This window comes from Ursus maritimus, unplaced genomic scaffold (genome assembly GCF_017311325.1).
Source record: "Ursus maritimus isolate PB19 unplaced genomic scaffold, ASM1731132v1 scaffold_15, whole genome shotgun sequence".
Lineage (NCBI taxonomy): Eukaryota > Metazoa > Chordata > Mammalia > Carnivora > Ursidae > Ursus > Ursus maritimus.
In genome coordinates, this window is record NW_024423897.1 from 40,329,334 (window position 1) to 40,401,422 (window position 72,089).

The following is a 72,089-nucleotide window of genomic DNA, read 5'->3' on the forward strand; positions in this document are numbered from 1 at the left end:
GAGGCAACAAATTGTTAGGCCCAAGGAAAAATGGATATTGAAAGTAAATTCGATGAATTCGCTCAGAGATTTAAATTAGGGTGCCACATCTACAAGGTAAAGAATTGGCAGTTAAGAGAAGAATTTATTGGAGATCTTGGAAATGAAAAATATAATTACTGAATTTTAAAAAAATCAATAGGTGGGTTAAGTAGTAGAATGCATATAGCTGAACAAAAATTAATGATGTAGAAAATTAGAGGGAGGAATTCACTCAGCACACAGCACACTGGGATAAAATGAAAAGTAAGTAGGAGAAGAAAAGAGGTTAGAATACATACAGAGGTTCTAACCTCCCTCTGGCAGAATTTTAGAGTACTGAATAAAGGTAAAGATAGCAATGCAGTTATGGAAGATGTTGAAAGCTGGGAATTTCTTACAATGAAAGAAAGAGAGGATCCTCAGATTACAACACCTTATGAAGCACCAATCAGGTTAAAACAAAACAAAACAAAACAAAACCCTGGGGCAGGTGGGTGGCTCAGTACTTTAAGTGCCTTCAGCTCAGGTCATGATCCCACATCCTCCCAGAGTTCCACATCGGGCTCCCTGCTCAGCGGGGAGCCAGCTTCTCCCTCTCCCACTTCCCCCGCTTGCGTTCCCTCTCTCTCTCTCTCTGTGTCAAATAAAGAAAATCTTAAAAAAAAAAAAAAACAACCCTGCCCATTTTAAAAGATGATCATTTTTTCTCAAGACAGAAAATCCTAAAAGTTAGAAGACTGAAGATATAAATTACCTACACAGCAATAAGTATCAAATTGACTTCACAATTCATTTCATTGGTATTTTATTAAGAAAACAATGAGTACATTCTAAAAAATATTAAAGGAAAAAAATGATTTTGAAAATTCCATCTCCAAACTGTTTTGTACCCCAAGGTTGAATGATGAATAAAACACTCAGTAAAATATTTAGTAAATTTTAACTCCACCAGACTCTCCCTGAAAGTATTCCCCTGAAGATGAATAGATGAATCCAGAAAGAAGAAAATAGACTAAACACACACACTGTCTCTCTCTCACACACACACGCACGATATTAATCAAATAAATTCATTTTTGTACAAATAAACATTTAAAAGAATACATGTTTTTATACTGATCTAGAAGGAAAATGTAGAGAGTACAAAGTGGGGTGGTAGAAGGAAGTAAAATCATGATGAAGTGCTTGCCTTGAGAGGATAGTGTTCATATATTCTTAAAAATGTGTTACCATGATTATTTTTGGCTTAGAGTAAACGAAACTCAAAATAGCAATGGTTTAAGCAAGGATGATATTTCTTTTTCTCACATGAAAATCTACAGTTAGACAATTCAGGGCTGTTTGATGGATCTGCTCTACTACTTCCTGGGGGAGCTTATTTCCTTCTCTGTTGTCCTCACTCCATATCCAGCATTCTCAATTCACCCCATGGCTTAAGGTGTTGTCCAGTTTCAAATATCCATCATAGTCCATCCCTCAAGAATTAGGGGAGGAAAAATAAAGAGGTGGGGCATAGGGCGCTCTTGAGTTGCTTTTCAGTGAAGTCTACACAAGATGCTTCAGCTTCAGGTTCCTTGGCAAGACTTTAGTCCAATGGCTCAACAACATAGACTTGTACTGTGGTCTTTGAGTGGCTGTTTACCCACCTAAAAATCAGAGGGTATATTACGACGGAAGAGAAAAATAGTTATCATAGAACCAACAGCTCTCTTTGCCACAATGCCAGACAAGGTAAGGGGAAAAAACATAGAACAATGAAAGCTTGATTAATCCAATGGAAGACTGAAACAAATGGACAGGAAGCAAAGAGAAAGCATGATATATGAAAAACACAGACAGACTATGGAAATTATCCTCACGGGTATGTCTAAGTTTTTAATACCATTTGTTTTCCCTGTAGCATTTAGCATTGCTATTTTTCCATATTTATTTCCTCCCATGAATCTTGGGACTCTATTTCAGTTCTCCTCCCCAAACTGTGAGCAACGTGAGACAAGTAATAATATTTTACTATTCCTGCCACCATTTCTTTAACTTAGTAGGCACTCAATAAATTTAATTTAATGATTATTAGAACAGGTAAGTATCTGAGAGATTGGGCTTAAGAAGGACAGCTCTCACATATCACTTAGAAATCCACAGAGAAGGGGCCATGCCTTTTAAGCCTCTTTAGCATCAATAGTGCCTATTTCTCAAAGGACAAATTAAAAAGATTTTGTAGTCCAGTGGGTAAACAAGTTCTCTGACCTAGATTATAAAGTAGATGCTGATAGGGAAAAAGGCTGGTGCCTCTTCGTCTTCAGCAATATAGAGAAATCATTGATTTTTTCCAATATACCCAAACTCTGGGAGCTTATGACTTCTCTTATTAGTGCTGATATGATTTAATCTTTCCTGGAGGGGAAGTTTTAATTTTAGAGGGAAAATGACGAATAGATTTTTAAATAAATATAATTTCTAATGAATGAAATGAAAATAATAAAATGAATTTGCTCCATACATTTTTACTGTGAATGTGTATATTGTGTGTGTGTGTGTGTGTGTGTGTGTGTGTGTGTGTGTGGTTTGTATTTTCCCATGCATGTATAATCTCTGCTCTGGTGAAAAACTATACCTCAAACTTTTGTAAAGAAATAAAGGCTTACCAATTTTTATTTCTGGCAGGGTAGTAATAAGATATTTCTAATAAACAGGGGCGCCTGGGTGGCACAGCGGTTAAGCGTCTGCCTTTGGCTCAGGGCATGATCCCGGCGTTATGGGATCAAGCCCCACATCAGGCTCCTCCGCTAGGAGCCTGCTTCTTCCTCTCCCACTCCCCCTGCTTGTGTTCCCTCTCTCGCTGGCTGTCTCTATCTCTGTCGAATAAATAAATAAAATCTTTAAAAAAAAAGATATTTCTAATAAACAGAGGGTGTGCTCTTCAGCTACACTGTTGAAGGTACTGCAGATCCTGGTTCCAGTTAAGAAAGGTCCTGAGGAAGGGCCTCAAGGAAGCCTTATTCTATCCAGGATGGGTAGAAACTCTGAAAGTACAAACGACAGGGCGGCCTAGGTGTAATTGTATTAATAGAAAGTTCAGAGAGTTAGCACACAGGAAATAGAAAGGAAAGGCAAGGCAGTTTACAGTGGGGTTTCTGAGTTTGTCATAATTGTGGCAGTGATTTTAAGAGTGACTATATACATCAAACTCAATAAATTGTACAATTTAAATGGGTGCTGCTCATTGTTATTTAATTACCTGTCAGTAAGTTTTAAAAAGCAAAATAAATATCTTACTATCCCATCACAAAGCTTTCCTTGGACTACCTAATACCGTCATAGAAACACTAGACCTCTCACTAATGGTGGTAATAAGTAAGGTGTTAATAACGGGCTAGGGACAGGGGACAGCTGCAGGAGGGAGCCAGAACTGCGCTTTATGGCCATAGAGGGATTTAAACCTACCATTATCCAGTCCAATTTTTTTCTATTTTGTATGATAAGAATAGAAAATACTTAAGCATGTACTTGTCACCTCAATGAGGCTTATTTCTCTTAAAAAAAATAAAAAAGGTGAGCAGTTGTTCTAGGTCTATTTTTCTCTCTCCCCTCCTCTTCCTTTCCAGCCGTCCCTTCCTGTACTTGTTACTATTCACTTCCATTTTATACAAATCTACTTTTTAACATACATACACAAATGGATTTAGAAACAATAATGGTTGTAATTATGATTATGATGTGTGTGTAATATACTTGTATTTCCTGGTTGTGCCAGCTGAGAAGACTTAGAACAAATGACTATATTGAACATCCAGACCTGAATTTCTGCTTACCATTCTCCACTGAAATGAACCATTACTTCTTGCAGAAATGTCCAGTTCCAGGACTGGTGTACAAATGAATCTGGAACATCTTATTGTGCCAGAAAGTAAGGAAGTGTTTAAAGAACAGTGGAGACATGTCAAAGTTCATTTGAAAGGGAACAGCCTTGGCTACATCTGGTATAATTTAAGCGTCAAAATAAATAATGATAGCGATGGATTTAATTCCATTGGGTAAAATAGGATACTGAAATAAATAAATGTTAATTGGCTAGGACTGCCATAACAAGGTATTACAGATGGTAGTTTAAATAACAGAAATTTATTTTCTCATGATTCTAGAAGTTAGAAGTTCAAGATAAGGTATTAGAAGGGTTGGTTTCTTTTGAGGCCTCTGTCTTTGATTTGTAGATGGCAGTCTTCTCCCTGGTTCTTCATATGGTCTTTCAGGTGTGCAGTGTCTGTAGACCAATGTACACTGGTAACATTGGATTAGGACCCACCTATATGAACTCATTTTAACTTAATTACCTCTTTAAATATCCTATCCACAAATAAAGTCACCTTCTGAGATGTTGAAGCTTAAGATCTCAACATAAAATTTTAGGATAGCATAATTCAGCCCATAACAGATTTAAAGGAAGGTTCTTTAGCAAAATATTAATTAAAAGAATATATATAAACAATGATTAAAATAGAAAATCTATGCTTGGCAATTATCAGAATGATTATTGATTTAGATGGTAGTTGTTAATAGAAGTCAAGGTTGGTGGGTGGTTTAATGAGGAACTGAAGAACAGGATATTGGCTTAATATTAGAATATTCCCCACAATAACAATATTCAATTTCAAAAGGAGAAATGGTGACATTTTAGTGAAAAGACTTGAAAAACACCAATATGTCCAGGTGCTTAAAGTTAACACCACTTCCGATGAGACAGGTCAGAGGCACCCACAGATGTGATGCATCAAGAAGAACAGCATAATTTTGGTGATATTCTTGCAAAAGAAACATGGCTGTATTAGAACTCTTGCCTTGTGGAAACATTGGATGGACCCAGGTTGAAAGCATTGATATAGAATACAGGCCTGTATTCTTTAAAATAATGGGAGACATGAAAATGGAAGAAAACTAAACAGCAGTTCTATTTTGAGGAAAATGAGAGACGATAATAACTGTAACCTGTGCTTTTGGATGGAATACTGAACCATAAAGTAAAAATATCTTTTTGGGACCAGTGGAAAAATATAAATGGAGTCTGTGGATTGGGTGGTAGTGTGTTTCAACACCAATTTCCCCACTTGGAAGGTTATATGGGGATGAGTAAGAGAGTGTCTTTGCTTTGGGGGAAAACACTAAAGTATTAACAGCTTGCTCTCAAATGATTCAGAAAAAGATCAACTGATGATATTGTATGTGTGTGTATTTGTTTGTATATGAAAGAAATGTTATTAAATGCTAAAAACTGGGAACTATCAGTGAAAAAAGATATGAGAAAATCTTTGTATTATATTTACAAATGTTTGTATATATACTTTAAAAGCTTTAAAATAAAACTTCTGTCACTGTATCTTTCTTACTGATATTTGCCACAAATTCATCAATTAATCAAAGGGAATTTTGTTTTAATATATTTTTCTTAGCTTACTTAGAGGAATTCAGTAACTTCAAGATTCTGTCCAACTTCTGCTTAATTAGACTAATTGGACAAAGTTAAACGCATTTCATACATTATTCATTGAAATTTAGTATTAATTCTATAATCATCCAAGCCAATGCATTGTTGTCAGTAGATCTTGCTTTGGAACTGAAATAAAAAAAAAAATCATAGTTTTAAATAGATAAAACAAATTCATTGGAAAAAGTACCAGAATTCCTGATTGTTGTTTTTAGTGGGATCCTGTCTGCTCTTGGAAATGGTTACGAGTCTTTTAGTTCCAGCTTCTAAACTAATAATGCTGTATGCAGCTCATTAATCCATATCTACCAAGCTTTCACTCTGACAAATTGAGACATATTTTGGCCACCTTGATTATGAAACATTTTTTAAAGTATATCAAATTACGGTTCTTGTTCCTTGGAAGAAATTCCTTAGTATTATCATCATACTGGCCAGCACTACAAAACCCCAATGTTTTATCTTCCTCTTTCTGTGCATCTAGAAGGATGCCTTTAACAGACATTAAAATAAGAAAATGCAGATCTACCCAATATTCAAATCAAGGTTTTAAGCTAGTCTCATATTCTAAAGAATTGGGTTAATACCTATTTATGAAAGTAAAGTGATGATTATTCAATTTGTACTTTCAGTATTTGTTAATGGTGCCATGGTATTAATAGAATAGAAAGACTTTCAGAAATCAAAAAGACTGTTAGAGTCTATAAAAATGAGACCAAAAATCAGTGATAACTATTTCTTTTATTTCCTCTGCATCAAGATTGTCTTTATCCTCTCATATTCTCTAAGATGAGGGCAATCAAACTACTGACTGAGAGAAATTTTTGAGATACCTGTTTATCAATGGTTCCTTATAAAATTATCATTGTTATATTCATAGTATCACAATCTGGATTGAGAATATACAACCAAAAATAAATATTCCATTTATTTCTTATCCATTATTTATTAATGGATTATTAATTAATATTAATCATGTCCTAAAAATCAGTTAAATACTATTAGGCCATTTATGTCTTGGAAATGAATATGCAATTTTTACATATGCAAAGTATCCTAAAACATTAACACCTATGTATTTTCTGTGAGAATTTATTGACTCTTCCCCAAACCATAATTGTTTAATCCGTATTTACTTAGGCATTAATTATTTTAATTTTTTGAAGTGTAACATCCATATAGGAAGGAACACAAATCATGAGTGAGAACTAGAAGCGTCTCCAGCATTCTCTGAATCACTGTCTCCTTGTCTCCAGAGGTAGTCTCACATTTGGACTTGTAATAGCTTACATTAGTTCTGCCTGTTTGGGGAATATATGTAAATGCAGTGATACATTGTCTATTCTACTGAGTCTGGCTTATTTTAGAATAATGTTTATGAGATTTATCAATTTTAAAGGTCAATCAATGCAATTCACGACCTTAACAATATAAAGGGGCAATAAACAAATGGTGATAAGATAATAGATTCAAACAGTTCATGATAAACATTTAACAAACTGGGAATAGAAGGAAGGAATTCTTAGTTAAAATGCACACAGATGTCACAATTTTGCAATGAATCTTCATTTTAAAAACCAATATTACATGGTGTTGTTAAATATAGGTGGCTAAGTTTAATATCATTATTGTTATGTTATATTGCTATATTTTAGGTGGTGAAGTTGATATATTTTATTACCATTTTAATACAATTTATTTAAGAGATAATTCATAGTTTCTTCATATTATTTGCAGACTGTATTAGTTTCCTAGGGTTATCATAGCAAATTACCACAAATTGATTAGTTTTATAATGGAAAATTATTATCTTAGAGTTCTGGAGGCTAGGAGCATAAAATCAAGGTGTTGGCAGAATCATGCTCATTCCTTAGGCTCTGGGAAAGAATCCTTTCTTGTTTCTTTCCAGCTTTTGGTGGTTTCTGGCAATTGCTGGCATCCCTTGGCTTGTAAGCAGAACATTCCAATTTCTGGCTTTGCTGTCCACATAGCCTTCTACCTTTGGACCTTTCTGTGTCTTCACATGGTCTTCTTATAAGGAGACTAGTCATATCATCCTAATCTGATATAAACTCATATTAACTAATTATATCTGCAAATATTTTATTTCCAAATAAGGTCACACTTTAGGTTCCAGGTGAATATGAGTTTTTGGAGGACACTGTTCAACTCAGCGCAAAGACTTTCCAATGAAATTCAGAACTATAATTTTTCCATTGGCTTTAAATATCTTCAAAAATATAGACAGTATTTTTTAAATTAAATTAAGGCAATAGTGAATGATTTTATAAAAGGAGATCCAACATTAATGTCATGTTACACTCTCAAATACTCAGTTTTAAATATTAATAATTATCAAAAGTTTATGATATGCCAATAATTTATGAAGAAATAACTATTTCTATAATTGTACAATGATGATTTCTTTGTTTTATTATATATTAGTGAAATGTTTTTAAATACTAATGTATTCCTATGGTATGGAGAGGAGTAGAATTTGCCACCTCAAAATATGCCTCTCTGGCATAAAGATTATTTTAGGCTGATTATTTTTAAGGAACAGCAGACACAAGTAGACACAGAAAAAGCTCTGAAAATTAAGAAGTTACCCTTTTGTAAAAGACATTTACATTTATAAGGGAAATCCTCATTTATAAGGGTGTCTCCCTCTCTGTGCCAAGAAGAGAAAGATCCCTGGAGAAGACAATGACCTAAATCTGCATAAAAATCTTGTTTACTGTGCTTTTCCTGGTAGCTGCAATAACTGTCCCTCACAAATCTTTCCTTGTTAGCTGAAGCTGGTATTTGGAGATGATGGTGTGAATGACTTTGGAGGGTTACTTGGTTTTTCTGTGTATCTGCGATGTATACGGGAGTACACAGGTTATTCAATTTCTGTTTGCTTTTCTTCTGCTACTCTGTCTTTCATTAAGGGGAGTCTCAGCCAAGAACATTGAAGGTTAAAGGGAAGATTAGTTTTCCTCTCCTACAGGTTCTTGATCCTAATGTCCTCCATACAATGATGGATTAATATTAGTAGATGCTTAAATTCTGCAATTACTCTTGATCTGATTGTCTTGGGCCAAGGTGGTAATAACACACTGTCATATATAATGGTAATATTTATATACACACATAGACACATATGTTATTTTTCATCAAGCTTTTGCAAGCTTCTTTGGATATAAAGGTATGCGATATCTGAATCTAAAATTGTCATTAATCTTTAAATAATAAGGTTAATTCTCATACTGTGATTCATTATTTTAACAACTCATTCCTTTTTCCCAATTCTCAGACATGCTTATTTTGAAATAAATCTTATGTATAATTTTGGTTTTTAAAAATAATTGTGTACTCTATATTATATATAGAAAATATTGTGTTATAACATTTGTTATTAAATTGTTTATCAAAGCAGGATACATTTAGGAAACAAGAGAAAATAAAAATGTACCCTTTCAAACAAAATGACATCTTTAGGTAATCTACAGTGGAATTAATTATGTAATTCATGGCTCATGTTCTACCAAATAGATGCCATCAAAGTTACGGCTAATCATGGGAAAGACAAAAAAAGCAATTTAGATGTTTGTTTTCCTTTTTTAATTGATATTTAAAAAAATATATAGTGTATAGGAAACAGCAGGATTATTTTTCATTAAATATCAAATGAGTGAGGATTATTTACACAAATTGGTGAATAAAGAAAGAAAAAAAGCTGATTACTGAATACTTTATTTTGCCAGAAACTGTTTCAACATAATGGAGACACAGTCATTTACACCACACTAATTATAAAAATTTTGACAATTAACATAACACATAACAGTAATTGGAAACATTTTGCAATTCATTATTGAAAGACGCAAATTTGATTTATCAATATATCATTGAATTATGCATGTATTCACACCCTTCTCTCATCGAAAATTATTTTTCTAATTTTATTTTCTTGTTTATTAAATTGCTTTACAGGGAATATTTAGTAACTCCGAATGACACACTATATATTTTATTCCTATGATGAACAACTTTGTCAAACATGTAAATAGTTGGAAATATTAGTTGGAAAGATATTCTAAAGAATATTTTTATGATGGTCATTTAATTATTATTCCTAAGACCCTACTGTCTTAGCACAACTTGCTCTTAAATTTTCTTACTTCCTTAAAACTAAGAAGATATTGGTTAGATGCATGACATGAAGGTGCTCTTTGATATAGCTTCTATGCTTCAGAAACTATTCTGCTATATACCTCTGCTAAATAAGTCATCCAGAAAGCTTCAGAAATATACAATAAGCCCAGAGTCTACAAAATCGTAAGGTTAGGAGAAAGGTTTCTATTGTTTTTAAGCTGAAGAGTTGTCAATGAAACTAAACATCTGGAAAGAAGGTATTCATATTTCAAATAGGTATTTCTTTTAAAATTGTAACTACAGACTCTAGTTTCACTTGTCCAATGGAGTAATACATAGATGAAGTTTCTAGATATATTTTAATCTGATGCCAAATTAAGTAGGAAACTAATTATAATATTCACTTAAATTGTTGTTTCAGAAGACACCCTTTCATATAGAAAGAAAACTATTCCATGCACAGCATAAGACTTAATATGTGAGAGCTTCCATTCTGGGATGGGGGAATAGACATACTTTTTACTGCCTTCCTACAAGTAAGAACCCTGCACATTATGTATAAATTAAACATAAGATTTTGGAAAGTATTCTTTGGAAAAATATTCTCTTAAATGTTTGCTTCACAAAGTAGTGATTTTTTTAAAACATTTGTACAGTTTATTAATTGATGCTTTTGAAAGAATTAAGGCTTTCTAAATCTTAAGATTATTTATGAAGTGATTAGGAAACTGTTGGCAATCTTAAAATTAAATAATATTCAAAATATCCCCCACACTCTAGTTTTTAAATAAATTTTAGTTGTAGGTGAAATGGCGCTCTGAAATCATGCACTGAACAATTTTCTCATCACTGATGTGTTGACAGTAGTAAATTCAGGTGAAGGGTCAGCTGTACATTTATTTCTCAGATATTTATAGTGCACCATGTGCTTTTAATATGCCAGTTGCTATGCTGAGTTCTGGCACAGTGGTGAAGATGCTGATTTCTAGCACAGCAGTGAAGTAAGATCAAATGCAAAGACGAGAACCCAAGTGCATTGGGGCAATGAGCAATGGAGTCTGAGTGCAGTTGGGTATAGAGTGGCAGATCTGAGTGAATCCTTGGGAGAGGTAAGACCCGGTCTAGATTCCCACAGCTCATGTTGCAAGGCTTATAGGTCACTTCTTCCTAAGAGACCAGTTCTCCTAAAGGGAAATGGAGTAGCTGCCCTGTAGGATGAGTTAGGGGTAGAAGATTAGGTACCCCATTGGAAAACAGCAAAAAGAAAGCCTCTTATTACACATGAGCTTTAAAATCATATATACAGTCTATAAGATAGAAGTATAATGGTTGGTATAAAATGCAGTGAAACTGGTCCTGTATAAGAAATGTCTGCTTTTACACCTCCACTCCCCATCACACTAGCATACTGCTTTCAGGATACCTTAGGAAACTGAGATTTAATGTTTTGAAGTAGAGAGTGCCACAGACTGCCATTTCCAGACTTAATCACAAAGGGAATAATTTCCTTCCAAGATCTTAAAAACATATTTATTCTTGCTCCTAGGATAATCAGTTTTCTCAAGGAACTTTGAAGAATATATTGCTTTGAAAGATGATTATAGAATATACTACATATTTTAAATATTAAGGTGATGGTATAGCTAATAATAGCCTTGAAGCTTTTATCATGAATTTTAAATTGTGTATTAGAAAAGAAATGCACACTCAGCATTGGTAGGACATCCCAACTTTGTTGACACATATTTCAAGGTAACATGGAAGAGTCCACTCACGCTCTCTTTGTGGCCAGTTAAGAGAAATGGCATAGTGGATAGGATGATATGGAAAGAATACAAATGAGAATTCATGAAATCCTCTATGCTAATCACAAACAATAACTCCTATTAAATTGTTTTTTCTATATCTAATTCTTAGAAATTGTAAACCAGTCTTGGATGCAATGGTGACAAAGCTATCAGAGACCCTTCTATTCAGAAAACTTAGTCAAGGTAATTTAGTTCTAGTACATTTTTAGTTCACCTACACAGCATTTAGTAAGTCTTCATTACGGAGTGATGTAAATTATTCCTTTTTTGACATAATACAAATGATCAGTTTTTTTTAATTTGTGGAAAAATATAGACATAAACTCAGTAAATATAGCAGTTAGTTTAATAGGAGACCATGTAGAACTAAAGAAAACATGGATTAATTGTTCTATTCCCATAGTAACATTTTCTCACTCTACTATATTATTTATTAATATTAAAAATAGAAAAGATATAACAAATGCCTCTGAACTCTTGCCACAAACAATAAAAGTTAATGTATCAGATAATTATTTTTTAAGGTTATTTATTTATTTTTTAAAGTAATCTCTGCACCCAACATGGGACTCAAACTCACAACCCTGAGATCAAGACTCCTGTGCTTTTCTGACTGAGCTAGTCAGGCGCCCCTGTATTAGATGATTATTAACACTGTGTGTACTCTATTGCTCTTCCCAAGGGCATTTCCTTACTTCCCAACCCCAAAACTGAGGTTGATCATATTTTATGATAGTTAATATTTTTATATTGTTTACTAAATACATGTATAACTAAGATATGATCTATCTGGTTTTGTGTTTGTCTTAAATGGACTACTATATTAATTGTGGAAGATTGTATTATTGTTCCTAACGATCCATGGTGTTTCCTTTTGGCGAATTCTACACCCACTTCTGTCTCCATGTGACTTCGGTGTTGCCCTGCACTTTTCTACCCTCCCGAAGTCAGGTTTGGCTCTTTGACTTGCTCTCTCCATGCTGAAACGTCATGAGACATTGCATATTTCTTTTCTTGCTTAGTCACAAATCAGGGTAAGGGCTGATCCTTCAACCAGAGTCTCAGGATAGAGGGCAAAGTCCTACAAAACGGCAGCTGACCTGCAACTATTGTGTGATGTGCATGAAAAACAAACTTTATTGTTGTAGTGACTCTAGCTTGTTATCTTAGCATAAAGTGCAGAAGGGGGACTAATACACCCATCCTTTTCACTCAGCAGTTGATGTTGCTACACGTAGCTTTAGCCCAGGGGCTGGCAAAAGAAGGCCCACACACAGATCTCTTCTCTACAGGCTTTTGTGCAGTCCTTTTTTTTTTTTTCTTTTTACATTTTAAAGTATTAGGGGAAAAATGAAAAGAAAATGATGTCTTATGTGAAAATTATGTAAAGTTCATATTTAAGTGTTCATAGTTTTATTGGAATACAGCCACACTGTATGTAATGCATTTATGTATGTATTGCTTATGGATGCTTTCATGCTACAGTGAGGGAGTTGAGTAGTTGCAGGAGTAAGGGCTAGGATGTGTCTTCGTGCCCTTCAAACCCAGTCTCCAATCTATGTGTTTTAGCTTAAACTAGACCTTCCTCACCATGCCTATTGGCTACAAACATTTTGCAATTTACCTTCTGTGTAATACACGGAATATATGTAATATATATATACATATATATGTATATATTTATGTTTCTATGTACTTATTTGAGATATATATATCTCTATATATATATATATATATCTCAATATATATATATATATTTATGTTTCTATGTACTTGTTTGAGAAAAACAACTCAATACTGATCTTGTTCTAGTAGCCCTTAATTATTATTAATAAATTATGCAATTATAATGTGAGCTTACCACTTAATTCTTCTTACAAATTTTTCCATAAAACAATTTTGAAAATATTTTGTTTCCTCTTATCTTAGAAATGTATACAGTTATTAAAATTAAACTTTGGTAAAAAAAATTACCAAATATTTTTAATTAATAATTATATTTAAAACATGGTATTTGTTATCTGTACCTCTAAATAAGTTACTGGTGTAAGAAACTTTATTTTTTACACTATCTTGATTTGTTCTTGCAAATTGAAGAAGAGAAAAACATCTAGGCTCATGATACACATTTTTTGATAGTTCTAATTATTTCAGAAATAGAAAAGTATAGTTAGAAATCACTTCATAAAGGGAAAAAAAAGAAAAAATGTTCAGAGGAAATTAAGGATTAAAAAAACTGGAGCACATACGTACATGTGTAAGCACACAGACTCGTAGAGACTCATAATCTTTACTGAAACAATTTTGAAGTCCTGAGATTAATATTTTTAGTCATTGGAAACCAAAATATGGGAATAAATACCTGACAAAAGTGTTGGAATAGAATTTTGTAATTTGTTTTTGAATCTAAATGGTAGGTATGACAGCATTTCTGAAAATTGGGGCAAGCTAGCCAGCATTTTTCTAAAGAAAGAGTCAGAACTTTTCTATAAGTCAAGAGATATAACCTCACTATCTATAATACTTGATATTTAAAAGAGAAGATAGTTCTATTTTATTGATGTAAATTATATGAAATGCAAAGAATCTCAAAACTTTACATTCTGCCAGAGAATAATCTAATAGTTCAAAATCTAGGACAGGCCTCAGCAAACTTTTTCAGCGAACAAAGGTCCAGATACTTAATATTGTAGGCTCTGCAGGCCAAGAGGCAAAATTGATGATGTTATGTGGATCTCTATTGCAACTATTCAGCTCTTCCACTGAAGTGTGAAGACAGAAAATATGTAAAAGAATGAGTATGGCTATGTTCTAATGAAATTTTTGTTTATGAGCATGAAAATTTGATTATATTATTCTTCTTTTGATTCTTTTTAACCATTTAAAAATTTAAGATTGAACATTCTTTATTCATTTGTGGTATATACACAAAGAGGGGTAGGTAGTGCTAGATTTGGCATGGGGGCTGTATTTTGTCAACCCCTAAGGACTGAATCAATGAGTCATCCTGCAATGTGGATAAAAGAGCCATAAGATTAAGTATTGATTATTTCAAAATTTGTTGATACAGTCTAGGCTTGAGCCTGAGACTACTGCTTTCTAATACATATACCCAAGACACATGGCTCTATGTGTAAGTCTCTCAAATATGGACATTTACTCCTAACTTTCTGGCAACTATTTGGAAACCATCTTTGTCTGTTCATCATATGAGAAGAGAATGCACACTCATTTCCGCCAAGTCAAAATTTCTTCTCAAGGAAACAATCTGTTAGGATTTTCAGAAAGAATAGCCATATTTCAAAAGTTATTCAATCTGTTATTCTGTCTAACTAATGGATACTGGGGCGCCTGGGTGGCTCAGTAGTTAAGCGTCTGCCTTCGGCCCAGGGCGTGATCCCAGGGTCCTGGGATCGAGCCCCTCATGGGCTCCCTGCTCCGCTGGGAGCCTGCTTCTTCCTCTCCCGCTCCCCCTGCTTGTGTTTCCTCTCTCACTGGCTGTCTCACTCTCTCTGTCAAATAAACAAATAAAAAATCTTAAAAAAAAAAAAACTAATGGATACTATAAACAAGGCCACTCTCTTTTATTTTACCTTTGGTACGTGGTAGGTTGAATGGTGGTTCCCAAAAGATATGTCCACATACTAATTCCTGAAACTGGTAAATGTAAAATTATTTGGGAAAAGAATCTTTGTAAATGAAATAAGTTAAGGATCTTGATATGAAGAGATGACCCTGAATTACACAAGTGTCCATTATATCCAATGATGAATGTCTTTAGAAGTTTTCTGATAGAAAACCATGTGATGATGGAGACAGAGATTGGAGTGATACAGCCACAAGCCAAATAATAGGAATAGCCACCAGATGCTGGAAGAAGATGGCTTCTTCCCTGGAACCTTTGGAGGGAGCAGGGCCCTGTCAACACCTTGATTTTGGACTTCTGATTTCCAGAACTGAGAGAATAAAGTTCTGTGGTCTTAAGCCATCAAATTTGTGGTAATTTATTATGGCAGCTGCAGGAATCTAACACAACTTCATTTATTTCATAAATGGTAATAAAGAATATTAGACTCCATAATTGTAAAATACCATCTCTTTGATTTTAAAGAGACTTACAAAAGGAGATATGCTGCAAATTATCCCAAAGGCCATATGAGCTTTCTTTGTGAGTTTCTATTTCAAACACCAGAATACTTTCAAAATGCTCTCAAATATTTAAATAAGTTTGAGCTAAAATATTAGGGAATTTCAACGAATCAAGAAGTTAGCCTCAGATATAGTTTTTATTTGAATAATTCTCTTTTCTGTTATACACTAAAATAAATAACTGCCTGTTATTGTTACTGTTGCTGTTATTGATGAATTAATTAGGAAAGAGTTAAAAATCAGTGGCCAGAGACTTTTTAAGGTTATTATTTTTCAGAGGAAAAGAAACCCTGCACTGACAATTGAAAACCCTAATTTGGACCCTGCAACCATTGTGAAAAGAGTAAAATTTTTCTTTAGTGACAAATATAGAATATTATTCGTGGGAATTTTACAGTTAGATGGGATCAATTAATATTATTTTTCATGGTCTTAATATTACAATGGCCGTATTTTTCAAGTTTTGTTTTTAATTATAAAAAAAATGTATTTGCAAACGTAATCCATTTTTCCAGGGAAAAGAAAGAAATTTGCTTGAGGAAACATTTCTGCCTTTAAAACTAAGATATACTTAATTCATTTGTCAGCCAATTTCCAGACAAGAAAAGAATTCTGAAAAATGGGTTGAAGATATTATCATGAATGATCTTGCCTATGTTCTTTCTCTCCTTCCCTCCCTCCCTCCACCCCCTTTCTGTCATTTAGAAAAAGAAAAGAGAAGTCTTTTCTCTGAACAACAAACTGATAAATGGAGTACTGACCGGAAAAAAATGTAATCAAATGAAGTTGTTTTTTAATAAAATAACCTGTTGTTTTTATACACTGTGGCTATATAGAAGAGAATTTTCAAATTTTCTAAAATGTTAGCAAGATACCCTCATTCTGGAAGAGAGAAGTAATAACTTACATGATAGGGATGAACACAGAATTCCTAGTAGATCCAGTTGGACAAGATGATTTCCTTAAGATTTGAGAATTTTAGACTGGCTTCCTCTTTCCTTCTTCCCTCTTTCCATTAGCTGAAATGCAATTCTCAAAATAAATAATAGCTATGTATTACTCTGAAGATATAACCTATGATCATTAAGTTTTTGTTGATTCCTGTTGAATATCTTATTTGAGAATGCCCCTATAGGCATATCTCAGAGATATTGTGGGTTTGGTTTCAGACCACTACAATAAAGCACATATTGTAATAAAGTAAATCAAATACATTTTTTTGGTTTCCCAGTGCATATAAAAGTTATGCCTTCACTATGCTATAGTCTATTAAGTGCGCAATACATTATGTCTAAAAAATGTATATCCCATAATTTAAAAATACATGATTACTAAAAAAACACTAATCATCATTTCAGCTTTCAGTGAGTTGTCATCTTTTTGCTGGTGGAGGGTCTTGTCACAAAGTGGATGGCTGCTGACTGATCAGGATGGTGGTTGCTGAAGGCTGGGGTCGCTGGGGCAATTTCTTAAAATAAGACAACAGTAAAGTTTGCAGCATTGATTGACTCATCCTGGCACAAATGATTTCTCTGTAGCATGCAAGGCTGTTTGACAGCATTTTACCCCCAGGAGAACTTCTTTCAAAATTGGAGTCAATCCTCTCAAACCCTTCCACTGCTTTACTAACTAAGGTTGTGTACTATTCTCAATCATTGCCACTGGAACAATCTTCACAACATCTTCAATCAGGAGTAGATTTCATCTCAAAAAACCACTTTACTCCTCCATAAGAAGCAACTCCCCATCCATTCAAGTTTTAGCATGAGATTGCGGCAATTTAGTCAAATCTTCAGGCTCCGTTTCTAACCGTAGTTCTCTTGCTATATCCTCCACATCTACAGTTACCCCTCCACCAAAATCTTGAACCCCTCCAAGTCACCCATGAGGGCTGGAATCAACTTCCAAACTCCCGTTAATGTTGATATTTTAACCCCTTCCCATGCACCATGAATGTTCTTAATGGTTTCTAGAATTCTTCCAGAAGATTTTCAAATTTCTTTGCTCAGACCCACCAGACAAATCACTATGTGTGGAAGCTATAGCCTTATAAAATGTATTTCTTAAATGATAAGACTTAGAGTTAAAATTACTTCTTGATCCATGGGTGCACAATGGATGTTGCATTAGCAGGCAAGAAAATAACACTGATCTCACTGTACATCTCCATCAGAGCTCTTGGGTTACCAGTATATTGTCAATGAGCAATAATATTTTAAAAGAAATTTTTTTTCTGAGAAGTAAGTATCAACAGTGGGCTTAAAATATTTAGTAAACCATGTTGTAAACACACATGCTGCCATGTAGGCTTTGTTTCATATGTAGAGCACAGACAGAGGAGATTCAACACAATTCATAAGTTCCTTAGGATTTCTGGAATGGTAAATGAGCATTGGCTTCAACTTAAAATAGCCAGCTGCATTAACCCTTAACATGACAGTCAGCTTGTCCTTTGAAACTGTGAAGCCAGGCATTGACCTCTCCTCTCCAGCTATAAAATCCTAGACGGCATCTTCTTTTAAAAAGAGGCTTTTTGTATACCTTGAAAACCTGTTGTTTAGTGTAGCCATCTTCGCTAATGATCTGAGCTCGATCTTCTGGAGACCTTGCTGCAGCTTCTACATCAGCACTTTCTGCTTCATCTTGTACTTTTTTATGTTATTGAGATGCCTTCTTTCCTAAACCTTATGAACCAAACTCTGTCAGCTTCAGCTTTTCTTCTGTATCTTCCTCACCTCTCTCAACCTTCATAGAATTGAACATAGTTAGGGCCTTGCTCTGGATTAGGCTTTGGCTTAAGAGAACATTACGGCTGGTTTGATCTTCTATCCACACCACTAAAACTTTCTCTGTGTCAGCAATAAGGCTGTTTCACTCTCTTACCATTCATGTATTCGCTGGAGTGGCACTTTTAACTTCCTTCAAGGAGTTTTTTGCATTCATAACTTGGCTAACTGGTGGAAGACGCCTAACTTTTGGCCTGTCTCAACTTCTGACATGCCTCCCTCAACTGGGCTTAGTCATCTGTAGCTTTTGATTTGAAGTGAGAGATGTGCAGGTCTTCCTTTCGTTTGATCACTCAGAAGCCTTTGTAGGGTTATCGATTGGCCTAATTTCAATATTGTTGTGTCTCAGGAATAGGGAGGCCCAAGGAGAGGGAAAGAGATGGGGGGAATGGCCAGTTGGTGGGCCCATCAGAACATACACAACATTTTACAATTAAGTTTGCAATCTTATATGGGTGCAGTTTGTAGTGCTCCAAAATACTTATAGTAGTAATATCAAAGATCAGTGATCCCACATCACCATCACAAATATTAAAATAATGAAAATGTTTGAAATATTGTGAGAATTACCAAAATGTGATACAGAGACATGAAGCGAGTGAATGCTGTTGGAAAAATGTTACCAGTAGACTTGCTGAATGCAGCATTGCCATGCACACACACACACACACACAACACCACAATATCTGTGAAGCAATAAAGCAAAATGCAATAAAATGATTTAGACCCATACTAGATGCATCTGACCTGAATACAGAGGCATTTTTACTTCTGAGTTCAAATATTGTACAAAACCAGAATATCATTACATAGTGCTGCTTGGGACATGCAAGCGTAGGATGTCTAACCACAAGCTCATGTGGATGTTTGAACCCAAGTTCTACAATTGGGAAGTGATTTACCAGCAACTGGAATATGTAGACCGTATATTATATGTGCAGCTTGAAGACAAACTGTGTAAATGGGATGCTGAATAAACACCTTGATTGTAGTAACTTGATCATTGCTATGGAAGGAATATGATCTCTGATGATAAAGCAAAAGAATCTGAAACATATAACCCCAAAATGGCCAACATTGGGATGTTGGAGTTTTTTGAGGAAATACTAATTTATGTGAATTTCCAAAATATATTTAAATGGTAGGCAACTTATTTGCCTAGGTAGTAGTGAGAAAAATGTCAACCATTAATTAGCTTCATGATTTTTGGGGTAACCCTGTCATTTCTAGATCTTCTCTTTTATGGATTGCTTGAAGTTTGGGATAAATGGTGTATAGGTTCCTTCCAAATCTCACATTCTATGATTTCATTGAAAGAATGTCATATCTCTTAATAGTTTCAGAAACATCTGTAATCAATCCAAATTTAACCTATGTTTGAAAAACTTATTCTTCTCAACTTTGCTCAAATTAATACCACATTAATTTAGGGGAACAAGATGACAGACTGGAGAATAGAGACAGAATAGCAGTGATACTTAGGTAATGGTGCCCATAACAACAAGAAAAGTGCAGATCTACAAACCCATATGAAAAAGAGCAGTAAAACATTCATTTCTAATTTCTAAATTATAAATTTCTAAATCTTTTCTCAAAAACTGGCAAGATGCCATTGCTTTTAGTGGAAAGACAAATAATCGTCTGCTAGGGAAGGTCAGGCACATCATTGCTAACAGTTTTATTTGAATTAAGCCACTTCCTTAGAATTAGGAGTACTAATAATTTTTAAACCTTTCCCATATGCCAGGGAAATGAGAGTAACAATGGGGAAAAAAATAATTTTTTTCCATTTATGGACTTGTCAACTCTAGGTTGAGTTATACAAATTTCCATTTTGGAGTTCGAATAGTATCAAATACAAGCAGTTCTACATGGTTCATAGATATGTATTTATTACACATACACATGAATGCACACGTACACACATAGAATTTAACCATTGAGATATTAGTATTTTCTTTTCTTAGGTCAGGTGTTTCTTAATGTCGTTTTCCCAAAAGTAATATTACCAATATCATCCTCCTGATAATTCAACAAGATCCTACCTGTTAAAAAATCATAACATATGGATATAAGGATTTAATTGTTAATTTAACAAAATCTTAGGTCTTGTTGTTCTACTTTCTTTTTGTATCCCGTTGAGGATTAACTACTCTCTAGTGAGGTATGGTCCTTTGGAATCTTTGGGTACATTTTATAATTTCTACAGATCCAGAAAACTGCCAGTCAAACCATCTGTTGTTTATTTATGGATCAATACAATTGTGTAGTACAATTGTTCTAAAGTTGCTAGCAAACAAGGATGGGGTGATGAGTCTGGTATTGATTGACTCATGTCACAAACTGTCATGGAAGAAAAGAGTGCTAAAATTATACATATGGTATAAAAATAGAAGGGCCTGGAAGGGGAAAAAAATCCATAAACTTTATCTTTTTTTCTAAGTTATTTCCCAATAACTTTCTCAAAAACAATCAGTGGCCTGGCTACAAATACCAACTTACTGAGGCAAAGGCAAGATGGAGATGTATTTGTATGGCTGAGTATTTTACTAACACTTTGTAAATGGCAAATGGGGAGTGACACACACTATTTAAGTAAAGAAATAAGTGGGGAATATAGAACAAACTATGATAGTTGGGTTTTTTAAAATCAGTATAACTAATGATTAGAAATGACATTCTGGTATAAAAAAAAGTTTTATACCTATTTCCATCAAGCCACAAGGATTATGAAAAAATTGATTTTGTTAAGCTGAGGAAATATTGATATTCATTTGGTAGCTGGCCATTGTGTTTCCAGTTTGAAAACACTCTTGATATAATCAGGCCCCAAGGAGATGCTGCAGGCAGGACTTGATAGATTTCTCGTCCATCTTGATTATCTTGCATAGCTCCAAAAAATCTGAAGTTTTACTTAGTTGGAAATGCTTCACACTCTTCCCTTCCACCTCCAAACTTCTGGATAAGTTGCAATGTGGTATGTCTAGTTCCCCAGGGTTCCACATTACTGACCCCTCCCATCCTGAGTGGCCCCATGCAAAGATACAATACCATGAACGTTTAAAAAGATTATGCCACATCCTGTGATTAAAAACAGAAAAAAAAAATTGGCTCTGACTAATGTTTTGTGCTCATTAGTAAGTCTTGCTTTTCCATGAGGAGATTGTTAATTTTGTTTTTTCCTCATAGATAATGATTCACTTTCACCAGTACAACTCTTGACTCTCAATTGAAGGTAAAATTTCCCTGTAGTTCAATCAAGGCAGTGGATCTTAAAGTCCCTGGAAGACAGGCTTTCTAGATTTGATCTTTGCAGCAGTAATATGCAGAGTAAAAATATCATATTTCTAGCACACAAATGGTGATTTCACTAATTATTTAAATCCAACCTCCAGTTGGCGTATACCAGTATGCTCTGGAGATTCTCCTCCAACTTAATATTTGCAAACTATGCTCTCTTATGCCAGATAAAATTTGAAATGTCTCCATCAATTTGAATTCAAATAAAGGATATCACTTTCTTTCTCTGATAAATATATTTTTATCACATTAGCATTTAAACATGGATTTAGTCTCTTAGCAAGATGGGATTTGTGATAAAACGGAGGGGGGAAAAAGCAAAGTTCTGGGAAGGATCTTTAGTTCCCTGAAGGAAGCAATCTCAAGCTCCTAGTTGGAAGCAAAAGAAAGAAGTACAAATGTACTATTAATACCCCCAAACTACTGAAATATACAAACTGAAATATTAAGAACATCGTATAATATGCATTTTATAGCCACACACTAGAAAATTATTTTGAATCAATATTCTAATAAAAACCTAATGGTCACTTTTACCCATTTTTTACATTATCAGCCTTTTTCTTGTTTAATTCTTATTCGACAACATTAAAAAGATTTTATCTCACTACACACTGACTTTAACAAATTTCATGCAATTGTAGCTTAGTAAAACTTGTACTTATTGCATGCAAAGGTTAATGCCGTTGCTTTCTCTTGAGTTTAAGCATCTAATTATAGATACAGGGTTTCAAATAAATACTCTAGGCAGCTTCCCATAATATGGAGAACACACCATTTTTAAAAATATATATTGTTTTATTCTCAGCAAATGTGTGTGTGTGTTTGAGAGGAGAGCAAAGATAAGGTCTGTGAGAGGAACTCAATATCAGCATGTACAGCTAAGCTCAACTTACTACTTAATATCATTAGAATTGTTTCCTTGTTACCCTTTCATTGTTACAAATGAGCCCCTCAATCCATACATTAGCACACACATACCGATGGCATGGCATTTGTGCTCTTACAGGTTTGCTTAATCCTATATTTTTTTGAAAGCCAATATACCCTCTTTCAATGATGTCACAGCTAATATTAGGGAATGCAATAGCACAGTCATATATGTCCCTTATTGTACTGCATGCTCTTTGTTCCCTAGCCAGCATTCACCTGTACCATTTTTCCTCTTTCCCCTCTTCTGATGACTGCTCTCTTCAGACCTCTAACAATTTGAGTTCTGGACAACCCTCTTGTTCCTGCATGATTCTGAGATTGCATAGGTCAGCATTTCCTTGATATTTTGCCAAATAGAGGGCAAAGGTTTTAAAATAGCAACTTCCGGATCTGTTGGAAATCCTATTGCTCCATGAGAGGAAGCTTCTCTGTTGGTCAAGAGAGTGATGTCTGAGTGCTGAGGTCACGAGAGAATTCAAGTCCCCATTAATATTGAGTCCCAGGGGCTACACCACACTCCCTGCTGTTAGATTTTTCAATCCTTCCATCAATTATGTAATGCAGTATTAGTTTTTGGTAGTCCAAACTGGTCTGAATTAAATTTCAATAACTTAGAAATAAACTAACATGCTCTTTTCAGCCAGATGCTAAATAAACTGTGTGTTGGTGGGGAACAAGTGTTCTTATTGTACCAAAGAGTGAGAGGTTTTTTTGTTTTGGGGATGTACAAGAACAATGACAAAACAAAATTAGTTAGAAAAATTGAGGCATTATAGGAAATTGCTTAACAACTTTTAGCTACAAAGTAAAAAAGAGGCAACAAAAATATTCAAGTACAGACACAAACCATCTCAGGTATAGATTATTTAATGTGTTTTATTAGATCATTTATTCATTTATGGAATAGGAATTGAGACATACTAAATGTAGAAAATGTCCCAGATGCGAGGGATACATAATATGTGGAGATACGATTGTTTGGAGGCAAATGAGTAAAAGTAAAAGCTGAAAAATACAATAGAAAGATATTGTAATAGCCCAAATAGAATGACTGCAGAGGTGGAGTAAAGTAAAAAAAGATTGATGATGCATTTAGGCTGCAGAATTTATAGATACGCTGATGGATTAGACATGCATGAAGTCATCAAGAGAGGTGATATGCTTTTTGTTGCAGAAGATTCTTTGTCTGCCTGAATTTGCTGCAAATTTTCAAGTTCCTCTTGGCTTTCCTTCTTAACTCTGTAGACTTCATGCAGTATGGTTCTTTTGTTTGATTTGTTTCTGCAACGGTAGCTGCACAAATCTACACAGAGTTCTTTATTTACTACAAAGAACAAGTTCAGCCCTACCATGTATTAGGTACCGGGTTGGGTACTTAGGTTGTAAAATTAGGTAAGCTTTGATGGTTAGGCTATCTTTAAGGTAGTGACTAATGGGGAGGTAGTCATTTAAGTAAAAAACAGTGGAATGAAGTCATGGAGGGCTTGTAATAAAAGTGTGCTTGGGTGCTGTTGGGAAGGACATAGGGAGATGGTGAGTTCTAAGTAGTATGGGGGCTGCAGAACTACCTTATTGTTGAAAACCAAGTTGAATTCAAGGTGAATGGTCTGTGTTGCAGAAAAGTGGAGGGAAGACAATTCAGATAGAAGCCCCATGTGATTAAAGATGTGTTGACATAAAATGGACTGTTAGATCCAGCAAATCTCCTACAGGTCAGTGGAAATGGAGCAGGTTAAGAAAGAGTGACAGGAAAGTGGGATAAAAGACAAAACTAAAGTTTTTGCTATGTCCAGTGAATATGGAAAGCCATTAGAGGTTTTGAAAGTGTAAAGAGAAAAATGCTTCTTCACTGACTTTCTTCTTATTCCATCCGTTCTTGAGTTCTTACTCGAGTTAGTGACTGTGCCAAATCTTTTATTTACTTTCTCTCAATGATTCTTCACAACAGCACGAGAGAGGGTATTATTCTTCCCATTCTAAAAACAATATAATTGTGGTTGTGTAACAAGCTGAGGGCCATGCAGCTAGGAACTGGCAATGATGGGTTCAAAATCCAGGAATATTTTCGCACAACAAATTCTTGCCTACAGATTTTGGCCTAAAAATAAATCTCACTTCATTTAATTCACTTCTCCCTTCAATCTTTTTCCCATCCTTTTCCCACACACACTTCAAAAAGTGACCTGGATTTCTTTATTGCTTACTTTCCGTTCAACCCAATCTCTATTAATTATTTTCTCAATGATAGAATAACACTTACTAAATAACTTACTGATTTTCCTGGCACACATATCCATCACTGTTTGCCTCTAAGCCCATTTTCTATAAAATGTAAGTCATTCGTGTTATAACATTGATAAACTAATTACTCAAATGTATATTTAATTGGATTTCCTATATTACATTCCAGTGGTCTCTTTATATTTGCCTTCCCTACTACACTGTTTGCTCCTGAATGTGGGAACCATGTTTCCTCTTTTCTTAAATTCCAAGTTCTTTACTAGCATGGTATCCAATATATCCTAAGTATCCAGCCAATACTCACTGATCTAATAAAAGAGAAAAGAAAAAATGATATATATCATTGCCCACATTTAAAGGAATCTGTATATATTCACTTTTAAAGCATCAGTCCATAAATGCACTGACCCTGTTTAATTCAATTTTATACCCCAATCACCTGCTACAGTTGCTCAACAAACATCAGTTAAATTAAAATTAAATTAATGAAAGAAGAGATGAAGATTAATGTAATTTGCATTTTATAAATGTGAGTTGAGTATCTTTATAGAAGAATCATTTTATGAGCCTGAAATTAGAGATTACTTTTAGATTGGTTACTGAACCATTTATAAAGTTAGAAAAAGCAAATCATGAAAAGTCAAGAGCTTTAGCATGACAAGAATGTGAATGTGTTCTATTAGTATCCTCTGTAAGTGCCTGTAAATCCTATCTCTGCTGGAGCTGGGAGAGACTTTATAGTCCTTCTAATAATCAGAAGATATCCATTAAAAAATATATTAGTGTGAGTCACTGGCCTGGAGAAAAAAAATACCAAAAATACAGCAAAACAAGAAACTAAAACTCATGACCAATGTGAAAGAGAGAAGTCCAAGAGATAAGGACTCACCAACCATCTCAAGACATGAAACCACGTGTGAATATAGTGTTCACCTAGAATTCCAAGTAGTCCATCCCTAAAAGAGCTGCAAGTATTTTGAAAAGATCAGATGCAGCTCTTTCTTTGCATTTTTACCCAAAATAGAAAGAGAAATTAAAATAAATAAATAAAATACTAAATCTCACTATACTACATACCAAACAATAACAATAACAAAAGATTGAAGTTATATAGAACACTCTATGTAGAGAGGACAAAAAAGATATAAAGGAAAAGCAAGAGGGGAATTTGTGTAGGAGTAGAACATCAACTGCATTCATATGGAACAGTTTTTTTTTCCTTGAAGAGTGATGAGCAAGTGACTAAGAATAAATTCGATTATTTGTTAATTCACAGTTTGAAAGAAGCCAAAATTTATTATACTGTTGGAGCTTACTCAGTTGTCTAAGCTAAATCACATTGTAGTTTCTTCATTCTATATGGAAATGTAAGAGAGAATGTGTGTGTGTATAAACTGAATACAGTTAATATTCTGTTTAATATATAGCAGAGAAGATAAAATATAATTTTTGTAAGGAAAATATAACAATGAAGTAAAGTATGGCGATTCCAATATATATTACCACCTTTTCATTTTCACAGCCCAGAAAATGCTATATCAAAATGACTAAATTATATTTTAAGGAAGATAATTGGAATAAGATTATTATATTTAATAATTAATTTTCTTCACATGGACAAAAAGTTTTGACCACAGGAAGTATCATTAACCACAAATAATAGAATGTTCTTATAATTTCTACTGCTGAATGACTTTGTTAATTTAGCACTTTATGGATTTCATTATTGGAATCAAATGTAAAGAATAGTCTCTGATATAGTTATTGTGTTTGGGGGAAATGAAAATTATTTAAAAAAAATATCTTCAAGTAAGTTGTAGAATTTTGTAGTAATTTTAGCTGCTCTGTATCTCTAGCTCTTGCTGGCCTGTCACAGACCTGAAGTTAAATAAATCCCAAATGACTGGAGCCCTCCAGGTCCATCCCATAGAAATGATGGTGAGATGTATCTATTAATCATATGAGTCCAATTCTGCTTCAGGTATTATGTGGCAGGTGTGTATCAGCAGAGTAAAAACATCCTGCTGACAAAATGCCTTTTAAAATTAAAATGTGTTTTTTTTTTTAGTATTTTTCTTTGAGATTGAATACAGTGTTGCAATTTACTGAGTGTAAACGTGAATTCTTATCAAATAGTCAACATTTTTTACTTTCGATCACACTAATTTTTGCTTTTTTTCTTATATGATGGAGGTAACAATAATCAATGTAAATTGAAAGCCCTGGGGCTGTCTACTTTTTAAAAATTATGCGGGTCTCCAAGATCAGCAATAGTGATGTAGCTCCATTTTTAAAATAATTCATCGGAACAATATACACCAGGGGAAGTCACTAATCTTCTTTCCCGTAATAATCGTTAAGAGTTCCTGTATGAAGACTGTTTAAAAGTTTGAAGAAACTTATCCATAAATTTCTCAGCTGGACCTCAAAAAGTCCTACCACACAGGATGGACAGATTTTTTTTTTATCATTTATACAGAAGGAAACTGGGATTTATATGAGTCAAGCAGTAGGCCACATAGTATGGTCAGCCAGTGGTAGAGCCTGAACTGAAACCTGCATCTTATTTTCAAGGTCCACCAGGAGGCAGAGCATTTTAAAATAGAAAGAGCTGAGACTCTGAAATCATATTTTTGCCTTTGAAGCCCAGAGCCTCCATGTGTGGTCTAGAGCATATATCATAACCTCTCCTAAAATCCACTTCCTTGTCTATAATGTAGAACTAATAATACTAAAACTTTTAAGTTTGAAGTGAGAATTGCATGATATCAATAAGAGTTCCTTGTTAATAGTTATTTGTGTGTGTCATTTATTTGTTTTAATTTCTAAATCCTTTCCACACGACATTGACCTTCTCTGATAGTTTTATTAAAGTTTTGTCAAAGTGAAAAAAAAATTGCTGGAAGTAGTTTTGTGAAATGATAGGAAAGCCCAAATTTGCATACCAAATACTCTGATTTGGCTTTGTAGAACATGTGGTAGGAAAAGAGCAAAAGAATAAGAACTGGAAGACGGAGAGTCTAGCCGCCTTTCTGGTTACACCATGTGATGATTAATTTTATTTGTATACTTGGCTAGGTCATTATGTGGTTTTTGGTCAATCACCAATCTGGATGTTACTGCGAAAGTGTGTTTTAGATTTTATTAACATTTTAATCATCAGACTTTGAATGAGCACATTACCCCCTGCCCCCCTAATATGGGTGGGCTTCATCCAATCAGTTGAAAGTCTTAAGAGAATATCTGAGGGTCTTTGAGGAAGAAGGATTTCTGCCTCCAGACCGCCTGTGGACTTGATAACTCTTCCTTGGGTCTCTGGAGAACAATGATTAACTTAACCTCCATTTTTTCCCAGGGGTTCCAATCAAATCAAATAGTGAGTTTGGAAGTGTTTTAGAGCATAGAAAAAATATGTAGAAATAATAAGCATTATTACACTGAAAACTATAATAATAAAAAAAAATATCTTTTGAGCACATGATGTATGTCAGGAACTATTCTAAAAGTGTGTATGTTTTGCGGGAGAGGGGTAGCTCTTTTAATCCTCAGAACACCTGTGATACAGGTACTAGTTTTTCTCCCTATTTGATGCATTAAGAAACTGAGGTGCAGGAATTTTAAATAGTTAACCCTGGGTTGGACACTTACTAAGTGGGGGAGCAAGGATGCAATTAGGAATATTCATTTCAGAACCTGTGCTATATACCTACAACTACATATATACTAAATTTTCCAACTTTTCCGAACAGCAATTTTTACATGATTTCCTCTCGCCTCAGTTCTTCAAAATTCCCTCCATGTACTTTAACCTAAGCAGATGGACTTATTTCCAGTTCTACAAGGAAAAACACAAGCACAGGAGCAATAGAAAGACATTCCATGAGTTCCCTCCACAGTATCAAACAGGGCACCTGTGTCTGTCTTCCTCCAGTAACCAAGCAAATACTCCCAGGCCCATATTTCTAGCCAGGCCCTGCACTCTTGACGGCCCTCGGACTCTGATCTACAGTGATGCTCCTCCCTTCCCTATATTCTGCATCATCAGCATTTCTGGAACTACGGGTAGGTTCCCTAAAGAAACACGTTTGCTGACATATTTTCTTTTCTTTTTTTTTTTTTTAAAGATTTTATTTATTTATTTGACAGAGAGAGAGAGAGACAGCCAGCGAGAGAGGGAACACAAGCAGGGGGAGTGGGAGAGGAAGAAGCAGGCTCCCAGCGGAGCAGAGAGCTCAATGTGGGGCTTGATCCCAGGACCCTAGGATCACGCCCTGAGCCGAAGGCAGACGCTTAACCACTGAGCCACCCAGGCGCCCCTTGCTGACATATTTTCTATCTGAAAATAACAGTAAAACACTCCTTTCATATCACATGCTGTTCTAGCTACTGTCCCACTTCTAACCTGTTCTCTGTACAAGAAAATGATTGTATAACTTGTTTAAATTAGCTGTCTCCACTTCTCCTTCTATTTTCCACTGAACCCATTGCAATATGTGTTTTCCCCCTCACTTCTCCTCTACCCCCAGTCCCCTCCCCACACTCTCTTCCTCACATCGCAGCCAGAACGCATCTTTTAAAATGTAACTCAGGTTGTATCACTTCTCTGCTAGAAATCCCGCACAGTTAGAGTAAAAGCCAGGGTCTTAGCATGGCCCACGTGGTTGGCTCACTTGTGATCTGGCTGTTTCCTTCCTCTCTTCTCTGGCTCACTTTCCTGCAGCCACATTCGCCTCCTCACTGCCTCCCAAATACACCAACCATGTTCTGACCACAAGTCACTGACACTTGCTGTTTCCTCTGCCTTGACTCTTTTTCAACCAGTAACCTTCATGGTTACCTCTCATTTCTTTCTGCTCTTGGCTCAAAGTTTACCTCATCAGAACAGCCTTCCCTCACCATTTACCCTAAATAGCAATCTTCACCCGTTCCTCACACTCCCCCTCCCTTAAACCACTTCACTTTCTCCATAGCACTCATAACCATTGGACAAATTATATACTTAGTATTTGTTTGCTTAATGCTCTTCTCATAAATTTTACAAGCTCCGTAAAGGTAATTGCTTTGACACTTTTTGTTACTACTCTAATCCCAGCGCCTAGAATAAGGAGTAGCACCCAATATGTATTTCTTGAATAGAAAAGCGAATGCATATTCCCCTAGCTTGTACCATGATTCTTATCACTCAGTAAGACTAATCCTAATGTTCTTGTACAAACTACACTCTCCCCTGCTTCAGGAACATTATATGAGCTGCATTCTCCAGCCTACCCCTGGTCCAAGTGACTTCTTCCTTTTGCACAGTCTCTCTGTGCTGAGACGCTGTATACGTCAGCTTGAAGGTGACAGTCAGTGAGAGTTCTTTCTCAGTACCCTGCTAAAGGAATAAACATCCCTTTATTCTTTCTGTGGCCCTTGCAGTCATTTTATTCACTTGTATGGTTATGGTTTTATTGTTTGCTTTGTTATTCCATGATGTCAAAGGCCATGACTTGCTATTTAAGCAGTTTGATTCCACTGGTTTTTCTCTGTTTTGTTTTGTTTTCAGTTTCCTTGATTTTTGCTCTTACTATATGTATACATATGTATGTGTGTGTATATATATACACACACTTGGTTTAGATTGAGTTTACTCTTCTTTTACTAGTTGCTTAAGGTGAAATCTTAGATCATTGATTTGAGAACTTTCTTCATTTCTAATATGGAAATTTACTGGTATACATTTTTATCTAAGCACCCTTTTAAACCCAAGTCCTGCAAATTTTGATAGGCAATTGATTCTTGAACAACACGGGTTTGACCTGTGTGGGTCTGCTTATACACTGGTTTTCTTCCATAAACACAGTATAGTACTGTAAATGTACTTTCTCTTTCCTATGATTTTCTTACTAACATTTTTCCCCAGCTCTCTTTATTGTAAGAATACAGTATATAATGCACATAATATATAAAATATTTGTTACTCAGCTGTTTATGTTATTGGTTAATGCTTCCAGTCAATAGTATGCTATTAATAATTTTTTGGAAAGTCAAAAGTTGTAAGTGGATTTTGAATTGCCTGGAGACTCAGCAACTCTAACCCCCTGTTGTTCAAGGCTCCGCTGTATTGTTTTGTCATGTTATTTTAGTCAAGAGCATTTTCTAACATTTCTTGAGGATTACTTTTTTATCCAAAGTTTATCTAGAGGTGCATGGTTTAATTTCCAAATATTTGGGTTTTCTAGCTATCTTTGAATAATTAACTTCTAGTTTACTGATGTTATTGTCAGGGCTACTTTGTAAGAATTCTCTTAGTAAAGTTTGTTTAATGGCCAAGGATATTGATCTTTTGGGGAAGACTTGAGTGGTGGTTTTTATTGTAGTCCAGTTCTCAAAGCGTCCGATATGTTACTAGTGACCTGTTAAGTTAACTCGCAGCTTGGGGGTAAGCCTGAGACTTGGGTCAGCTCAGGTGTAGATTTAGCATATCCCATTTTCCGGTTCCTTGCTCTTTCCTCTCCAGACTCTCCCGATCACTGAGGCCTCTTTTCCTGGTACCTTCAGATGAAAAATTGATTTAGCTCAAGGTTTTAGCCGCGTGCACTATCATGGACATTCATGTAACTGATTTCTCTTTGAGAGGGAAACAGCAAGAGAAAAATAGGAACAACAGGGATTTCCCCCTACACTCTTCAGACCATAGGATTCCCTTTGTTTCTAGTTTTTTCTTGCCAGGCAGGATTAGGTGTCAGCATGTCTGCACTGCCATCATCCCTGACGCATTAACAGTGAGATTTTAACACTACGGATTCTTTTCTTCAGCTGGGCTAGGAGGGAGATATGAGGAAAACAAGGAATTCCTCCCTTACCCAAACCTCAGTATCACACAGAAGGCTTTTGCCCCAGATTTTTGGTTAGAAAGAGATTGTTTCTCTCAGAGTTTTTACTGTCTGAACCTGCAAGTGGGATCCTGGGATTTAGCTACCTTCAAGTCAAGCTGAGAGCTATATAGGAGAGAAAAACAGAAAACTCACAGTGGTACCTCTCATTCATCAAGATTTGACTTTCCACTCCAATCTGCCTGCTGTTATTTACTTTTCAGAGTCCTCGGGTAGCTTCTCTATGTAGTTTAGAGTTTTCAGTTGTAATCAATGAGATAAGTAGCATATACTAGGCCAACTCCATCTCCACTGAGATGTGAACCCAGTGTAGAAATTTAAATGATAAAATCCTATTGATTCAGGTGTTGTTCTGATTAGACCCAATACAAATCACTTAATTCTAGGGGAAAATGCTGCGGATGAAATGCTTCATTCTCATAATTCTGTGAGTGAAATCTCTGATAAATGTAAAATCCAACAGACACCTATCAAAAGTTAAAGAGTAAACCCGTCTTAAAGGCACTGTACAATAATTCCAATAGAGAGTATATATTTGAATTTTCAGTGCTACTAGCTGTATGACACATCATAGAATACTCCCAACGTAAATTTCCAATGTTCCCATCTGGTTGCTCCTTTGCACTCATTCTTTATCTTTTCTACTTAGGACATTTCTGAAGGGAGCCCTCTAGCCTAATAAAACAGATTAGTCCTATATCAATAATTGGAGGATGCCACCACTTCAGAAAATAATTATATGAATAATCACAATTATTTAAAAAATGGCAATCCAAATCTTATCAAACAAGTTTTATGAAAATGTATGCAACAGTGGAACTTCATTAAGGCAAGATCATGAGTTAGAATGAAGATAAATTAACTGGAAGTTATAATTCTAATAAATTGTAGAATTATACCTAGGGAGTTTAGAAAAGAGTTTGAAGTGAGATTCACAGGCTGTATAATGGAAGGATCAAATGAAGGAGGGACAGAGTGAGAGACAGCAATATTATTATGATGATTAATTTGTTTTTACAAAATACAAAATAATAGAAGTGAACAAATAGTTTTCTTGGATATTTATGATTAATATCTGAATCCATGCATACACAATTATGAATTAAAAGTACAGGGGCGCCTGGGTGGCTCAGTTGGTTAAGCGTCTGACTTTTGATTTTGGCTCAGGTCATGATCTCAGGATCCTGAGGTAAAGCCCCACATAGGGCTCCATGGTGGGCGTGGAGCCTGCTTAAGATTCTCCCTCTCCCTCTGCCTACCCCCCCACCTCTAAAATAAAAATAAATACAATTTAAAAATTAAAAATGAAAGTACAGTGTATTTCAGGGGCATCTGTCTGGCTCAGTCAAAAGATTTGACTCTTGATCTTAAGGTTGTGAGTTTAAGCCCCACATTGTGTATAGAGATCACTAAAAAAATAAACAAACTTAAAAAAAAAGGTACAATACGCTTTTTTTTTATAACTGACTTCATTTTAGCATAATGTTTTTAAGATTTAATTATATTGTAGTATGAATCAGTACTTCATTATTTTGTTTCAAGTTTTTATTTAAATTCTAGTTAGTTAACATATAGTGTAATATTGGTTTCAGGAGTAGAATTTAGTGGTTCATCTATTACATACAATACCCAGTGATAATCACAACAAGTGCACTCCTTAATACCCATCACCCATTTAGCCCATAACCTGCCCACCTCCCCTTTAGCAACCCTCAGCTTGTTCTCTATAGTTAAGAGTCTCTTATGATTTGCCTCCCTCTCTTTTTTGTTCTCTTTTCCCCTGTGTTCATCTGTTTTGTTTCTTAAATTCCACATATGAGTGAAATCATATGGTATTTGTCTTTCTCTGACAAACCTGTTTCACTTAGCATAATACACTCTAGCTCCATCTACGTCCTTACATGTGGCGTGACTTCATTCTTGTAGATGGCTGAGTAATATTCCCGTGTGTGTGTGTGTGTGTGTGTGTGTGCGCTCACACACACGCTACCTCTTCTCTATCCATTCATCAGTTGATGGATGTTTGGGCTCTTTCCATAATTTGGCTATTGTTGATAATGCTGCTATAAATATTGGGGTGCATGTGCCCCTTTGAATCAGTATGTTTGTATCCTTTAGGTATTTAAATACCTAGTAGTGCAATTGCTATGTCATAGGGTAGCTCTATTTTTAACATTTTGAGGAATCTCCATACTATTTTCCAGAGTGACTGCACCAATTTGCATTCCCACCAACAGTGTAAGAGGATTCCCCTTTCTCTACATCCTCACCAACTGTTGTTTCCTATATTGCTAATTTTAGCCATCCTGACAGGTGTGAGGTGATATCTCACTGTGGTTTTGATTTGTATTTCCCTGATGATGAGTCATGTTGAACATCTTTTCATGTGTCTGTTAGCCATCTGTATGTCTTCTTTGGAAAAACATCTATTCATGTTTTCTGCCCATTTCTTATTTACTTTTTAAGGTGTTGAGTTTTATAAGTTCTTTATAGATTCTGAGTACTAACCAACCCTTTATCAGATATATCATTTGCAAATATCATCTCCCATTCTGTAGGCTGCCCCTTAGTTTTGTTGTTTCCTTCACTGTGCAGAAACTTTTTATCTTGATAAAGTCCCAATAGTTCATTTTTGCTTTTGTTTCCCCTTCCTCCGGAGACATGTCTAGTAAGAAGTTGCTTTGGATGATCCCAAAAGTACAACATACTTCTAAGCACTTTGTCATATGCTCTTGGGTATGTATTTAAGAAACTACATTAAGGTTTGTATCCTTACAATTGCTTCGATACAATATAGAATGCTAAAGCCACAGCAAAATACGTAGTATAATTGAGATTTAAAATAAATGCTTTACCCTCCCCAGGCATCTAACAAAAACTCACATTGTTTTATTCAAACTTCTCTGTTACATATAGTCTTCAATCTCAGGACTATCCTTACACACGCACACACACACAAACGCACACACACACAGGCACATATATCTAATAAGTATGATTTTTATGAGTTATTACATTTAGAAATATATATCTTATTATTTTGAAGTTCATTTATATCTTTATAAAAATTTAACACCTCTCGTAAGTTAGCATCAGAACCATTATTAAAATTAATGTTTTGCAAACTAACACTTTCAATTATATTGAGAAACATCACCACTTAAATCTTCAATAAAATATAAATCTCAGACTAAAAATATATCACAGAAATTCACTTTTTATCTGAATTGAACGTACACTTAAGAGTTAAGTTCAATTTTTAAAAAATGCTTATTTCACAGTGAGAGTTAAACCTCTTACATAATTTAGTTAAAGTTTTAATTGTATTTCTGTTAATATTTTTCCTCTTGTCAGGGCTGTTCTTCTTCATCATCATCATCATGAGTTTATTTTGTATGTGTACTATTTTCCAGGTTCTTTGATAAACACATGTTTCTCATTTAAGAATGGGAGTGATGAAATAGTTCCCTGTTTCACAAATCAGAAACTGGAGCTTAGAAGGGATTACTTTTCCTCCATGTCCTACAGCTTGTATGTGACTTTCCTGGAATACAACTAAACTGTATCAGACACAGAGCCTCAACTCCTAAATAATAAGCTATAATCCTTCCCACTCGGTGGCTACTTTTTGTCTCTTCTGGACTGTTAATATGAAACATTGGTGTAAATGCAGAATGGCTTTGTAAATAGGGTGTATATTCTGAGTAAATGTGAAATCATTAGTCTAAATAAAATGACACTTAGGAATTTAAAGCATTTGAACCTATTAGTTTGTCTTAGTTATTTCCATTTCTTTCAGTATAATATGTCTGTACCCATTCATTATTACTGGCAAGATCTACAAACCTCTTGAGTCACTGTTTCCAGTATACGTTTAATAGGGGTTTATGGGAAATACCAAATAACTATATAATGAGTAATTGTTTTTCACCTTGAACAAAAGCAAATTGGATCTCTTCCTACCATCTTATTTTTAAAACATCCTTCCTAGACTAATAAATAAGTGAAGTAATCTGTAAACACTGAGCTGATAAAGGCATGCTATATATGTGGTCAAATAACAGCAAATTGATGTCTTCATTTGTGTGAAATATGTAAAGCTATATCTCTCTAGGCTTGCTATACTTCATTCTGTGTTGATAAGAGAATGGAGTTATTGTCTAGGTGCTGATATACAAATATTTCAAGGTATTTTTTATTAAGTGAAAAAAATAGGCATATAAGATCTACAGTTTCTAGTGGTGTGTGAGAAAGGTCAATGTATAAAATATGTAACATAAATTTGCTTATATCTGCAAAAGAACACTGAAAGTATCCATAAGAAAATAATAGAAGTGGTTGTTCATAGAGTGTAAAAGAGGTTAAGGTTTAGACGTATATTCTCAATGTGGCATCCTAATTAAGCAGTTTTACTAAATAAACATTTTTAGTTTAAATCTTGCTGTAAATCACAAATCTCCAATTATTTCTTCCTTGGATTTACTTACCTAATGAATAATTAAAAGCAGTAACTGTGAGTAATTTTGTTAAATTTATATTAATCTTCTTAAACATAATATCATGCAAAGTCACTTTTCCCAAAAATGAAAGGATAGAGTCATATGTTAAGCAACAGAAAAAGTAAAAATTATTAAACAATGCTTGCGTAATTTTCCAAAAGTTATAATTATGACACAGAATATAAAAACAGCCCCCATGCAATAATTAAATTCAATAAACGATGCCAGGTAATGCATGTATATGTTTAAGGCTGTAATGTACAAAATGTTCTTTATCTATAGACTATGTGAGAAGCCAAGACTGTGGTTCCCAAATTCCTGTTTTAGGAGAAGTGCCAGTCCATGCTGAAGTGTCCCCCAAAGCTAGAGAAACAAGGATGATGATACACAGAATGTGTTCTAAAAAGTTATACATTCATGATTTGAAAAATTATGACTATACTGAAATTGCTACTTCTGATATTTTTTAAGATTTATTTGTTTGAGAGAGAGAATGAGAAAACATGCATGGGCTGGGGGTGGAGGGTGCAGAAGGAGAGGGAGAGAAAGAATCTCAAGCAGACTCCTTGATGAGCCCGGAGCCGATGCGGGGCTTGATCTCACTATCCTGAGATCATGATCTGAGCCGAAATTGAGAGTTGGACGCTTCAGCGACTGCACTACCCAGGCGCCCCCCACTACTTCTAATTTTTTTTTTATATTTCTTTTATGACATATTGGTGATAAAAAAAAATCACTTTTATTTTTAGTATGTGAACCCAGAAAAAGTGCAATTTTATGTGACTCTTTGGCTGCTCATTTTTCTATGTGGTACAAAATCCCAAAAGTCTAGGGAATCATTATCCTACAGAAACTGTAAAACACCAAACTATGGCAAACAGGAATTACATTCATAATGCTAAAAAGGTAATAACCATATTTATGTTCATGTGTAGATTTGGTTACAGCTAAGTTCCTACCTGGAAATTATATTATTCCCCTGAAATGAAAGGAATTTAAAATTTGCCTCTCATTTTTGCATCAGGGCAAAAAGCATAGGCAGCAAAGAACGGGCTCCAGAGTCACAAAGTTGCAAGGTTGCACACACAAAGCAAAAGGGATTTTCTTTTCTGAGGGAATTAGAAGTTTCTCTCTAGCAACATTAGAGCCATTCTGCATTTAAAACAGAAATTCTGAATGATTGCACAAAGAATGGAATGCTTTCGTTCAAAGAAATAATTATTTGATCACAGAATCACAGAAAAGTGAAGTAATTGCTGAAAGCAAAGAAAAAGAAAGGAGGGAAAGAAATAAGGAAGAAAGGACGGATGGAAGGAAGGAGGGAGGGAGGAATCTTAAAGAGACCAAAGCAGATTACTCTCTCCTTTTTTTCCTGCAGGATTTAAATTAATTCTAAGTAGGAACTCTGATTTATTAACAGAAAGACACTTTATTTAGTTTATTGTTTATTATCATCTTGTCGTGGCTGCTGCGAAATACACTGTTGTCAATATTACTATAATAGTTGGTTCAAAGGTACATGGATGGAATTTGAGGAGAGGAGAGGTCTAGTTGAGTTTGATGTCAAAGGCACAGTGACCTCCCCTGCCAGCTGTCTGGCTCTCCTCTAGAGAAAGACCAATTCATTTAAGCCATCAGCTCATGTCTCAAGCTGTCCAGCTGGGATGTAAGCAGATTGACAGAGGGTTCCTTGGAATTCCCCAGCTGGGAGGAAGGGCAGACTGTTGAAGCTGCTGCATGTGACCCAAAAGCTTCTGGGGTTCCAGTTGATTTTATTTCCTCATTTTGTATAAGCTATGTGAATTTTATTAACTGAATTCAGATGTTCAAGTTCACAGTTTCATTCTAACTGGGACAAAACCAGCTTTAATAAATGGGAAGAATGTTACAACATGACTTGCATAAGCGAATTACTGCATCATGACTTTTTCACTTACATAAACCTGTTTCTATTACACAACCTTGACAATTATGTTACTTTTAGTCACTGAAGATGTACAACACATCCTGTGTGGATTCCCATAGCTGTATATTGTGAGGTTAATTTACCAGTGTAATAAATTAATATATTATATGTATATTATATATATAATATATATATATATACACACACACATTATATTTATATATATATATACACACACACATACTATTTTATTTATTGTTATAATTAATCAATTCTTTGTCTCAATATAGTGTCCAAATAAAAGAATATTGTCAGCTTTATTTGGCATAGTAGCAAATTCAGGGGTTATAATGCAGACAAAATTTTTGTGTCTAGAATAGGCATGCCATGTATATAAAAACAAAACAAAGCAAACAAACAAAAAGACCCCTTGCAAAATATTTCCTTAGCCAGAATTCTTCCTTTCCAGTTGTACCTGATATCAATTTGATGAGATCAGGCATGTCAAATAAGTTGTTTTAAAAATTTTCGAAGTGTTGTGATACTAATTTTATAGAAAGGCTCTCTACTATGTCTCATATATTATGATCCTGAATAATGTTCCAAAACATGTTCCATGACGTCAGCTATACGAATTATCCACAAAATTTGTGTGAAGGGATATTGGGGGAAAAGTTTAATGAAATATTTGCTGTGTATTGTTGTTCTTTATCTTTTTCACTCTCTTTTTTGAGCAATGCATTCCCTTTCTCCTGATTTTTTTTTCATCCTGGTTTAGTTTTTATCTTATTTTATTATTATTATTTTTTTAAGCTATTGCTGTGTTTTGATATATGCTGAAGATCCAGTGACTATTTCCCTGGGAATCTGAAGGCCACTCAGAGCTTATTACTCACAGTTCACAGGAGAATAATCTACCATTTGTAGTTAAGTTATTCACACTAGTTTGGAAAGAGATCATGACTCATGAAGTTCCTTTGGGAGAGAACACTTCCCCCGCCAGCTCCCTTTTTTGAGCAGCCTAGGATGTAGAGTCGATGACTTTACTGTTACTTCTCATCCATTAGAATGAATTAAGTAAGCTTTTCTCAAGAAGGGGCCAAGCCTCATCTGGTCACGAAGAGAGCAGTGCTTTCTTCCATTAGTCTCCGTGAAATTATTAATAACACTTGGAGACAGTCCCCTTTGCTTCAACAAGCAAAAGGTTTTACCGAATTGATTTGATAAAAAGGTTCACCAGGTTCATGAAGTTTCTTCTTCTAAAATGGTCTCACATGCTTATGTGCACAGCTCAACTATTTCATATTTTATCATTGTATGAATGCTACTCCTGAACAACTTCAGATGCTCTATGGAGAATGTTTGAAGGGATTAAAAAGTCTTAGACTTCAAAACATTTTAAGAGGACCATTAGAGTAATATTTCACTATATTTGAAACCTGTTTTGCAAATGACATCCTAGAGAAGAAAATTCTCAAACTGAAGTGTGGATGATAGATTGATATGGCAGGACCCAAACCCAAGTAATTTTTCCACACAACATAATTTTCTGAAGTATTTGTAATCTTTTGTAGACCATGAATATCATGTATTAATTTAATTATTCAGTTGTTTTTTCCTTAACAAATATTTGAGACTTTATTGCTTGTCAATCCCCACGCGCCTGCCATGGAAGAAAAATTTCAAAAGCCATGTGTTCTGTTCTCAATGTAGTTTACACTCTTGGGGGCTGAAATAGAGACACACCTATGTATGGCATATTTTTCTTAGACGTCTTGTTCATTAACTTAAACATAGATCATGTGCCAAGCACTAAACTGGTTCCTGTGAACAAATGAATAACCGAGTTTCCATCTAAATAAGAAAAACAAATCTAAAAAAAAGTGGTTTTATGCTACAAAATACAATGGCTCCCAGATGAGAATGTAATTAATTCTGCTCAGTTGTTCCTTTAGCCATTTAAAGAAAATATAAACCTGGCAGACCAAAAAAAAAAGAATGTAATGGCAAATGTGGCAATGAGAAAGCGAACTGACCCAAGGACAAGAGACTGAAGTATTGTTCCATACCAGCTGTGCAAAGTGCCTTTCTGGTGATTTCACTGCTCTTGCTATTAAGTGCATAATAGCCCGAGAGCACATAGGGAGACACATCCAAAATTGACTCTTGGGTCTGTGGTTGGCCAAGCTCACTAGTAATCCACTATATGAGTATTACTAAATTTTAGTTCATAGTATAAAAGCCTAAATAAGATAAACATTATCGTGAGCCGTGTATGGAAGATGGCGCTAACTGCCATTCTTCATGATGTGGGGACTCAGCTACCAGGAACGCTAACAGGTCAAAGAACAAAATCAAATTGAGTCTGTGTGAGTGTTCATTTAGTGTGTATCAACTTTGGTATTTATGATGTAGAATTTTCTTAGGAATGTATGTAAAAATAGTATATCCAGAATAGGAAAAAGAAACAAAAAAGTAACAACTTAAATATGTTCAATTTAAAGTTAGGGAGGACAAGTAGTTTTTAACCACTGTGCTACATCAGTTTTTCAGTAATTGGTGAAGTTTTATGGAATCCTAGTGACAAACAAGGAAATGAACAACATGGAAAATGCTCTTTGATGATTTTTAGGCCTTTTCTATAGAAATGGGTATAAGATGTAAATTTGTTCAGAAACATTTGATTAAGAAAAAAGAATCATATACTCTTATTTATACATGTATGCAAAATTGCACGATTATTTTTGCCAGTCAAATCTTTATTACGTCTTTCTCCATGGACTTGGATTGTAATGTGTGGAGAAGTAATGGTAGTATCTTTATTATGGGAACGAAACTAAAGGGGGTTTAAATATTTGATCAGTTGGCCAACGGGTATCCTAACAACAATCTCTACTCACAACTGGACTTCATCTGATGTCACTGGAGCTCTGGTCAGCCAGATTTCATTGGATTTTCTACATAAATCAATTATCAGAGCTTGTTAAGATTGTCAATAGCAGTTCTCCTGCTTACTCTCTTTATCCTGCTCTTGCATTTATGGCCTGTTAAGCTTGTGCTCAAGCAAAGCTGACTGACCGATTCTGCTTGTACAGGAGAGATTCACTCACCCAGTCTGCAAGAAGCAGGACTGTTCTACCACCTGCAATCAAAATAGTTTAGTTTTCTTTTTTCCTTCTTTTTCCCCAAAAGAAAATTTCTGCCATAGTTTTTAGTCATTGCACAAAAAATCAAGTGCTTCTGAATGAGCTGGGATGGGCATGAGTTTTGGAGCTTTTGAGCCCTTCCACTAACCAGCTGGTTTTCTTAGTTGCTCACCGTAGTTTTGGTTTTTCATCTGTAAAATAAGAATCCTTCATGCCTGCCTTTCAGGATGTTATATTATATAATTTAAAAATATGTAGTGCCCAACTCTCTACCTTATTTCAAAAAATATTAATTTCATTTTTATTCCTCTTCAAAGTCTCCATGTGCTCTCTAAATAAAGGTATATTCTCCATCTTTTTAAGTGGGGGGGAATGATATAATAACATTAGCAGAGCAAAGAGGCACACTAGGTGCATAATACAAGTGCTGTGATTTAGCCAGAAACTCTTCTGATGAAAATCTGGAGCTTCTCCATGTTTTTTTGGACAGGTATTTTATTTTCTAATTTCTAAAACTTTTCTGAAAAATATACTCTTTATTAAAAATCAGTTTTGATAGACAAAGAAACAACAGGGAAACAATACTTTGTTTTTTCTGCTTGGCCCTTCACTATTTGTTGGATGACTTAAACATGATTGAATATCTATGAAGAAAATTAAATAGATTTACTAGTAGTTGGACTATATTGAATCTTTATAATCCAACTTTATAATTCTCTCCATTTGTCTAAAAAAAGATTAAAGCTAACTTTTTGTTGTTCAATAGAAGGATAATGAAAAAAGTCAACGAAAAGTGAAGTTAACACAAAAATTATATTGTTAGAATTTTAATATGTAATATATAGTCATTCTGCCACTCTAGTTTAACTTCTGGCCATGAAACTAACAAAAAGATGTAACAAGGTAAAAAATAGTAAGATTACTATTGTCAAATCTGAAATCATGTCAAGTACTGCATAAAAACTTGTAACACAAAGATTTTTCATTGAAAATGTATGACTTCAAAATTACTACTGACAGCAATAGAAGTTATATAATCATTAGCAAGAGAATAGATGCTGTCTTATTTGTATGATTCATTATGATTCCCAGTTTTGGCAAATACAGCTATAGTAGATATCAAGGTGCTATTAAACCAAGTCAGAATTCATTCTGAAATGTATGTCACATTTATATCTGAAACATTTCTGTGTTTCAGAGACTTGGATTCTCTTCCTTGAAAATGTATTACTACCTCAGATTAAAGCGTACTTTAATACAATACAGTATGCTTGCTTGGACCTCTAATGGTTATTTGCGTCCAGGACCCCAGAATTTATACCTGATCCAGGTTAAAATATTTTTATTTTAGGATTTAAAGAGGCAAGATGTTGGCTCAGTTTCCTATTTGAATGACTTGAAGATAATTATTAGTCTTTTTAAGCCTCTGGATTTTCATCTGTAAAATGGGTGATATAATCTTGCAATATGTTGTGAAAATGTACATAAAATGTCTAGAATCATGGCTGGCGCTTAATAGTTGATAAATAAATTTGCCATGTTTTTCTCACATCACCAATAAATGGGGGAAATCATAAGTAGGATTAATTCCACAAGTCCTTTCAACTTTTGCATTAAAGATTTCCAATTCCCTAATTTTATCCCCAGCCATTTCAATCCTGATCTTCAACTAATGTTTTATTTAATTTAATTGCTTTGGCAATTATCCTTTCCCTAGAACATTTACATTTTCTTAGCAACTGTGCTTTCTAAAGGATGAAATTGATGTGTGAAATCTCCAATATCTCTTTCAATACTGAGTATACTAATTTTAATTTTTAAATGTTTCCCCTATAAAGCTATTAGGGAGATTTCTTCTGTTTTGATGCCACTCTTAAATGCTGTTTATTTTCTTCAGATGTTTGGTGATAATTGATTGTTAATATTTTAAAATTAACTTCACATTTTAAAATTACTTTTAAGCAAAATTAATATGTATGAATCCTTAGTCCAAATGGGGATGTCGTTTCTTCCTGTATTTATGATAAATTCAATTCTGATTATAGGAAGTGACCCCCTGATGACTGCATCTTCTACATGTGGTAGTTAACTGCCTCTTCTGTTGCCATGCTGTTTTCAGGAGTCACTACTTTGCTGCTCTGGACCCAGGTCCACTCTGCTCAGATAGCTGTAGGGCAGCATGGTGGATGGCTCTGACATTTGACATATTTCTCTTGCCTGCAGAGCCTCTGTTTCTGACGGTAGAATTGTTTGTGGATTCTGATGAGCAAGCACTTTCTTATGATCCTGTCATCTTTGTATGTGACTGTGGATTCCTCGGCTCTGATGAGTATGACCATCAACCTGGTCCAATCTGCTTTACATCTTCTAGAAATCATTCTCTGTCCTTATTTCTTGTGGTGAAGGCTTCTTATTTTCCAATTCTGATATCAAGTTCTTTTTATTTTCCTACTTCTTCAGTGTGCAATCCTTCATGGTCTAATCGATGTAGCAAGTTTATTCCCATAAGAGAAAAGTACAACTTAATGTGATCAAGTATGTACATGGGATCCAGGGGATGGGTGCAGAATTTCTGTTTGTTTGTTTTTCACATTTTCCCTCAGCGTACCTGTCAGTCTGCATCCGTCTGCATTGAGTGATCTGGGACATCCAGGAGTTCCCTCTGTCCTCACTCTTCTTTTAATTCAGAATACTCTTCTCAGATTGTTTCCATTTCTCCTCTCCCCCAGGTGCCCCTTCCCTTCTTTCTCTCAACTCTAACTCAAGCCCCTTACCAATAAGATTTAACTGATTCTTTTCTTTGAAGAGTCAGAAGAGGAAACAGCTTCAGGTCTCTCGGGTCCGTTACTGGGGTTTTGAGGAGGTGGGGGAGTGAAGACAAACTGTCCAACTGAACTTGAACCAATATACTCAGATAAATCAAGCATTTGAATTATTCATGTCAACTCTCTCTTCATTGTATTTTTTAAAAAGATTTTATTTATTTATTTTGAGAGAGAGAGAGGGTGCGTGCACACGAGTGAGGGGGAGGGGCCGAGGGAGAGGGAGAAGCCGACTCCCCGCTGAGCAGGGAGCCCAATGCAGGGCTCGATCCCAGGACCTTGAGATCATGACCTGAGCCTAATGCAGATGCTTAACCGACTGAACCACCCAGGTGTCCCTCTCCTTTCATTGTTAACACTGTTATTATTTTGTTAATGATGACAGAATTTGTGTTGTATTTTTCATCTTAACAAGACCATCTTCTACTTTCTTTGCTTGGTTATGAACCCAAGACCTTAGGAGATGTTTTTAAAACCTTGGCCTAGAAAGAAGTTTAGCAAAATCCATAATGACATATGTCATTTCAGTGAGATTCTTGAAAAGAGGGGGAGTAAACCACTAGCCCTATTAAGTCTTTTTTTTTTTTAAGATTTTATTTATTTATTTTAGAGAGAGAAAGTGCAAGCCAGGAAGAGAGGAAGAGGGAGTGGGAAAGGGAGAAGAAGGCTCCCTGCCAAGCAGATAGCTCCACGCAGGGTTCCATCCTAGGACCCTGGGATCGTGACCTGAGCTGAAGGCAGACGCTTAACTAACTGAGCCACACAGGAACCCCTTAAGTCAGTTTTTTAAATTGTAATACTTCATTTTGAACTAGAAGTTGTAAAAGAGATAAATAACATGAAAACCACATGTATTTGAAATAAAACAATGATATTAACTAGATCCAGTACATCTGTTGTGAAGACAATCATAAATACTAGAACATGTTTTGAAAAGAATAAAATCGCTTTACAGTATGTCATAATATCAACATTAAATGTCAACCAACTATTTGAGGTACTCTTTTGGGATGTCTCCTAATCAATTCTAAATTTCTTCGGCCAAATTATAAAATTTAGAAGTTTTTGAGCAAAAGAAAACTTTGAAAATCATTTACACTTTTAATCACAGGTTTTGAATAATCCTTGAGGTCAATAGAAAGGGATCCACAATTTCTCATATCTTCCAATCCTTCCCTCTGTTATAGACTATATGTTTTCTTCCTTCATCAATAATCCACTTAAATAGCCTAGTTCACTTGGATTCAGGGATATAGTTGAGAGTCAAAAGCATCAGAGAACATTGTACTGACAGTTTTTCCAACTGAAAAGATATATATACTTTTCCCACTTAAGGGAAATTATTTGTTATTTGTTTATTAGTAGTATAATGATTCCTAGTTAGGAACAACTCATGGAGCAGTTGTTTTTTTTTTTTTTTTTTTTAAGATTTTATTTATTTGAGAGAGAAAGAGAGAGCATGAGCAGGGGAAGGGGCAGAGGGAGAGCACAAGCAGACTCCCTACTCAGCAGGGAGCCTGACACAGGACCCCATCCCAGGACCCGGAGATCATGACCTGAGCCGAAGTCAGACGCTTAACCAACTGAACCACCCAGGTGCCCCTCATGGAGCCGTTTTAATCCCCATATCTTCATCTGGTCAATGGGCATCCCCTCTTAGGTCAGGACAAGAGCAGCAAGTTTCTCACGGTTTGTGTGGTGGTACTGAAGGACTTTCTCCCAATTATACAGTAACTGAGAGGTAGAAAAAGTTAGTGTTTACCTAGAGGAAATGTTTTCTCTATTAAAAAATTACCAATATATGCTATTTCTTTTACCACTTAGCCATTTTATGTTTCATAATCCCTCAAAAGATTGCTAGATTTACTACATTGTTGACATCTGTAGACAAATATTTGGTATAGTCTCATTCTATATACTACTGTTGAGATAAGGAAATCACAATTTGCTAGTATTTACCATAACCCAACGATCATCCATTTGAATTTTATAAGACTGCTGCTTATTTTCAAACCCTCATTATTGTTTGAAAGTATGTAAGTGGCATACTAAGCAGTTCAATATCCCATCTTTTAATTTTATAATTAGAATGCATTCAAGCTGTGCTTCTAAGTTTTCCTAATGCCCTAAACACTAAATTGGAGTGTATTCTGAAATCAAACATTAAACAGGAAATCTTTGAATTAGTAACTTAAAGTTTAGCTTTATACACCAAGGAGTTTTACTCATTAGCAGGTAATTTAAATTCTTTCTTCTTCCCACCCCTTTTGCCCCAGGGAATGCTAAGCTTGTTTTTCAAACCCTCCTTCTGAAATATGAGGGGCAAAAATAGTACTAAAAGTCAGGATATGAAGATACACTGAGATCCTTTGGCAGCCTTGAATCCTCTCCTTGAACTCTTTGTATCAGTCTTCTATGAAAGGACAACTGGGTTGTCCCTGACAAAGCAGACAGAGAGTGTTAAAAACTGGATATGCACAGAACTTACTAACATTTTAGGGGTTGTTTCTCTCTTCCCTCTGTATTGGTTTGTTAAGGTTGCCTCAGATACTGTCATAAACAACAGAAACTTACTTTCTCACAGTTCTGGAGGCTAGAAGTCTGAGATCAAGGTATGGCAGGTTTGGTTTCTTCTTCTTCCTTTTTTTTTTTATTATAATTTTTTATTATGTTATGTTAGTCACCATACAGTATATCCTTAGTTTTTGATGTAATGTTCCATGATTCATTATTTGCATATAACATCCAGCGCACCATGCAATATGTGCCCTCCTTAATAAGGTTTGGTTTCTTCTGAGACCTTTCTCCTTGGCTTGTTGTTTCTCTGTGTTTTCACATATTCTGACCTCTGTTCGCGCCTGTGTCCCAATTTTCTCTTCTGATAAGGACACCAGTTATGTCAGATGAGAGCCCACCCTAATGATCTCATTTTAACTTAAAGACCCCATCTATAAATATGTAGAGTCACATTCTGAGATACTGTGAATTAGGATTTCAACATATGAATTTTAGGAGGAGGACATAATTCAGCAAATAACACACTCAGTAAATTTTCTCATTACTATAGACATGATTCCATGACGCCCTAACCCCATGGCTGATGGTGAGGAAGCGGTAGAGCTGAATGTGCCCCGTGCCATGGCTCACACAGGGAACAACAGTGTGACTAGCGTTCCCTTAGAGAACTATGGGTAATTGTGACAACTCTACACTTAACAAGTTTGCCCATTTGTGTGGATGGGCTCTTGACCTTTAATGTCTTTTACAGCCTTGAGAATCCATAATCTTTCCTTTCAAAATATTTGTATGATTCAGAAATGGTAATATTTTCTTTAAGTGCAGCATGGATGGGGGCTGACATAGATTATATAGAAAAATGAAGATGAAATTTGCCTTGTGTGGTATTCATAGGCTTTACCATCCAGTATAAAAATACATGACTAAGTGCTTTTTCAAGTTTTTGCTAAGCCAGATATCTGAAGAACGTTCGAAGATGTTTTACTGATCTATAAATGCCATGAGTTTTGCTGATGGAATAACATATTTTGCCCAACTTAAGTTCTTGCACACAAATATATAATTTACAATCACTCTATTCTCAATTTTTTCCCACCTAGTAGATTTTCCCATCCAATAAATAGCTGCATGGGCTTTTGTGTTCTAATTTATGTATGTTGGCTGCAGATAATAAGTTGCTGAGATGAGCATTATCCCAAAATTTAAATTTAGATACTGAAAGATAAACTGTGATAAAATTCTAAAAATGTTTTAAATAGAGTAGCTAAGAATTCTGTATTAGAATTCTTACAATGAGAACATTCCTCAGAAAAGTCTTTGAAGTGGAGACAGTTTTCTTTGGGAGCAGCCCAAGTAATCATGCTGTGTAAATCCTAGGGCTGCCATCATCGCTAAGCCCCCATGGGCTGTGTCCTTTCCCACTGATGTTATAGACTCTCTCATTTGTCACCTAGCCTTTATCTTAAGACAGCCCCCAAATTGCAGTGATAATACAAACAACAATGAGTATTTCTCTCTCAAATATCAAGGGGCTGGGTGAGGCAGGGGGAATCAAAATGCCAAATCGAAAAACATTATTCTTCCAGCTTCATGCAAAAAATAGCTTTCCCCCAGCTTGGGGGAAATACTCTTGTCTACTGGAAAACTGGATTCCAGCGGGGTCTTTGGTAACTTGATTTTCATCTGAAGTCATGTTATATTCTTAGAGGATTGTGACATCAATTCAGAGGACCATTTCATTATAAAGCCTCAACATCCATTACATCCTTGACACTATAAAGCCTTCACTATTCTACTTTTGAAACTCACTCCCAAGCCACACACTGAAAACTGTCCCAACCCAAAGCTTCCTCGACCACCTGTTTATTGGTAATTCCCAAATCTTAGCAACCAGCTCCGATTCCTTTAATATTGCCTATTAGAAATCTGCATGATGAATGTCCTACAGACATCCACAATTCATTACAACCAAACAAAAGTCATTTTGTCTCCCTCAGCTTCCCCATTGTCTTCCTGTATGCTTGGGTTTGTATACAGTATCCTTAGGGGTGGAGCAGGCAGTTTACAAGGCAGCCTGGTTTCCCCTCCCCTCTCTACAGCTGAGCTATGTAGCCAGGCTCATTCTCCATTTCCTCTTGTGTAAAATGGGCGCCATGATATCACCAAATTTACGCGCCTATTCAGAGAATTAGGTGACATAATTCAGGGAATGTGGTTAGCACACAGCTTGGCATGTAATTTGTTGTCAAGAAAAAAAAAATTGTTTATTTACTATCATAATAAGAATAAAGGCTAAGAATTTAAATGCAACTAAAAATAATTTAAGCAGTCATCTAAGTCAGAAACCTGGGACACACATGAGACTTCATCCTCTCTGGGAGGCTCTTGTCCCATTACCCACTTAAGAGTTAACTGTTTCTTCCTCCACGATGCTGTCTTTATTCTTTATCTGGTCTTTATCTGTTCTGCTTATACTGTAGGTCAGTCACTTAACACCTCACTTGCACTGCTGCCATAGCGATCCAGTTGGTCTTGGCTTCTCTAACATATCCTGTTCTTTACTTTCTACTGCATACTTTTACAAAATAATCTTTATACGGGAAGCACGTTTAAATATATTACTTGCCCACTTAAAAAATATCCGTTATATTCAAGGTAAAATACAAAATTCTTTGTATAAACATAATGACCCACTATAATATGTCTTTTCTTTTTCAATCTGTTCTGTTTCTTGCAAGGAACCCAAGGTAAGCTAATTTATATTTTCAGTGCTGCAGTTTCTTTTCATTTTTCTTTTTGGTTAGTTATCTTTCCGGGGTCTGCACTTTCCTGTTCCTTAATTTTCATTTATGAAGTTTATTTAAAATTCAATTGGCAGATATGTGAAATTGTTTCTTTTCTACCTACACTGTTTACTTAATATTTTCTTTAAATTGCCTCATTCTTTTTTAATATAAGTTTATTCTTTTAAAAAAAACATATCAATGATGTAAGTTTAAAATTGTTACATTTGCAATAAATAGGAGGTAATCATTAATGTTAATGCAATGAAAACAAAGTAATTTTATTACATTCTAGTTAGATCCCATGACCTAGTAAAGAGGCAGTAGACTGAAATATTATATCCTTTTTTCAAATGAAGAAAAATGTTGTATATTAGAAGTAATTTTCATAAGATATAAAACCTGGAAGGTAAGGTCTGATTACAGAAGCCTTTCATATGCAGAAGACAATCTATCCATCTGTTTTTGAATTTCAACAAGTAAATTTGTTTTAATGTTGCATTTTGTTTCTTTTTTTAAATACAACATTTTTTCCCTTCATATTGCTCATAAGTTCCCTTATCTGTTTTAGTATATTTAATAGTAGACTCACTATAAGTCAACTCACATGTGGCTGTCCAATTTTATACCTGTCATTCCAATGTAATTGATAAGAGTAACAGCAACATTTTTTTTTTAAAGATTTTATTTATTTATTTGACAGAGATAGAGACAGCCAGCGAGAGAGGGAACACAAGCAGGGGGAGTGGGAGAGGAAGAAGCAGGCTCATAGCAGAGGAGCCTGATGTGGGGCTCGATCCCATAACGGCGGGATCACGCCCTGAGCCGAAGGCAGACGCTTAACCGCTGTGCCACCCAGGCGCCCCGTAACAGCAACATTTAACTCCCCAAATATACCAATATGAATGATAGAGTATATGGTTGTATTTTTTTCTAATCTGTGTACTTCTGTTAGGGGCTGTGATCCAGTATTATTTTTCTTTTGAAGTAATTGTGCTTCTCAATTATTTTAATATTTAGGCCCATCATTTCATAATCCTGTGGCATCATTGGCTATTCATCACTACTCACCAGTCAACACATGACAGAAAAGGCCAGATTGCCATACTCATTATCCTGAATTTCATACTGGAGCCAAAGGTGCTCAACTGAAAAAGCCCCAAGCACCAAAATCAACTTCAGTCATTTCTCACTCTAACTCCTCAAATCAAGGTTTCATCCTTTGTTCCCAATAGAGAAGTGGCTTTAGGAAGGACTATACTTTAGATTTAATTCAAGAGTCATAATTGTTCAGAGGATAGCAGTAAGCAGATTTACGTAGAGTTAACTCAGCCCCACCCATTTTTCTCAGCCACGTCAATCACTGGAGTTCGGTGATGGCCTGATTTAACTTACGAGACGCATGGACCAGAGCACTAGTCACTGCTGTGGATTGTGGTTGGCACCGTTTGCTCAAAGCCAATGGTGAGGTGGGGCTGAGATGGCAGAGCCTGGACACAGGGGTGGGATGTGAATGATTATGGTCCAGTGGAGGTGGCCCATAAGAGAGCAGGACTCCATAATTCATTGCCTTATGTTACCCTGCCAGACTGGTGCCTGGATATCTCCTGCTCCCGTCTAAAGTGACCGCTCCAGCCAAACCAGTTCAACATCGACTTCTCTCATTTCATGGTATTTCTCTGTTCACCATTTTCTCTGTTTCTTGTTTTCCTTTTGTCATTCTTCCAGGCATTGATCCTTGAGGAGGGAACACAGAGTGATGCTAAGTTCGGTATCTTCATAAGAAGTAGAATCCAATCAGAATCCAGTCAGGGGCTGTTTTAATTTCTTCCATGTCCTAAAATGCACCTCTTAAAGTTTGGATGGTGACTAACAAGACTCTTTTAGAGCGAGGGTGTTCTGCCATCAGTGGGAACTTGCTCCTATGTCTGCTAAAATTGGGGACAATTTCCCACATGATACCCCTCATACCATCTCTTTCTGAATATTTCAAAGTTTCACCAAAACTTAAATCATGGCAGACTAATCTCAAGTAAGAAGAGGGTTGTGTTTAGTTTCTCTTGTCTAGTGACACATTACCGTACATTTCAGCAGCTTTCACTATCTCACACTTCTACGAGTTGGAATTGTAAGCACTCTGTGACTAAGTCCTCTGCTGAGGCTATCACAGACTAATATCAAAGTGTCAACCAGATCTTCGAGCTCACCTGAGGCTCTGGGATCTCCTCTAAGCTCACTAGCTGTTGGCAGAACTTATTTCCTTGCAGTGATGGGACTGAAATACGAGTGGTTACTTTGCTGGCTGTCAAAAAAGGGCTGTTCTTAGCTGCTAGAGGCTGCCTGCCATTCCCTGCCATGTGATTTCCAAAAATGCATCTTGCTTCTTTAAGGCTGTCATAAGAATTTACCTCACTCCTTTTAAGGATTTTACCCACCCAGCATAATATCCTTTTTAATCAACTCAGAGTCAACTGATTAGAGACCATAATTCCTTTTGCCATAAAACATAACATAATCATCAGAGTGATTTTCCATCATATTCACAAATCCCACTGACACTTATGGCTAGGAAATTACATAGGGCATAGACCAGGGGGCCATATTAGAATGTTATGATGCTGCATATATTTGAATAAATTCAAATATATATTATATTAATTATAAATGGTCAATTCCTTGGTCAATAAAGGATAGCAAATTCTGTATAATCCAATAACAATTTAAGATGCAGACTATGAAGGTTCAAGTCCTTCCACAACGTAAACTAAAGTACACAAGAATTAAAGACCACTGAGTAATTTAAGAAGGTCTTTTGCCAGGATTTGGTTATAGGGCAAATATTAGGTCCTTAAAATAATTAATAAATGAGCAATAATTTACTTTTCTTACTTACTTCTTTTGATTTCAGAGCAGGTGGCCTTGTGAAACCCTATATTTAATTTATAAAGGATCAAAAGGCTATAAATAATAAAGTCCTTAATAATAACTTAAATAAACCTCCACATGCTAGATTCCTCTCCTTGATGTTACAATTCTTTTCAGAAATCTCAAGTCTACCTTTCCAAATCTCTTCATAATTGTTTAAATAGGTATAAATTTGCTAAATCATCAGGTAATATAATACATTTTACATTGACCTTTCATTTCTGAGCATTGAGGAATAAATCTAAATAAGACTGATAATTTCAGGACAGTCTATAAAAATCCCAATTACTGAACTGAGCATAAAGTAAGGATACTTTATTTAAAGAGAAGGCTACCAGATCATCCAGTTTCTTCTTTCATCTCTACTGATTTATAATAATCTGATAAACAACAATCTTTAATGTTATAGTCCTGTTTCATAACACTATATGAAAGTTGATAACTTTTACAGAAGGTCGGTTTGAACTAGGCTGATAAAGGAAAAGACAAAAAAAAAAAAAACAAGTGCATTATTTTTACGTGAAAAGCAGAAAGCCGAGTACTGTGGGAACCATTTTTCTGAAACAAATGTTAAATGGTTCTGAAAATTTTGTGAAAGCCACAAGGTAATATACATTGCATTCTTTCTCAAACATATATGCTGCAATACAGATAGATATTAACTATGTCGAAATTTTCTTATAATGCATTGTACTGACATTAAATCGGAACATGGAATTTTGACAAAGTTTAGCTTTTAAAAAATATTTCAGTTGTGGAGGTCATAAAATTCAAATAACAACAAACTCATGAGTTTATGAAATAGTTAAAATACTTGGCAAAAATGAACAGCTATGATGGTTAATAGTGGTCTTATACTGCATGGAAAACTGTGTACATTTCAATATAATTAATGTAATCCTCCACTTTATATTATGATCCCTTGTGTAGATAATAAGTTAATCCACCTGAAAATAGAGGTATTACTAATAGTAAATTATATGTGCTGAGTGGGGCCTAATGGCCATAACTCCTTCATGAGATTTATCGCCGTGCTTAAAAATGATCACAAATACCAGTGAACGTCCTTTCAGGGATTGCATACATTATATTGATCTATGATTTAGGTTACATTTTTGGAGGTAATAGAGCACAGTAGGAAAGAGAGGAGATATGGGAATCAGGGAGATGGGGTCCATTTTCCCCCAACTTTGGCTCTTGGTCAACCACTTAGGACTTGATTTCACTTCTACAAACTGAAGGGGAAAAAAACAAAACAAAACAAAAAAACCCTGCTCATAAAGTGATATAGTGGCAAGAGAATCAAATGAGATATACAAAGTGCTTAATACAGTGCCTGACATGTAATATATATTCAATAAATGGTAGTTCTTATAGTTCCTTGAAAAATTAGTTACAGAATCCAATGAGTTTGGGAATACAGGTTTCCCCCTGTATCTGAAAGTCTTTACACCACTTTGCTTTTATGAAAGACCCACGTTAGTACCTGTTTTTTCCTTACTGAAAGAAATAGAAGATTTTTGCTTTAATGAAGTGATAATTGCTTCTTCGCTTTATAGGGTTCCCACTTACAAAAGGTTCCATAGGAATGCTCTGCTTTCTGATAGAGGGGGAAACCCATATCCCATACTTTATCTTTTGACAACTCACAATGCACAATGGTTAATGAAATGCTCAGGGAGAAACTTAAGGTCTTTTTTATGTATTTAAGCCTAATATTATGGCAGTTATTTTGTAGCGAGTGTGTGTGGGTGTGTGAGAGAGAGGGAGAGGAGATGTTTCATGTTACTTTCATTCTGAAATCAACTTTGCTAGTCCTGTATTTCTACTTTATCTTTTCATCATTGTAAGTAAGTCTCGTTCTGTTACATTAAGCCTATAATATGAAATAATTTAAATTGACAAAGTTAAAATTCCATGTGGAAGCATTTTCTGTTGATTAGAACATTTTCTTGAAATTCTGCAGACGGAAGTTTTTTATTTTACTTTTTCCTTCATTGTGGAGGTGTGGTGTTTTTTCACTTTGGTTGACGAGACATGTATGTTTGGGAAAAAAAAAAAAAGAAGAGTCCTAGAGATTTCTTTACTAACTTATCTGGAAGCAATTCAAGTTTTGTGAATGTAAACTAGCATCCCTTTAGATCTCCCTGTTTGATAATTAAATTTCCCATAGACATTTCTATGCACATTCCTAATACTGAAGTTTTTATACTGGGAATTGCTTGGCACTTTCTTCGGTTATTAAATATCCCCCATTCTTTATCATGGGGTCAGTTAATTACTTACTGTTAAAAGAAAGCACTATGAGAATTTGTCAAAATGATTTCAGTTTTCAGATTAAATACTTTTTAATACATGTGAATTTCAAATCAAACACCCTTCAGGCGAATTCTAAATTTAGGAAATATGCGGATATCTTTGAAGCATGATTTTTTTTTTTTTTTTAAGTTATAAGCTGGGGATTGAGAAAGAGAGAGAGAAAAGCTATAAGGAAAGATGTGTATTTGCACTTAAATGGCAATGATTTAATCAATCGGGGAGCTCTCTTTCCAGATGTTACCCTTGGAGCATATTTGTAGCAGCTGTGCACATTTCCTAATATTATAGGAGCAGCAAAATGTCCTTCTTTTAACTTGTCTCTTTTCCCAGAGACAACATTGGCAGGTAGAAATGGCTCTCTGAACACAGTTGAATGCACAGCTTTTAAAAAGAACACTGTGGAGGAGGGGGGAGGTGGAAGGGAGCATTATGGCTTAATGGCAATTTTCAGGAAATCAAAATCAGAGCGTTAAGTATATCCCCTTTCTTGTAAGTATTATTGTTTTTATTCCCTTCTCGGAGTTCAAAAATAGGCAAGTTTATCAAAGACCACGTTTTGTTTTGTTTTGCTTGCTGTTATTGCTGTTATTTTCCTGAAGATCCTAATGTCATGACAGGACAAAATTCAGGACAGACTGTCACACAAGAATAGGAGTGAGGGGGGCCCGTTTTTCGTCTCTCATCTGCTACAGTCCCCTTCTCCCTCCCTTGCCCCAGTCTGCCCCCTCCTTTCTATGCCATGTGGCACATAATCATAATTCCCTAAACAAATCTGCTCACAAAAAGATTTTATTTTTTTTTTTCATGAATTTACACCCAAACGTTATCTCTCTAAAGTTTATTTGCATTTTAAACCTTATCTCAGTCTGTGGAAGCAAAGAATTTAACACCCTGTAAAGGGGATTTTAAGCATCACTTGGCAGGCAGGGGTGTGTTTTCTGTGAGCAAATCCTTTCCCTGCCTCTCAGAAAGTGTATTCTCTGTAGTTGCTTCTCCAGGTGGGAAGGCAAAATAGCTCAGAAATAAAATCACAGGGTTCAGGAGCAGGAGGACATGAATTTGGATCCTTGCTTCTGTCAGTTACCTCTTGAATGATCTGGGGGGAAAAAAATCACTTGACCTCTCATTTTCCATGTCAGTTAAGTGAGTTAAGTAATCAGCTCTACGTGTGGCCGTGTGAGAACTGAATAGAGTATTGACAAAAATACGTAGTTAATAAATGGTAACGATTATTATTGCATTAGCCTGGTTTTAGTTGAAGAGATAGAGTATTCGATTTACCTTTCATTATTATTTTTTTTAATAGAATGATGTGAGTCTTATCCGCTTTCACGTGAAATGTTAAAAACTCTTAAACTATTGATCCCCTTAGATGGCTGCCTATGTCCAGTCCAACATCCTTGGAATTCTCCTTGATGTTTCCACTTGGGTGCCTGCCTGCCGCCTCACATTCAGCATTTTCTTTGTTCTTCTTTGCACTAGGATCAATACCTACCTATAGATGCCTGGCCTCCTCCTGACAAGATATAATGCCTGAGAACAGGAATGCCTCAGGCTCAGCAAGAATAAAGCAGATTAGAGGGCAAGGAGAGTCAACTCTAAACTCACAGATTAACCTGGCACGAGGAGCACAGAAATTCAAATTTCATACTTTCTTACCGCTTAGGGTTAAGGTTCTAAGTCCACACACTAAGACCTATCTTAGCTGGTTTTCTGGGCATGCCAGACTTGTGGTAATATCGCTGACATTTTCAATACTTTCTTTTCTCAATATAATAATATCTGGTTATCTGATAAGACCTCTTTATTAATCCTGTCCTGTGGCTTACTGCTTTTATTCATTAAACAATTTACATTCATTCAGCAAGCATTTACTAGATGCCGGTGATATGCTTCTGAGGAGTCAAAGCATTAATGTGTTCACCCAGGACCTGGGCCTTTTTGAAATAATCTGTTGTAATGTGATCAGAGATAAATCCTTTATTATCACTTCAGCCAAATTCTTCTCTTCGTTTTACATTTTATTCTAACATTACTCCCATTACATAATCATTCAAAAACAAAATTGTCCAGCTATAAAGTCTGGCTAATTCTTCCTAAGTAATAGTTCCTCTATCTCCTACACTATTTTTTTTTAAATTCTGATTACCATTAAATTAATTCAGATTCTTATCATTTTATGCTAATACATATTCTTTGATTCACTCTTTATTTTAACCCCGAAACATTTAATCTGAGTGAAAGATATATTTAGGTCACCTTTCACCTTCACATTCATCTACAAATAAGTAAATAAGCAAACCACCGAAATCCATCTTCCCATCTCGCATCACACACAAATACTAATTCCTAGTGGAGTAAAGATGACAATGTAAAAGAGAGAGATTTAAAAATGATGCTGAAAAATACGGAAGCCTATCTTCATGCCATCTGGTTAGGAAAAGATTTCTTAAACATTATGTAAAAAGAGAATATCTTGAAGGAAAGCTTTAGTTAATTTGACTACATTAGTATAACGAGTTCAGTTCACCAGGTAGCATCATAAAGCAGTGCAAGCAGGTACTTTAGACTCTGAGAAGACATGTGAATTGTAACGCACAGACAATGCCTATGGAATTCAGAATAGACTAGAAACACCATGGGGAAAATTTGACAAATTTCTGTTTTAATCAAGAGAATGCAAATACTGTTTCACACTATCACATGGGTGAAAGTTAGAACCTCTAAAAATAGCCATTTTTAAGGTATGAAAACTCTTTTATACTGCCAATAAGAGTATGTCAATTAACAGGAGCATTTGAAATAGGATATATGTTTTGTAACATGAGTACAAAATGAGAAACATAATTGTGTCTGTCTCCCATCGAAAAGTCCAAACTCTGGTATCTCATAACTTGGATAGCTTCAAAGAACTTGATCTCTATTTCATTGTTTTATCATTTTGGTGGATCCAAGATGACCCACTACCATTTGTTAATCAAGACAAACAAAAGAATGTCTTGAGAAATCACGATGAGAAAGAGAGCAGAGACATGCCATCATCTAGAGAGAAAATCATGTTTAAGAGCTAGTTTGTTCATTCAATAATATATCTGGTAAATATTTACTGAGTAACCATTATGTGACAGGCACTGGCCTAGAATCCTTCTCTATATGGCTTTCCATTCAGAGAAGTTACCACCCTTGGAGCTGGGCATTGAGATAAAACTTCATTTTCATCATCCATATATCAATAAATTAAGCTACATGTTATGAAATATAATACCAATGCTACATAATATCAATATGCCAGCTGTCCTCCTGAAAACTTGGAGCAGGGAATTATGTTACACTTTGTTTTTCTCATGACATCTAATATGATTCCTAAACCAAAGCAAATAATTAAATACATACTAATTCAACTAATTTATTAGCTCATATATTTGTGCATCCATCATATACATTTTGAACGTTGACATATTTCCAGTACCATGCCAGATTCAAAATATAATAATATTTTACAAATATTTGTTCTCAAAATATTGCTTTACCTTTGTGAGAAAAGATATATAAATAAGTAATTATAAAAGAGTGGGTTAAATATAATGATAAAGCTACATCTAGAAATGTATTGGGTCATAAAGGAGGATTGCCTATCTGATGAAGTTAAGAAGCTAAGCTAATCAGGGCGCCTGGGGGGCTCAGTTGGTTAAGCATCTGTCTTCTGCTCAGGGCATGATCCCAGGGTCCTGGGATCGAGTCCTGTATCAGGCTCCCTGCTCAGTGGGGAGCCTGCTTCTCCCTCTCCCTCTGCTGCTCCCCCTGCTTATGCTCTCGTGCTCTCTGTCAAATAAATATATAAAATCTTAAAAAAAAAAAAAAAGCAGCAGCAGCAGCTAACCTAATCTTTCTAGAGAATATGATGCCTTAACTGAAAGATAAGATTGAATTGGTCAAAAACAACAACAAAAATAATAATAAATAGCAGTGATAGGACATTTTCAGCAGACAGAGCATAAAAATGATTTGAGATTAAAAAGGAGATTGACTATAATCAAAATTAAGAATATTCAGCATAAGTATCTCCACTTCAATACATTTTGGTATGTATTTTTGGAGAAAAGTGTCAGATTATCAAACACTTTTATTTTTGGACTATGTTATAATTTATGATAGTGCCGAGATTATGGAGGAAGAAAGAGGTGGGGAGGAGGAGAAAGATGAGAAGATAGGGGGCAGGAGGAGGAGCAGAGAGATGGGTAAGAAGATTTTCATCAACCAGTTGTGGTAATTATAAGAGACTCACTAATATATCAATTTACTAATTATTCTTTCCTTATTTTCTCAATATTCTCTCACACATATTTGATTATAATTTTAAAAAGCAGAAAGAAGCAGATACTAGCCATTAGTTCAAGTATCTGGTAATACAAAAATATTATGCATTGTAAATTAAGTATAAATATATTAAATTTTTCCAGATTAATGTTTGTTTCAGTTCTAAGAAAGTCTTTGTGGTGGTCCGACTGGAGTACTCCACAATGCTCAATAATTACTCAACTAAGACATTGTTACTGGTGTAGTATTTATTTATGATGTCTTTCAAAAGCCAGATTTACACGACAGATTTTAATCAACAGGTAAGGCAAATGGTTGTTCCAGTTCCAAGAACTCTTTTTTGTTACAAAAGCAAAGCTATGAGAAGTTTGCCAACAAAATAAATAAATGAACAAACAAATAAATAAATAAATAAGGAAAGAAAGAAAAGAAGAAAGAAAGAAAAAAAAAAGAAAAATTTTTGTGTCCCGAGTTAATTTTATAAAAACTTACTTAACTAATAATGTAGGTGATTTTTAATGATGATAAAAACACAATGCAGACTATTTAAACTCAAAACATTCTACTTTCAGTCATTTTGTCTACATGCTTTAAATCACTGGCAAAAATGTAAAGGCTACTTTTCCTGATAACTCTATACCCCAGACCAAAAAACAGAACAAAACAAAAAACAACAAGTTTTTTCCATTTACCCAATGGCTACTGATGTGGAGTCAAATATTTTGTCCGTTACGTACATTTTTCATTTTACCCAACCCTTATTCTTCACAAGAAGGTGTTTTCCTCTTGGCGTTATTGTTGGAACCCACCCCTTGTGTTTCTGCCCTTGACAGAATGAGCACATGCAAAGTACAAATCTCTCAGTGTCTATGGGCAATATCTGCCTTCTCTAATTTCTCAATGAACACAAAAGGGTGTTTGTGGGCTCTGGTTATTGTGATTCCGGCCAACAGTGTGTTAATGGCAAGTACATTTTTATTGCTTCATCTAAATAATTGAATGAATAAATTCAAAGAGAAAAGCCTTGTTTATTGACATCTCTAGGAGAAATGCTGTGTATTGTGTGGATAATTTGTTCTTAATGTAGAAATTCTGGAAATGAAAACTATCATAATATACATATATATGTATAAGTATAAATAAGTATATATATATATATATATATGTTTATGGAAGTGGAGTCTTAAAAAATGAACTTATTTCCTCATCTAGTATATTTCATAAATTATCCTAATATGTCTGTGTCTCCAATTTTCTCTTTTTTAAAATTTGGGTGGAGGGGAGGAGTCCAAAATGATAAGTTATAATCAAATTGATTAATAAGGTGATTCAGTTCTTCAACAAATGTTTGCACTCTAGTATTAACAAAACTGAAAGATAAATTATTTTGTTATTGGTTTCTTTCTGCTAGCTTGGGATTCATTTCTCAATTGCATAGGTTAATAAATTCAAATTAACATATCATTCTTCAGTGAATCAGAAAAGATATATTTGAAAGGATGCCCCATTAGAATAGAACCCTTGATTTTCTATGGGTGACATCTAATTAAATGAATAATTTATTTACCTATGTGATAGACTTTAAGACATATATTCTATACTATAAAAATAATTAGTATATAATTTTAAATTGTATTTTTTAAAGTTCTAACATTAAATTTTTAATTTGTACAAATAATAACAAAAGAGAGAACATGATATATCTTTCCCAATTATATCATAGTTTTTTTTGGTCTTCTAGACCCAGTTTGATAAGTTTGACTAAGTTACACAAGCTTCATAACAAACACAAACTGGTATTTAGTTTTAGCACACTTTTATGAGTGTGTTTTGCAGTTGTGTGTATGTATAAGATAGGGGTTATTTTACTCTGGGTATCTAATATTTTTGCTAAGTTTTTGAATTTAAGGTAGGTTGAATCACTTAAAATACTTGTTCCCAGTATCTTCATCTCATTGCATATTTTGCAATGTTGCATTTTGTTCCCTGTGAGAAGTGCATTTGTGGAGTTGCAAAAATTTGTAGAAACTCCAGAAAATTTAGATAAACATATTAAATTGAACAGTTAAACGATCAGAATATATTTTATATTTTGTCATCTATTTTAGAAACACGTTAGTTAGCAATAGTTAGGTGCTGAGTGAGATCATTTGTATCTGCCCAGAGTTTTGACAAAGCTTACAGTTAGGTTTCATCAGTTCAGGCCAACTGCCTTCCTAAGGGTTCTCTGATAATCAACATTTCACAAAAAGCCACACTTCCAGTATCTACACCCATGCCCTCTACCCCAAACAACATGAAAATGTATCTGGGGAGAAAGGCAGCGTCAGCTCTGAGGGAGTGTTTGAAGAGAAAAGTACTTCCCAAAAGAATAGCTGCCTATGGGATGGACTGACATTTCTTCCCCTGCATGGCCATGTGCTTACTCAGGAGGAGAGGGTGGAAAAGAGGGCTGTGCCTGCCTCATGAAGCTGGGGTCTACCCTTCATGTGTGTGCTCAGCGGGGTGAAAGACTGGAGGCATCCTACAGACAGATGGCCTAAGAGGGACAGCCCACAAGGCGGGGCACTGTGAGCTTATGGAGTTGGTAAGGAGTCTGTCTTGTGCCTGTCCCCCCACCCTGCCCGAGAGCCAAGCCCTTGGAGCAAGGGAGAGGAGTTGCCATGGGAAAACAGACCACATGACTCCAGCTGCTCCAAGACTCAACAGGCACAGGTCCTGCCTTAGCTGGTGGAGAGAAGAGCTTTGAATCGAATAGGAGACTGGGGTTTTCATGAAGTCCTAAATAATTAAAGTGACTTTTTTGTAAAGAAGTATGACCAAGAAGCTATAGAAATAAACTGAGATATTGTTAAGGAAGTGAGCTTCCTTAGGTGGTGGTGGTGGTGTTCAGTATATCAGAGATGGGACAGATTTTGAAAAACAAACAAGCTAACTTCTCACCCCCTTTCACAATTGACCCTCTCCAATAAAAGTGTTCTATATATGTCATATTAAATACATTTTTACTGTTAGTATTATGTCCAGTAATTGTCATGTTGCCCTTTTGTGGATATGGACTCTGCTTACTTCTGTCATATCATAGACAATGTATTTACACTATAATCCCAAGTGCCAATTTCCAAATCTTATCCGGATAAGAGGTATTATTAAGGTAAAATATAATTTCATATAATTTATCTTAATAGCAGCATTTTATAAAATATTCGTAGGACCCTTGCACAATTCTTACCAAAAAAGACCTCTTTCTCTTTATGGTTAAGCGTTGATAGCTTCCTTAACTGTGAAATGGACGCAGGGATAACTGTCTCCCCATATCACAGAAATTCTGAGGTAATTAGAAGTACTCTAACATATTTCTCATTATCATTATCAGTATTATCATTATCTTGGAGAACACTAATAGACCAATAAGAGTTTGTCTTATTAATAGATGTCAGGAAAGCACTCCTTAGAGATAATTGCAGTAGGACTTTTAAAAGATATTTCTTCTCCATTCTCCAGCCTGTCTCTGAGGCAGCTTCTTCTGCTCAAATATAATCCAGAGTTCTTTATTTTTAAAAATCTGGTCATTGAGATGAGCATTTCGGATCTTGAGGCACATGACAGATCATGTAGTCCAGTCTCCTTCTTTCACCAGTGCCATAGCTATAGGATCAGGTTGGCCTTGCTGGTATTTTATCAAAGCCAGCCTTTGTCCTCCTACACCTGCATATTCTATTGGTCCTCCATCTGTTCTAAGCCATTTCAGCTTTGAGCCCCTTTTAGTACCCAGCAGCTCACTCCTAGAAGACCAGGCACAAAATCCTGACTTGGGAACCTGATATTTGTAGAAATAAAGTACTCCCAAATGAGAGAAGCAAAGTTATTCAGAGCTTGCCAGAGCAAGGTTGTCAGCCACCGTTACATGCATTTTGGCAGAGAATCAAACACAGACAAGAGGAAGTGGGAAAGCTTTAGACTGGGCCAAAGGAAAGACTTCAGGTGACCCTTGATTGGAGGCTGTTGGCATGAAAAAGCTGTAGGCAAAATGTTTAAAAGCAGGAAGCATAGAAAACAAGAGGAAGGTATGGGATTAGTTAGGATTTTGAGACATCTTTTGCCAGGTTAGAAAGTGTGGAGACTATCACTGAACAATGTACGCAGGGAAGTAATAATCAGGTTTGCCCTGTGACATAATCACTCTGTCGTAGTGAAGAGCACAATGGGAGGCAGGCAGAAAGCCTCCAGAGAGTGGCCCAAGAGTGACCCGATGACATAATTCACATTTTACCCACCCCTTCTCCCATGGTTAGAACCATGAATACATTTACTAAGGTGATGGAATTTAAATAAATGATATAAGTATAACATAAATTTAAACTTCGTTATTAAACCAAGAAGACAATAAATACAACTTAAATGAAAAAATAACTCCACATATTCTGCCATGTCATGATTTTTCCATTTCCATTTTCCCCTTCCTTGTTCTTGCATATTTTGCATCTAATCTGTTGTTGTTTTACCGTATCTTCCTTCTGTGTAACTCCTCTCTGAAATCCAGAGGGGCATCACTTTTCCACAAGCCAAAGGAACAAGATCATCATTCCTTGATGTCCTTAAATAAATGCATTAGTCAAAATGACAACCTCATTGGCAATCAATAAAGACATAGAAAAAAATGGCTGAAGCAAGTGGTGAGTTCAGAAAAGCAGTCTAGTTAAACAATTGCTCACCTAACTGAACAAGATTAATAGTGATTGATTTCAAGTACACCTTACAGAGCGTATTTGTCTAACCATTCATCCATTCCTATCTCCTTTCTACCTTTCCCCTTTTTCTCAATGTCACTTTTACTGATGACTAACAGATTTAGTGAAAGAGCTAATTATAAAGTCTTACTTTCTCAATAAAACTGAAGTTTCTAAATATATTAATATCAGTGTTTATCTGTATTGAAGAATTTTGTACTTTATTTTTTAAAAAAGATTTACTTATTTGAGAGAGAGAGAGCACACTGCGCACGCGAGCACATGAGCAGGGGGAGGGGTAGAGGGAGAGGGATACAAGCGGACTCCCTGCTCGGTGGGGAAGCCCCTAGGCAGGGCTGGATCCCAAGACCAGGAGAGCATGACCTGTGCTGAAGTCAGCCACTTAACCAACTGAGCTACCTGGGGGCCCAAGAGTTTTATACTTTATGAGAATATTACTTAATACTTGTTTGTACTGAAAATACTGTAATTCTATAAATTACCTGATTGAAATATCTTGAAGAAAATGAAAAAGGCCCTCTCTACCATAACTTCATTCCCAATTCATCTCACTTTTATGCACATCTAAAAAGCCATCTTTTCTAAAAATACTTTTCTGCTTTGGTCATCTTTTTTTTTTTTTTTTAACACTTTCATTTATTTTCAGAATGAGGTATATATGAGAGGAAGGTGTCAGTAGTAACAGCCAGGTTTTTTGTTTGGGTAAGTGAACAAATAAATTTGAGGTTGTTTTTTATGTAGCAAAATCTAGGGAAAGCTGACTAGTTTGGGTATGACAAATCCCATTGTCTCAGATAAATTTCACGGAAAAGTAAAATATTTTGGTTCACAGGGAATAAGTTCAGTTACTGAGATTTTGAGTTCGAGGCACCTGTAAAGTGTTCAGGAAGTGTTACGCAACCAAATTTGGCTGGAGGTATAGATGTAGGAATATCAGAAGATCCTTGATAGTCTTGTTCATGGAAATTGTATCGAGAAGCAAGAAAGAAAGTAAAAGACAGAACCTGATATTTAAGGGCCCCTAATCAGAAAAGAAGCAAATGGGAAAACAACCAACAATGGCAACAAAAACTAAAACAAAACAAAACAATAACTAAATGGGAATTGATACAGGGATAGAAAGCAAACCAGAAAATGCGGCTAAGGGAAGAGAGAATGTATTTCAAGAAATGGGGGAGAAACGGCTTTTGTTTTTAAGATAAAGAACTGAAAACGTTAATTTCAGTTACAAATTACCGTCTCAGGGCAATTCCTACCTACACTTAGAGTCCTGGCTTCTGACCAGGGTTTTACATTAAGCCAGTATGTTGTTTGTGGAATTTTATCTTGCTTGGCTATAAATCTGATTCTTTTTTGATTCTTTATAATACAGACTTTACTGTTATTATGAAATATTGTATGCCTTTGACATACATGACTAGACCCTCTATGTGTGTGTTGACATGCCATAGAGACGAAAGTATCTGAGAGAAACGAGAGTGACAAATTGGACATGTGTGTGTGTGTGTATAAATTTAATACCTATGAACATATTTTGTAACATTCACAGAATAGAATTTAAATTATTTACAGTTATCTAGTAATGGAGAATGTTAGAAGAAGGTAAATTTTGACATGTTTTAGGGTAACAATCGTGAGAGAGGAAAATATCTATGTAAGGAGCTATAGAGATAGAAAGATGGAATCAGCTTCTATTTAAAGGCGATAATTTCATCCTTATCCATGAAGTGAACTTATATATGACAAAATAGATTGGTCCCCATAAATACAACATTATGTAAAACCATAAGTTACATCAGGTTAAAACACGCAGGCAGTTTTAGAGTCCATAAGAAATTAAGTAGCGTCCAAGTATTATTTACCCCGTGTTTGCCATACTAAATTAGTATTTATGTTAATCTAATTTATAAATCAGAATACTCACCACTTAGAAAAATATATATTATAGTAGATTTATGTAATATAGTATCAAAATTATTTTTATTTTAGTTTATTGGCTTTTCTGTAATTCATATATTGCAAAGTGATTTCTATTTAAATGAGTCATCAAAAGAGAAAGAGAGTTTTGTTTACATTGGGGTTTCCATGAACATACTTTCACTTTCCAAAACACTGATGTGGAAAACTCTGCTGTATTCTAGTTGATCTCTGCTGTCTTAGTGACATTAAGGGAACAAACCAATTTTTGCAGTGACAAGGACAAAAGAAATAAAGAGTAAAATATATTTATGTGGAGAAAAAGCAAAGCAAAACAAAACAAAGACCAAAACTTGTTTTCATTGTTTTTGTGTCAGTGTGAAATTTAAAGAATGAACTTGCTTTGTATGTGGAGAATATGTTTGAATGTGTCTCACTGTACTAGATAAAACAGAAGAAATAAAAGAGAATAAGAGGAACTATATAATAATGCTAGTAGCTTCTTCTCTGACCTTGGGCAAGTCGCTTAACCTCCTGGTGACTCAGCTTTTCCATCTGTAAAACTGAATGGTAATTACCTCATTTATTCTGCACTCAATAGGTTGCCATTTGTATGAGCCTTGTTCAGCATCAAGGACATTTCTTCAAGGCTTCCTTCTTTTCATTGCCTGTCTATTTTTCACAATTTAAATAACGATTAATGTGATCACTATAACAAAATGGGGAGGGGGGGAAGCATCCGTTATCTACTTTTGCTGAACAATAGCTCAGAGTTAAGCCATGCCTTATACATTTTCCTGTGTGTACAAGGTTGTGAATGAAACGCAGGAGACAAAGACTAGAACAAATCACGTTTAAGTGTCAATAATTACCTACCAGTTCTTTCTTAGTGATTTCTGTATTTTAATTCAGTTCCTAAAATATTTATAAACTCTCTCAAATCAGAATCAAAGCCATCAACGGAGGGGACACCATCTGTTGTTCATGCCCATTTTTACCCAATTTTTTTTTCAGTGTTTATTCGGGAGGTCAACTACTTACCTCACTCTTATACTTTGGAAAAATGCAAACAGATGTTCCATTTTTCTCTTGCATATCATCAGTTCTGACTAATGATGGTAAAGTTCACATTGGTGAATTTTCCCTGGCCCACATTATATCTTCCAAATAACTTTGAGTCTCACTAGCATCTTGACACCACTTTTATCATTCAGTAAACACATTGATTACTTGACAAAGAAGACGTCAGCTAAATTGAACATTTTTAAGATCGATTTAGACACTGTCTCACTATTAGAAGAGCTAATGCAATTTTAAGCACTTTATTTTTCTCACATCTGGGATGCTGGCCTACAAACACACTTTAAACCAGAGTACAAAAATCTTCAGTGATTCTTACAACCCAGAATCCACAGTTATATTACAATTAACAACCATAATCACTAGCTCCAGAAATGTGTACAAGCAATATAGGAACACAATGTTTAGATTTAATGTGTAATTAAAATCTTTGATAATTGTGCTTACAGATTTGGACGTCCAAGTAACACAGTGAAGTGCTTAACTAGAAAATAATTTAATAGGAGGAGTTGAAGATTACCATATAGTAAAAGTGGTATTTCAAATCATAGAGGCTTAATATTACACAAATCAACTATAAACCATGAAACTTTCTTGTTGGACTAATAGAATACTATTGTGATGCACATTCTCAATTTAAAAAAAAAAAATTTAAATTTCACAAATGTGTATTTTTTTAAATTAAATACTTATTATAATAAAACACCACAAATAAAATAATGTTATAGATTTTTGTGTGCCTCCTACTGTATCAGACATGCACTGTTAAAAGCTTTCTTGAACACATGGTATAATGAACGTCTATCCATTGTGCTAGTTTTCCCCAAGTGCAGTATCACCAAACCTTTCATCCTGTAATAGACATCAGCTTTTCTCCAAGTTACAACAATATTTTCCTTATTGTCTTTAAAAGCCCTTGACAAGTCTTGTGGAAGGGTTTCCAGCTTTTGCTAACAGTCCCTTTAAGTCTCTTGTAGCGTCTGCCCTCTGCTTCATCCCAAAAGCAATGGCATATGGTGAGGATATTTGGGGAAAATCCCTCTTCCAAGTATTAGATTCTTCTTGGGGTCTCTATTTCTGCATAGCAAACTATCCAGACCTAAGTGCTCTAAATAACAAGTTTAAAAATTATATTTCGTGTTTTTTCTACGTCAGGCATTTAGGTAGAGCTTGTGTGGTTAAGTCTTCTGCGCCATGTGACATCACATGAGAAAATGTGGTAGTGTTCACTTGGCAGATGGGCTCAATTGCCAGGTACACAGTGTCTTCAGTCATATGTCCAGTGGCTTGGGAAGGACGCCTGGAAGGTTGTCTCAGCTGGAACTGACAGAGCCTATAGGTTTTTGATGGAAACAGGGTACAGCTCAGGGACCCAAAGGGAGAGTTAACAAACTAACAGCCTGTCCCTATAGCCATAGCAGCGGTTAATTCTCTCCTGGTAAGCAAGCATTTAGCTACCCATAAAGGATATGAGTAATGCAATAAAATGGAGTTACTTGGAATTGTAGTCAGTTGTAAAGGGAAAATAAATAGAAAAATAAATAACAAATCTTTGCCACATTAAGGAAGATTTCAAAGAAATGGAAGTGCTAAAGAATAGCAGTACCCATCAACAAACAATTTCTCCTATAAGGTATTATAGTACAAGAAAGATACATATTTAAAGCAGTCAGTTCTGCCTCAACGTCAAGAGAAGCTAAATTTGATTCAATAATGTACCAATCAGGGTACCAGTGGAAAAAGATGCCGTAACTTCATTAGGATGATTCGAGGAGTGTTTATTAGAAGGACTATTTACAAAGATGTGTATGAGGAATAGGGAGATCATGAGGGGTAATAAAATAATCTAGGAACTTAAGAGTAAAGATGCAATTCCTTTTAGTTCCTGAAGTGACAGAGAGAGGAATGGCTACCTGAGAACTGTAGATAGGACACCTTCAATGGAGTTGTGCACTGTGTCCAAGGGATACAGTCAGCCTGAGGTGCACACCTGGGGAGAGCTGTGGAAATATAAAACAGCCTCATCCCCCATGATTGTCTACTTGATTCTTTATTGGCCAAATCCAACTGAGAGCCAGAGAATATGGATAGCCTATTCAATCTGATCATAAACAACAACAACAAAAAAATCAGACAAATCCCAATTGAAGTACATTCTACCTGAATAATATTGTCCCCAAATACCAACGTTATCAAAAAAGAAGAAGAAGAAGAAGAAGAAGAAGAAGAAGAAGAAGAGGAGGAGGAGGAAGAAGAAGAAGGGGAAGAAGAAGGGGAAGAAGAGGAGGAAGAAGAGGAAGAGGAAGAGGAAGAGGAAGAAGAAGAAGAAGAAAGAAGAAGAAGAAGAAGAAGAAGAAGAAGAAGAAGAAGAAGAAGAAGAAAGAAGAAGAAAGAAGAAGAAGGAGGAGGAGGAGGAGGAAAGGTATGAGACTGTTGGAGCCGAGAAGACCCTAAAAAGACATGGCAACAGAATGTGATGTGGTATTCTGGGTGGGATCGTGAAGCAGAAAAAGGACATTAGATAAAAACTGGGTAAATGTGCCTGAAGTATGGGCTTTAGTTAATAATGATGTATCAATATTAGTTTACTAACTGTACAATATGTACCATACCAATGAAAGGCATTAAATGCTATAGGAAACTTTCTATTCCACATCTTTGCGATTTTCGTCAATTTAGAATTGTTCTAAAATTAAAGTTTATTAAAAGACAAATTTTAAACATTTTCCCTTTTTAGTGTTTTGGATGTTATTGTCACCTACCTTTGAGTGAAATATACCTCCCATTCCATTTGTAAACATCAAGCCACCTTGAAGGATAGAATATGCCTCCAAATCTCAGTAACTCTCAGGAATATCAGTTGGTTCAGGTATTTTTTGTTCTAGTCCCGTCACCTAATAGAGTGCCTGATATGTGGATGGAACTCAAATTTTAAAGTAACCTTTTAAGTTCATAAATACTAAGGATGTATCCATGGTTTGAAACAAGTCATTTTTCAGGGATTTATAACTTTCCTGATATTCAAGAATGCAAAGATTTTAACATGAACTAATTTTTTAATGAATTTAATAGTAATTATAAGGTATTGAACTACATAGAGGACTTCACCAAAAAGTTGAAATGTATATACATAAGGTATAACTTGTAAAAAAACAAGAAAAAAAAAAGAACAACAAACAACAAAGAAGTCACCAGTTTTTATCAGCATGTGCAAATATGAATATTTGGGCTGTGTTGTCTAATTAATTTACATTGGCAGCATGCCCCATTGTGTGTTTAGATTTGCTAATGCAACAACTAAATGCATTTTGCCAGTTCTTGTGAAAGTTGACAGACATCAGATAAATTAAACCGTGCTACAGACAAAGCTTAAATAAATACTGTACTGTGTTAAAAAATAATGACTGTAATGATTATCCCAATAACACTGAGTAAAGGAACTCATTGTTGTTTTTTGGAGTCTTAAACTGACTGTAGGAGCTATGGAAAGAATCCATTTCAGAGAGAGAAGGGATAAAGGCAATATATTTTAACACATTAACTCTCAAAACAATCTGTTAACGTGCGTGTGTGATTGTGCCACTGATTGTTCGAGCTCTCTTGCTGGTATTCTGACATGAGAATTGTTTAACAAGTATCCTGGGAATTAGAGGGTATTCCTCAGTAGTTGCATATGGCCTTCTCTGCTGCATACATAGCAGTGCCTCTGCATCTCCAGCCTGACCTAGCATTAACTAAATTGGATGTCAAGTGTGTCAGCATGCTTTAACTGCCAGTGACATTGCTCTGTGGGCTTCTGAGATGAAAGACAAAATACCCTGAAAGGAACAGGATACAGGATTTAAAGAAGCAGGTGGAATGCACAGGATTTGTCTTTTATTTTTGGATTTATTATATTCTGATACTTTAGTGCTTTATTGAAACAACTGCTGTAAGCTCTCCATCAAACAGGGAATTAGAGGCATTCCTTCATGCATAGACACACACAGACTCATAGAGCAGAGCCATTAAAACGGTGTGCCGGAAACTTGCAGTCCTGTTTCTTTTAGATTGAATTTCATAGTAGGTACCTACAGACACCTAACTAAATTTTGAAAAGTGTTATCATAGAAATGATTTTCCTTTATTTGTAATTTCCTAAATAGCGGTAACATTTAAAAACAGGGCCACAGATATAACTATTATCTCTTTTTAATTAAAAAATGTACCCAGGTTTATTATAGAATGAAATTTAGTGTACCCATGTTATAACCATAAAATAAATAAAACATTTTAAAAATCTACTCATTTCTTGTGATAGAAATGCTATTTCTTTATAAAAACTGGTCAGTGGTCTCATCTGGATTTGATTTCACCCTGTTCCTGAACTATGGTTTAATAATACTGAATGAATAAATTCTTGAATTTTAATCCATTTTTAACACCCATCTGAAACTATGTCCACTTCAGTCAGCTTCTCTGGATTTCTCCAGATTTTATTAGTGTTATATTTATAAGTTCTGTTAATGTTTCTGGCCTATGCCATGGTATGCTCATTTATTATATATATTGTTTCTATTCAAGGGAGCATATAATCTAATATGGAAGTAGAAACAATATATATAATAAAGTGAAAAAAATAAATTGACACGGAATTGTAGCAATCATTATTGGACACTTATCAATTACCATCATCCCCCTTCCATAGTCACCGAAGTCCAAATTTTTATCAGGCACAATTACCCAGACTAAAAGACCACATTTCCCAGCATCTGTTACAGGCTAGTGTGACCATGTGTTAATGTCTCAACAATGAGATACCAGAACAATTTACGTGAAGGGCTTTCTGGAAATCTTTATATTAGGACATTATTCTTCCACTCGGCTGCCTAGAAGTCTGTGGTGATAGCTATTGCTTTAGCAACCATTCTGAAGCAAGAGGTCTAATTGAGGGTTTTAGAACAGGAAAGTAGGAGCTGGAACCCTAAAGATAGTAGCAAGTTTCTATAATGTCCAAGATACCCAACCTTAAATTTATTTTTTGAGATAAGGTCATATTTTGTTTTAGCCACACTAATATTGTGTGTTTTCTTCCAACATATAATCAAGCCTAATCCTAACAGAGTAAGGGAGAGGGATGGTAGCACTTAGCATTTGACTCTAACAAATTACACAACCACTCAGTGTTTTCTTCTGCATAACTTTAATTCTTTTATTTGTCAAAATTATATTCTTAAAGTACACTGAGTTTGCACATAAATGTGAATCACTTAAATAAATGAAACAAAATTTGACAAAACGGAGAAGAAAAATAGACAAATCCACAATTATAAATGCAGATTTTAATACTCTTCTTTCAGTAATTGAAAATTAATTTTGAGAGAAAATCAATAAGG